This window comes from Oncorhynchus kisutch, unplaced genomic scaffold, assembly GCF_002021735.2.
Source record: "Oncorhynchus kisutch isolate 150728-3 unplaced genomic scaffold, Okis_V2 Okis09a-Okis19a_hom, whole genome shotgun sequence".
Lineage (NCBI taxonomy): Eukaryota > Metazoa > Chordata > Actinopteri > Salmoniformes > Salmonidae > Oncorhynchus > Oncorhynchus kisutch.
Window position 1 is genome coordinate 4,849,683 of NW_022261985.1, and position 72,089 is coordinate 4,921,771.

General features: G+C 43.5%; 2 protein-coding genes across 22 annotated transcripts in view; both read right to left on the reverse strand.

Moving 5' to 3' along the window:
- Positions 1-1,471: 1,471 nt before the first annotated feature.
- On the reverse strand, positions 1,472-34,495 carry LOC109880249 (contactin-1a). Of its 2 annotated transcripts, none has more exons than XM_020472475.2 (23): positions 34,364-34,495; positions 25,446-25,557; positions 25,033-25,068; positions 24,694-24,820; positions 23,212-23,393; positions 22,820-22,915; positions 21,419-21,625; positions 16,683-16,782; positions 16,238-16,422; positions 15,303-15,427; positions 14,551-14,668; positions 14,153-14,303; positions 13,597-13,724; positions 13,052-13,224; positions 11,501-11,792; positions 11,126-11,275; positions 10,946-11,016; positions 10,311-10,563; positions 4,046-4,167; positions 3,493-3,682; positions 3,277-3,398; positions 2,867-3,023; positions 1,472-2,598 (listed from the first exon to the last, which is right to left on the reverse strand). In XM_020472475.2, exons 2-23 carry the CDS (start codon positions 25,498-25,500, stop codon positions 2,516-2,518), a joined length of 3,123 nt encoding a protein of 1,040 aa, XP_020328064.2. In that variant the 5' UTR covers positions 25,501-25,557; positions 34,364-34,495; the 3' UTR covers positions 1,472-2,515. The 2 variants fall into 2 exon arrangements, with proteins under 2 accessions (XP_020328064.2, XP_031671458.1); XM_031815598.1 differs by lacking the exon at positions 34,364-34,495 and adding an exon at positions 34,120-34,214.
- Positions 34,496-40,078: 5,583 nt separating this feature from the next.
- The window catches only part of nrcama (neuronal cell adhesion molecule a), a 124,922-nt gene continuing 92,911 nt past the window's right edge, over positions 40,079-72,089 (reverse strand). For 3 of the 20 annotated variants that reach the window (XM_031815603.1, XM_031815599.1, XM_031815605.1), the window contains 25 exons: positions 72,028-72,089; positions 71,405-71,589; positions 71,117-71,248; positions 70,570-70,713; positions 70,253-70,364; positions 68,031-68,197; positions 67,190-67,337; positions 63,058-63,182; positions 60,312-60,341; positions 59,357-59,458; positions 57,242-57,439; positions 56,719-56,789; positions 56,345-56,570; positions 55,977-56,092; positions 55,332-55,536; positions 54,755-54,877; positions 54,173-54,349; positions 53,197-53,232; positions 49,688-49,753; positions 49,190-49,315; positions 48,646-48,810; positions 47,285-47,419; positions 47,123-47,201; positions 45,044-45,055; positions 40,079-41,355 (listed from right to left, as the gene is read on the reverse strand). The exon at positions 72,028-72,089 is cut by the window's right edge and continues 50 nt beyond it. In XM_031815603.1, the coding sequence (XP_031671463.1) occupies positions 41,121-41,355; positions 45,044-45,055; positions 47,123-47,201; positions 47,285-47,419; positions 48,646-48,810; positions 49,190-49,315; positions 49,688-49,753; positions 53,197-53,232; positions 54,173-54,349; positions 54,755-54,877; positions 55,332-55,536; positions 55,977-56,092; positions 56,345-56,570; positions 56,719-56,789; positions 57,242-57,439; positions 59,357-59,458; positions 60,312-60,341; positions 63,058-63,182; positions 67,190-67,337; positions 68,031-68,197; positions 70,253-70,364; positions 70,570-70,713; positions 71,117-71,248; positions 71,405-71,589; positions 72,028-72,089 (3,177 nt within the window). In that variant the 3' untranslated portion in view covers positions 40,079-41,120. The remainder of the gene's footprint in view (positions 41,356-45,043; positions 45,056-47,122; positions 47,202-47,284; positions 47,420-48,645; positions 48,811-49,189; positions 49,316-49,687; positions 49,754-53,196; positions 53,233-54,172; positions 54,350-54,754; positions 54,878-55,331; positions 55,537-55,976; positions 56,093-56,344; positions 56,571-56,718; positions 56,790-57,241; positions 57,440-59,356; positions 59,459-60,311; positions 60,342-63,057; positions 63,183-67,189; positions 67,338-68,030; positions 68,198-70,252; positions 70,365-70,569; positions 70,714-71,116; positions 71,249-71,404; positions 71,590-72,027) is intronic. The other 17 variants (XM_031815604.1, XM_031815608.1, XM_031815616.1 and 14 more) reach the window with 13 other exon arrangements.

The window sequence follows — 72,089 nt, forward strand, 5'->3', positions numbered from 1 at the left end:
TACTGGTCTGTAAGGACTGCTACAGGTCAACTCCACAGGTACTGCTCTCTAAGGACTGCTAAAGGTCCACTCCACAGGTACTGGTCTGTAAGGACTGCTAAAGGTCCACTCCACAGGTACTGGTCTGTAAGGACTGCTACAGGTCCACTCCACAGGTACTGGTCTGTAAGGACTGCTACAGGTCCACTCCACAGGTACTGCTCTGTAAGGACTGCTATAGGTCCACTCCACAGGTACTGGTCTGTAAGGACTGCTACAGGTCCACTCCACAGGTACTGGTCTGTAAGGACTGCTACAGGTCAACTCCACAGGTACTGCTCTCTAAGGACTGCTAAAGGTCCACTCCACAGGTACTGGTCTGTAAGGACTGCTAAAGGTCCACTCCACAGGTACTGCTCTGTAAGGACTGCTACAGGTCCACTCCACAGGTACTGGTCTGTAAGGACTGCTACAGGTCCACTCCACAGGTACTGGTCTATAAGGACTGCTACAGGTCCACTCCACAGGTACTGCTCTGTAAGGACTGCTACAGGTCCACTCCACAGGTACTGGTCTGTAAGGACTGCTAAAGGTCAACTCCACAGGTACTGGTCTGTAAGGACTGCTACAGGTCAACTCCACAGGTACTGCTCTGTAAGGACTGCTAAAGGTCCACTCCACAGGTACTGCTCTGTAAGGACTGCTACAGGTCCACTCCACAGGTACTGGTCTATTAAAGGACTGCTACAGGTCCACTCCACAGGTACTGGTCTATAAGGACTGCTAAAGGTCCACTCCACAGGTACTGCTCTGTAAGGACTGCTAAAGGTCCACTCCACAGGTACTGGTCTGTAAGGACTGCTAAAGGTCCACTCCACAGGTACTGGTCTGTAAGGACTGCTACAGGTCCACTCCACAGGTACTGCTCTATAAGGACTGCTACAGGTCCACTCCACAGGTACTGGTCTATAAGGAATGCTAAAGGTCCACTCCACAGGTACTGGTCTGTAAGGACTGCTACAGGTCCACTCCACAGGTACTGGTCTATTAAAGGACTGCTACAGGTCCACTCCACAGGTACTGGTCTGTAAGGACTGCTAAAGGTCCACTCGAGAGGTACTGACGCACCTTTCACATTGATTGGCAGAAGGTCTTCATAGATGAAGGGGGCGGCAGCGTAGCTTAGTGGTTAGAGCATTGGGCTAGTAACCGGAAGGTTGTGAGTTCAAACCCCCGAGCTGACAAGGTACAAATCTGTCGTTCTGCCCCTGAACAGGCAGTTAACCCACTGTTCCCAGGCCGTCATTGAAAATAAGAATGTGTTCTTAACTGACTTGCCTGGTTAAATAAAGGTAAAATAAAAAAATAAAAAAATGAGTGGCTGCAACCTGTAAATAAAGTAAAATGAAGGAATGCTGCCCTCTGGTGGCATCATGAAAGTAATACAACAAATAAACCTCAAGATTTAGTGACGCTCACATGATACTTACAATCCTGGAGCATTCATGTGTATTCTATTTAATGAGTTTACAGCATGATCCTCGTATACATAGCAAGGGAAAACAAATCCTATAATAAAATAAAACAGCAGCACATCAATATTCTTCAACCCTGATTTCTTGTTACCATTCTGTTAAAACATTCTGCCATCGTCAGTGCAAAAATCGGGACAAGCCTAAATACCGAGGCATTGTCGAAGCGATATGGCTTTAGCTTGCGCATCTAGAAGACAGAATTCACTATGAATACGAAGCTAATTAACGGTGTGGTATAGTACAGTGTAAGAAAGAATAGCATTCAAAGCTAGCAATCTCTGCAGAGTTGGTTATAGCGATATCCATATGAGCCGAGTGTGTGTGTGTGTGTACGAATCTGAAGAGATAAATAAACAGAAAAGGAAACTAAACTAAATATCTATTTTCACAGCAGCACCAATACAGAAACATTAAAAGGATTCTCCAACGAACCAATCAAACATAAACACACATTACTTCTAATCTAGTGTCGTCTTGAAATGGCAAACGTGTGGAAACTAAATATCCAAACAGCTGGGTGAGTCAAGGGGAGGAAGAGGCTGTGTAGTTGGTGTCTGAGCTACATACAATCTTACTCTGATCATTCCTTTACAGTTCACTCATTACAAACCTCATACAGTGTAGTGTTGATTACAGTCCGTCATTGTCTTATACATTTCGGTCTAGAATATGTTGGGAAGATTGTACAATATGATTCATCATAAGGCATATTGAAAAAAAACTCTATTCCTCTTTTGTACCCGTTCAATTCCTTCAGTACCTGTTCAATAAATAAATCAGAAAGGATTTCTTGGATGTCTTACAGTAGAGTAACGTTCGTAGATTGTACAGCTAGGCAGGTCATTCTGTATGGTGACACGGTGCTCTGTTTTGTTGAGGGAAGACATACAGACAGTAAGAGGTTGAGGAAAGATTGGACGTCCTTAAGGAGATGTAGGAAGTTGATGTGAGAGTTGTTTCTGTCAAACCTCCCACAGTCCACCCAGACATGTCCTGGGTCTCTATATCCCCAATCCCACGATGCACAGGGCCAGCAGTAGCATGGCGGCCAGACTGAGAGTGGGTCTCAGGAAAGACGCCTTACCTGGAGGAGGGGAGGGGACATGGTAAGGGGCATGCTGGGTAAGACACTGTCTGGACAACAAACACACTCAAAAGTATATTCCTCCTCAGATCTTCTCCTCCGATGCTCTCCTCCTTTCCCTCTGATGTTTTGAGAACAAGGTGAGGAGAGAGGAATCAAATAATCAAGGAATCGAGGAAAATACTTTTGAGATTCACCCACAAATTGACACGGCCCTTCAATTCCCCAACCAGATACTAACCAGTAGACCCATCTGTCCCTTACTTACCCTGAAGCCTGATCTTCCTGATGGGGCCGTCTCCACCCTCATAGCGACCTCTGACCTCCAGCTCGTAGTCCCCTACCTGGGGCATGGGGAAGTCAATGAAGTGCCAGCCCGTCATGTAGATCGGCCCTGTGATGTAGCCAGTCTTCCTGAACATCACCTGGAGAGGAGAGGAGAGGAGAGGAGAGGAGAGGAGAGGAGAGGAGAGGAGAGGAGAGGAGAGGAGAGGAGAGGAGAGGAGAGGAGAGGAGAGGAGAGGAGAGGAGAGGAGAGGAGAGGAGAGGAGAGGAGAGGAGAGGAGAGGAGAGGAGAGGATTTCTTGTCTTCTCAGGACACTTATTTCCACAGGCTCAACTGGATCACACCTGTTGCTGCAAGATTCAAATGAAACAAAACAAAATGCCTTTAAATACCTTATAATATAGTGGGAAGGACTCATTGCCAAACCAGTCGTAGGAGATGTGGTGCCACCACACGTACAGCCACTTGCCAGAGTAGCTGATGTAACGCCACATTTGGGGAGCCACACTTGGAGCTGCAAAGAATAGAATATTCATCTCAATGGGATCACCTACAATAGACATGTGCTGTATATGGAATTCCAGTGTGGTTTTGGCATCTGGTCTTACGTGCTCTCTTGGTGAACATCTCGCAGTGTTCGCTGGGAGGGCCGACACCGGCTCCGTTGTAGGCTCTGACCTCGATGAGGTAGTGGGAGTCTGGCAGCATGTTCTCCAGCCTGGTCTGGTTCATGGAGGCGGGCACAAAGATTCGATTGGCCCCCGGCTCTGTATCGTCATACTTCCTCCAGTACTTCACCTGGTCAGAAAGCCGGGATTGGTCAGAGCAGGTGTCAATCAATTTGAACCAAAACTGGTGATCCAATCAAAATGTTCACCAGTTCCTCACACAGAGACCTATTCTTCTTTCACGTCAGGCTGGCAAGGAAGCCACAGTTGAACACAAGGTATTTTATTTGTTAGAGTCTCATGAGAAGGGCCATCCCACTGGGCAAAAACCAGTTGAATCAACTAGATGTTGAACTGACGTCTGTGCCCAGTGAGATGTGTTTTTCCTGATCACTTAACCAGACCATCATTCGTAATCTGACCAGGAAAATGTGTCCTTCCCCATAAATCATGAACATCACTAGACATCCAGGAACTTTAAAGAGCAACAGACCTGGTATCCATCTATGTACTGCTGAAGGCCGGTACCAGTGTCCATGACTGGTATCCACCAGACCAGAGCTTCATGGGACGAGACAGGCCTGGAGTATACATCTGTAGGAGACTCAGAGGGGACTAGTGGGGGGAGGGAGGGAGGGAGAGAGGGGGGGGGGGGGGGGAGAGGGAGGGAGGGGGGGAGAGAGAGAGAGAGAGGGATTGGGGTAGATCAGATTGAGAGAAACTTGTAAAGGCTGCCTATTGTTATGTCTTTACTATCATTAAATGAAGACTTTTAGTTTTTATCAAAGATTCTCTGTAATTAGTATAACGCGATTAACTAATTAATCATGTGACTGTAATTAACTAGGAAGTCAGGGCACCAAGGAAAATATTCAGATTACAAAGTTATAATTGTTCTAATATAACTTTTTGAATATTTTCACATCTGATCAATAGTCTTCTGATTAATGAATGATTTATTTTACCTCACGTTAGTCTCATTCCAAATGTCGTAAATTGTTGGTTATCTGCACGAACCCAGTCTTTACTATGAGTCATCCATACATCAATTGTCTTAAATCATTTATTTATTTATTAACTAACTAAACAATCACAGAAGTGCACACACAAATAAACAAAGTAAATATGGTTACAAGAAATGATAGGGGGATGTTCCCTAGTGGGCTAAACCGGCACGGCGGCTTGTTAGACAATGTGGAAGTGGGGGTTGACTGAGTTAAGACAACACACAGTTGATAATTGTAACAACTGAAATGCTTATCCTTTGAACATAAACGCTCACTCATTCAGGAATAATTGCAATCAATATATATATTTACGCTCAGTGTGTCGTCAGGATCTCTGCTGAAAAGTTTGTTTCTTTTGTAGAATTGTCCGTCTCTCTCTCTCTGTCGTGGTTAGGATGGATAGTTCAGAGTGACATTCATTCATGTCGTTATGGATAGATGTTTCGGCAGTTGTCGTTCTTCGCGTTCAATGATACCGAATTTAATCAAGTCTTTGATAATTAATATCAAAGACTTGTTCTTATTCTGTCGGTATCGATAGTCTAAGAGTTTAACCACGTGGGATGGTTAAAAGATTCAGCAGGCTGGTCTCAAACCTTGGCCCTCTCGTTATCGAGGTAAGCTGGTCTGCAACCTTTGTCCTCTCGTAATGGAGAGAAACATGGTCTGTTGAGAAATTCTCAAAGTTGGGGTTTTATTCGGGAGTTGCAGAAAAGGGCCTGTTCCAGGATGCCCGACCCTAACTGGGCTCATGGGCGGTCCTCCGATATAGTTAAACTCAAAAGGGAATTGGAGTTTCCTTCATTAAACAGTCCAAAATCACATTACACAATTTTACAAATAGTATCATCCTCACTAATTCATCTTATACAACAATTCGATTTTTTTGTAGCTTTGTAGCTGGATTCTTCACCAATATTTTATACCTTCTCCGGAACATAAATGTTGTTCGGACCTCAAGTTCTGTGAGGTGGAAGAAATTCCTTTGTTCTCTATGAAATCTCTATGAAAACTCTGTCTCTATACTGTGGCCATGAGGAGATCATCTCCTCCAGGAATTTACGACCTCTCTGACCACTGCAGCCTAGTTGTAGGAGACAGAGAGAGGGGGATGGTACTCGCTGTACCCAAAGAGGGCAACGTCATGACACTATCATGTAGAAGAGGTTAAAGAACATGTTTACCATGGCTAGGGTTAGGGCTGAGGGTTAGGGCTAGGGTTAGGGTTAGGGCTGAGGGTTAGGGCTGAGGGTTAGGGCTGAGGTTGGGGTTAGGGCTGAGGGTTAGGGCTAGGGTTAGGGTTAGGGCTGAGGGTTAGGGCTGAGGGTTAGGGCTGAGGGTTAGGGCTGAGGGTTAGGGCTGGGGTTGGGGTTAGGGCTGAGGGTTAGGGCTGAGAGTTAGGGCTAGGGTTAGGGCTGAGGGTTAGGGCTGAGGGTTAGGGTTAGGGCTAGGGTTAGGGCTGAGGGTTAGGGCTGAGGGTTAGGGCTGAGGGTTAGGGCTGAGGGTTAGGGCTGAGGGTTAGGGCTAGGGTTAGGGTTAGGGCTAGGGTTAGGGTTAGGGCTGAGGGTTAGGGCTAGGGTTAGGGCTGAGGGTTAGGGCTAGGGTTAGGGCTGAGGGTTAGGGCTGAGGGTTAGGGCTAGGGTTAGGGCTGAGGGCTAGGGTTAGGGCTGAGGGTTAGGGCTAGGGCTGAGGGTTAGGGCTGAGGGTTAGGGCTAGGGTTAGGGCTGAGGGTTAGGGATAGGGCTGAGGGTTAGGGCTAGGGTTAGGGCTGAGGGTTAGGGTTAGGGCTGAGGCTATGGTTAGGGTTAGGGCTGAGGCTAGGGTTAGGGCTGAGGCTAGGGTTAGGTTTAAGAGGGTTTCTTTGGGTTGCACAGGCCTATTACAACTTTCTGCCCTGTTTCTATATTGTACATCAGACCGGTCTGGAGCCGGTGAGAACATGAAAGGCCCAGAGCTCCGAGGGGTCACCCATGACGGTTCAACAGGAGGAAGACAAACCCATGACAGTTCAACAACAGGAGGAAGACAAACCCATGATGGTTCAACAACAGGAGGAAGACAAACCCATGATGGTTCAACAACAGGAGGAAGACAAACCCATGATGGTTCAACAACAGGAGGAAGACAAACCCATGAAGGTTCAACAGGAGGAAGACAAACCCATGATGGTTCAACAACAGGAGGAAGACAAACCCATGATGGTTCAACAACAGGAGGAAGACAAACCCATGATGGTTCAACAACAGGAGGAAGACAAACCCATGATGGTTCAACAACAGGAGGAAGACAAAACCCATGATGGTTCAACAGGAGGAAGACAAACCCATGATGGTTCAACAACAGGAGGAAGACAAACCCATGATGGTTCAACAACAGGAGGAAGACAAACCCATGATGGTTCAACAACAGGAGGAAGACAAACCCATGATGGTTCAACAACAGGAGGAAGACAAACCCATGATGGTTCAACAACAGGAGGAAGACAAACCCATGATGGTTCAACAACAGGAGGAAGACAAACCCATGATGGTTCAACAGGAGGAAGACAAACCCATGATGGTTCAACAACAGGAGGAAGACAAACCCATGATGGTTCAACAACAGGAGGAAGACAAACCCATGATGGTTCAACAACAGGAGGAAGACAAACCCATGATGGTTCAACAACAGGAGGAAGACAAACCCATGATGGTTCAACAACAGGAGGAAGACAAACCCATGATGGTTCAACAACAGGAGGAAGACAAACCCATGATGGTTCAACAACAGGAGGAAGACAAACCCATGATGGTTCAACAGGAGGAAGACAAACCCATGATGGTTCAACAACAGGAGGAAGACAAACCCATGATGGTTCAACAACAGGAGGAAGACAAACCCATGATGGTTCAACAACAGGAGGAAGACAAACCCATGATGGTTCAACAGGAGGAAGACAAACCCATGATGGTTCAACAGGAGTAAGAGAAACCCGTGATGGTTCAACAACAGGAGGAAGACAAACCCATGATGGTTCAACAACAGGAGGAAGACAAACCCATGACGGTTTGGTGGATCAGCTGGATCAATAAATGAATAGATAAATAATTGAATAAGTAAATAATATAGTATATAATTAAAATCACACCAAGGGATGAAGGGATTAAGGAATTCAGTGCTGCATAAATAAGTGCTGTGTTAAAGTGCTTCATATAAGAACATTAAATATGAAAGATAAGCAGGCCAATAAATCCATTGCTTTTTATTGAACTTCCTCCTGGTGGTGGCAACCCCTCCAGCTCTTCTGATTGGGCCTCACTGACTCCCATGGTCAAGGCTATATACTACTCTTTACCATGCAGACCAAGTGGAGCCAAGGTCTTCAGATTGACTATCCACCTGGATTCAGCTGTTCTTCTCTGGTTTGAGGCTAGGGTTAGGGTCGTGGTTGAGGTTAGGGTTGAGGTTAGGGTTGAGGTTAGGGTTAGGGTTGTGGTTGAGGTTAGGGTTGAGGTTAGGGTTGAGGTTAGGGTTAGGGTTGTGGTTGAGGTTAGGGTTGTACCGGGATGTGGTCATACAGCTAGTATGACCCTCACCATCTCGTGGGGTTAGGGGCTAGGGGTTAGTATGACCCTCACCATCTCATGGGGTTAGGAGTTAGTATGACCCTCACCATCTCGTGGGGTTAGTATGACCCTCACCATCTCGTGGGGTTAGGGGTTAGTACGACCCTCACCATCTCATGGGGTTAGGGGTTAGTACGACCCTCACCATCTTGTGGGGTTAGGGGTTAGTATGACCCTCACCATCTTGTGGGGTTAGGGGTTAGTATGACCCTCACCATCTCGTGGGGTTAGGGGTTAGTATGACCCTCACCATCTCGTGGGGTTAGGGGTTAGTACGACCCTCACCATCTCGTGGGGTTAGGGGTTAGTACGACCCTCACCATCTCGTGGGGTTAGGGGTTAGGGGTTAGTATGACCCTCACCATCTTGTGGGGTTAGGGGTTATACGACCCTCACCATCTCGTGGGGTTAGGGGTTAGTATGACCCTCACCATCTCATGGGGTTAGGGGTTAGGGGTTAGTACGACCCTCACCATCTTACGGGGTTAGGGGTTAGGGGTTAGTATGAGCCTCACCATCTCGTGGGGTTAGGGGTTAGTACGACCCTCACCATCTCGTGGGGTTAGGGGTTAGGGGTTAGTACGACCCTCACCATCTCATGGGGTTAGGGGTTAGTACGACCCTCACCATCTCGTGGGGTTAGGGGTTAGTACGACCCTCACCATCTCACAGGGTTAGGGGTTAGTATGACCCTAACCATCTTGTGGGGTTAGGGGTTAGTACGACCCTCACCATCTCGTGGGGTTAGGGGTTAGGGGTTAGTATGACCCTCACCATCTTGTGGGGTTAGGGGTTATACGACCCTCACCATCTCGTGGGGTTAGGGGTTAGTATGACCCTCACCATCTCATGGGGTTAGGGGTTAGGGGTTAGTACGACCCTCACCATCTTACGGGGTTAGGGGTTAGGGGTTAGTATGAGCCTCACCATCTCGTGGGGTTAGGGGTTAGTACGACCCTCACCATCTCGTGGGGTTAGGGGTTAGGGGTTAGTACGACCCTCACCATCTCATGGGGTTAGGGGTTAGTACGACCCTCACCATCTCGTGGGGTTAGGGGTTAGTACGACCCTCACCATCTCACAGGGTTAGGGGTTAGTATGACCCTAACCATCTTGTGGGGTTAGGGGTTAGTACGACCCTCACCATCTCGTGGGGTTAGGGGTTAGGGGTTAGTATGACCCTCACCATCTTGTGGGGTTAGGGGTTATACGACCCTCACCATCTCGTGGGGTTAGGGGTTAGTATGACCCTCACCATCTCATGGGGTTAGGGGTTAGGGGTTAGTACGACCCTCACCATCTTACGGGGTTAGGGGTTAGGGGTTAGTATGAGCCTCACCATCTCGTGGGGTTAGGGGTTAGTACGACCCTCACCATCTCGTGGGGTTAGGGGTTAGTACGACCCTCACCATCTCATGGGGTTAGGGGTTAGTACGACCCTCACCATCTCGTGGGGTTAGGGGTTAGTACGACCCTCACCATCTCACAGGGTTGACCCTAACCATCTTGTGGGGTTAGGGGTTAGTACGACCCTCACCATCTCGTGGGGTTAGGGGTTAGGGGTTAGTACGACCCTTACCATCTCATGGGGTTAGGGGTTAGTATGACCCTCACCATCTCGTGGGGTTAGGGGTTACTATGACCCTCACCATCTCGTGGGGTTAGGGGTTAGTACGACCCTCACCATCTCACAGGGTTAGGGGTTAGTATGACCCTAACCATCTCGTGGGGTTAGGGGTTAGTACGACCCTCACCATCTCACAGGGTTAGGGGTTAGTATGACCCTAACCATCTCGTGGGGTTAGGGGTTAGTACAACCCTCACCATCTCGTGGGGTTAGGGGTTAGGGGTTAGTACGACCCTCACCATCTCATGGGGTTAGGGGTTAGGGGTTAGTACGACCCTCACCATCTCGTGGGGTTAGGGGTTAGGGGTTAGTACGACCCTCACCATCTCATGGGGTTAGGGGTTAGGGGTTAGTACGACCCTCACCATCTCGTGGGGTTAGGGGTTAGGGGTTAGTACGACCCTCACCATCTCATGGGGTTAGGGGTTAGTATGACCCTCACCATCTCGTGGGGTTAGGGGTTACTATGACCCTCACCATCTCGTGGGGTTAGGGGTTAGGGGTTAGTACGACCCTCACCATCTCGTGGGTAGTAGATAGTGGTCGACAGGCTGTAGGGTCCATCTCCTTTGGAGTTAAACGTCTTCACCTTCACCTGGAACTCCCTGACCTGGAAGTCGTTCGACTTGACCCTGAAAGAGGAGTCTCGATGGACGTAGCGTCGTGTCTCTGGGTCCGATATGGTCTCATACCACCAGTCAACATCATCATGAGGCTTGAAGGCCACAACGTAGCCAAACTTCTTACCGTAGAAGTACTGTGGCTGTACGGGCTATGGATGGAAGATGACAGAGGAAGATCACATCCTTGTTATTTACCTAATCATCAAGACCCACAACATTACAAACTGACCAAACCACATTAGTAACTTTAAATAGATACCATAGATTTTGTATGAAACATTATGGCAAAATACAGGTGGGTGTATTTAGACAAAAAAGCACATTGCACATCAGAACAGAAACTAAAACAAGAGTTGTACTAAAACAAATCAAAAAATATAGATGAATTGGATCAGGTGGGTTGGTGACTAACTGGAGCAACAGCCTGCGGACCGTGTAGTTCTGCACAACCAGGACTGAAGAACGCTGGGTCAGAACATGGTTAGAAGGGTTGAAATGTGTCAGAGGGAAGAGAGAAACTCAGACACTTACTGTCCATGTGATGATCAACTCTCCATCTTTACCCCCGTAGCCTCCAACGTTGGTCGGGGCCACCACAGGCACTGAGAGACACAGTGGAGTGTGTTTCCAACAGGTGTTATTAGACACTCACACAGAAACACACACATTTCTTTGCAACAACAACATTAAGTGCCCCAGGCTGGTCCCTACCTGCGTCCCAGGTTTTGATCTTCATTGAAGGGATGCTGGCCTCCCCGTCTCCAAACTCATTAGTAGCATAGACCCTGAACTCATACTCCATCCAGGGGTACAGGTCCACAACATCAGCCATCACTGACATGCCATCCAGGGCCGTAGGGGCTGAGAGAGAGAGAGAGAGTTAGAGAGAGAGAGTTAGAGAGAGAGAGTTAGAGAGAGAGAGAGAGAGAACGAGAGACAGCGAGAGAGAGATAGAGAGAGAACGAGAGACAGCGAGAGAGAGATAGAGCGAGAGTAGTATGTTAAGCATTAAAGGCTACTGTTTTCATGTTGTTGCTGTCAGCGGTAGAGTACTTCCGCCCTCTGGTGGTATACTCCTGTACTTACAGGTGGATGCGTCCCTCCAGTCCACTTCAGTTAGTGCGTAGACGTCTCTGGTCTGGATGGTGTACCCAAGGATGGGGTTGCCATGGTCGGCCCCTCGGTTCCACACCAGCTTCACCGAGGTGTCCCTGATCTCCTCAACCCTCACCCCACCGGGAGGAGCAGGAAGACCTTTGACCTTGAGGTCTGCTGACGCGGTGACGTTGTCCACGACAGTCTGGGCTGTACAGGTGTAGCGTCCCTCGTGTCTCAACTGGACATTCATTATCTTCAGCTCTCCACTGTCCTCACGATCCTGGATGGACAGAGAGACAGGGTTCACACACTGTCCTCACCATCCTGGATGGACAGAGAGACAGGGTTAAACACTTCACACACTGTCCTCACGATCCTGGATGGACAGAGAGACAGGGTTCACACACTGTCCTCACCATCCTGGATGGACAGAGAGACAGGGTTAAACACTTCCACACTGTCCTCACCATCCTGGATGGACAGAGAGACAGGGTTAAACACTTCCACACTGTCCTCACCATCCTGGATGGACAGAGAGACAGGGTTAAACACTTCACACACTATCCTCGCGATCCTGGATGGACAGAGAGACAGGGTTAAACACTATCCTCACGATCCTGGATGGACAGAGAGACAGGGTTAAACACTGTCCTCACCATCCTGGATGGACAGAGAGACAGGGTTAAACACTGTCCTCACCATCCTGGATGGACAGAGAGACAGGGTTCACACACTGTCCTCACCATCCTGGATGGACAGAGAGACAGGGTTCACACACTGTCCTCACCATCCTGGATGGACAGAGAGACAGGGTTCACACACTGTCCTCACCATCCTGGATGGACAGAGAGACAGGGTTAAACACTTCACACACTGTCCTCACCATCCTGGATGGACAGAGAGACAGGGTTAAACACTTCCACACTGTCCTCACCATCCTGGATGGACAGAGAGACAGGGTTAAACACTTCACACACTATCCTCGCGATCCTGGATGGACAGAGAGACAGGGTTAAACACTATCCTCACGATCCTGGATGGACAGAGAGACAGGGTTAAACACTGTCCTCACCATCCTGGATGGACAGAGAGACAGGGTTAAACACTGTCCTCACCATCCTGGATGGACAGAGAGACAGGGTTAAACACTGTCCTCACCATCCTGGATGGACAGAAAGACAGGGTTAAACACTGTCCTCACCATCCTGGATGGACAGAGAGACAGGGTTAAACACTGTCCTCACCATCCTGGATGGACAGGGAGACAGGGTTAAACACTTCCATACTGTCCTCACCATCCTGGATGGACAGAGAGACAGGGTTAAACACTTCCACACTGTCCTCACCATCCTGGATGGACAGAGAGACAGGGTTAAACACTTCCACACTGTCCTCACCATCCTGGATGGACAGAGAGACAGGGTTAAACACACACTGGTACATCACCTGAGAAACAGGTGAATTTCAGTGTACTTCCTGAATATACTGAACTGATATGGAATTGACCCCAACCCTGCTGGTTTGTGCTATCCCTCCTACCATGATGCGTTCATAGTGCTTCCACTCTAGGTAGAAGTCGATGACCCTGAAATCCAGAGACCAGATGAAGGTGATGTCCAGACTGGGGTCAAAGGAGGCCTGGCACTGCAGATGCACCTCCTCTCCTACCATCACCTGAGTGTCCTCTGGGGCTACTGTGATCTGTGTCGCCTCTGTGTCACACACACACACACACACACACACACACACACACACACACACACACACACACACACACACACACACACACACACACACACACACACACACACACACACACACACACACACACACACACACACACACACACACACACAGTAGAGAAGACTGTTGACTCACACTGTGCAACATTATGCTGGCTGTACACGGACCCAGCTTTAAAGAACAGTACTCGTGTCAATACAGAATCAGAATGGGATCAAATAATGAGACAACAGATGGTTGACTGTCCCCAACGACCCCAATAACTACACATGAACATTCAAGGTAGATCAATACCAGGGCACATTTTAGACAGCTGTGTAAAGCTGGATGGAGAGTGATACCTGTGATGGTCAGAGTCCCTGTACTGTTGGCCTTCCCTCTGTCATTCTCAGCTAAGCAGGTGTACACCCCCTCATCATTCCTGGTGGCATTCAGGATCTCCAGACTCCCATCAAACATGATGGAGATACTATGGAGGGCAGGAAACACGCCATTCACAACCATACAGTATTGGATTTCTTTCAAATGTTTGACAAGATTCTCCTACAGTTGCTCTGATGATTAACAAACTCAGATGTCAATAAATCAACCAACCAACCGACCAACCAATCAACCAACCAATCAATCCATCAATAAACGAATCAATCAATCAATCAATCAACAAGCCAACCAATCAATCAACCCGCCAAACAATCAATCAATAAACCAACCAATCAATCAACTAGCCAACCAATCAATCACTAAACCAATCAACCAACCAACCAACCAACAACCAATTAATAAATCAATCAACCAACCAACAACCAATTAATCAACCAACCAATCAATCAACCAAACATTTGTATTTGTAAAGCCTTTACGTTGAAATCAAATTCCCACAAAGAAATCCTTATTTACCGTGAGTTGTTGAAGAGCACTTCTTTTCCCTTGGTCCAGGTGAACCTGGGTCTGGGGGCAGCTCTGGGCTTACACTCTATGACCACACGGCCGTTGTTAGCTCCTAGAAGATACTTCTTCACTGGGTTCAACTCAAACGTCGGGGCACAAGCTGGGATGGGGTAGGGAAGTGGTTGGATGTAATTATCTATCAATGAGGCCTGTGTGTATAACTGACAACTTTGTAGTTGCTATAGTTGATGACTGTCGTTTTTTATATTCCCAGAATCAAAACTATAAACACGGTGGGGGTGTGCTCGTTGAACCAATGAGGTGCAGTTCAGGGCACAGACTAACCAATCACATGTAGTTTGTGTTACAGACTAACCAATCATAGGTAGGTTGTGTTATACACTCACCAATGACACGTAGCTCAGCGCTGGCGTAGATGATACCCCAGTAGTTCTCAGCGATACACTGGTACATCCCAGAGTCCTCAAACGTCAGACTGGAGAATTTCAGCTCACCTTTACCATACTGGGAAAAAAATAGTACTAGATAAGATGGTGCCCATCTTTCCGGTTGAATTAGTACTAGATAAGATGGTGCCCATCTTTCCTATTGAATTAGTACTAGATAAGATGGTGCCCATCTTTCCTATTGAATTAGTACTAGATAAGATGGTGCCCATCTTTCCTATTGAATTAGTACTAGATAAGATGGTGCCAATCTTTCCTATTGAATTAGTACTAGATAAGATGGTGCCCATCTTTCCTATTGAATTAGTACTAGATAAGATGGTGCCCAACTTTCCTATTGAATTGAGATCAAGTCCAGCTTATTTCACTATCCTTATACAGTGGATCTACACAACAGATGTCCATTAATTGTGTTAATTAAAACACCTACCACAAAAGCATTCTAGCAAAGACCCATAGACATCCAATCATTGCGCTAACGCTAGTTAGCATTGGCCCTCATAACTACCTCTAGCTTCCTTCATACTGGACACAGAGACATACAAATGGTATCCTCAAGTTCATCTGACTCTGGGAAAGTAGATACATGTATCCCTTTAAGGAGTTTGTGATCATCTGTCAAATTTTGATTTTGACGGTGAAGTTGCCCTTTAAAGAATGACAGCCAGCAGGGGGAGGACAGGCATCTTTACCGAGTATCCATCCTTGAGCCATCGGATGTATGGGCCAGGCTTCCCATTAGCTACACAGGACATGGTGTGTTCTGACCCTACGTCCTTCTGGGTGTTGTTGATGGTCACAGCCCACTCAGGAGCAGCTGTCAATCAAAACACAATTTCAAATGTTGAAACACATACACACTACAATGAAACCGTGTATATGTTTTGGTTTACAGTAAATCAGATATTAGTGTTAGTGGTACTAACATTGTAATGTAAAGTGTTAGAAGCAAGTGCTACGTACTGTATATCAGATCTGTTATTGTAACACTGTAGAGATGGAGTCTGGTATCTTACCCTCTTCTCTTATTGTAACACTGTAGAGATGGAGTTTGGTATCTTACCCTATTCTCTTATTGTAACACTGTAGAGATGGAGTTTGGTATCTTACCCTATTCTCTTATTGTAACACTGTAGAGATGGAGTCTGGTATCTTACCCTCGTCTCTTATTGTAACACTGTAGAGATGGAGTTTGGTATCTTACCCTCGTCTCTTATTGTAACACTGTAGAGATGGAGTTTGGTATCTTACCCTATTCTCTTATTGTAACACTGTAGAGATGGAGTCTGGTATCTTACCCTCGTCTCTTATTGTAACACTGTAGAGATGGAGTTTGGTATCTTACCCTCGTCTCTTATTGTAACACTGTAGAGATGGAGTTTGGTATCTTACCCTCGTCTCTTATTGTAACACTGTAGAGATGGAGTTTGGTATCTTACCCTCGTCTCTTATTGTAACACTGTAGAGATGGAGTTTGGTATCTTATCCTCTTCTCTTATTGTAACACTGTAGAGATGGAGTTTGGTATCTTACCCTCGTCTCTTATTGTAACACTGTAGAGATGGAGTTTGGTATCTTACCCTCTTCTCTTATTGTAACACTGTAGAGATGGAGTTTGGTATCTTACCCTCTACATAGAGCCAGGCCTGATGCCAGTCTTGCCATTTCTGGTTGATGGCCTCACACTCGTACCCTGCTGAGTCTTCATACTGGACGTTGTAGAGGTGGAGCAGCGCTCCAGACATGCTGACCTGAGCGCTGGCAGGCAGGTCGGTAGCACCTATCTTCCTCCAGACGATATGAGGGGCCGGACTGGACGCAAAGACAACAAGAGAAGAAGGAACTAACTAAGCACGGTTATGTCTCAAATGGCAGGCCTCGTGTCTTATGAAGGCTTAATGAATCCTCCATAAGCCCTTTATAAGGCATACATAACTGTTTCACAAAATATGTGTAAGCAAATGGATGCCATCTTCTCTAGTTACAGTGTGACAAGTGAACAAAAGTCCCCAAAGTCTTTGTGTTTGTTTCATCAGTAGCTAAATATCTGTCATTTCCATATTCTGACTCACTTTCCCAGAGCGAAGCACTCCAGTGTGACGTTGTAGTTGAGCATAGCTGTGGTGTCAGGGAACTTTACTACGAGGTCGGCCTTGTATCTCTTCTCTGGGGCTGTGGGGATGAAAGGGTCATAGGTCAACACTATGGAGTTGCCCAAAAGACATTGATGTATGGTCAGTTTTTGTGTTTTTTTCCAGCCTAATGTTAAGGGAGAGATTTCGCAGAGTGTAACATGATCCCAGATCTGTGGCTAGGATGCACCTCTACCTAGACACTGATCTAAGGTCAGTTTTGTGTCTTTCCATCTAAAGAAACATCTTAGATTTTGGGGAGGGTTTAAGCTGATCCTAGATCTGAGCCTAGGCGTAACAGCTACCCGGAGCTGAAGACAAAGCAAAGACAATGGTCAAAAGTAGTGTACTATACAGGTAACACAGCTATAAACTAGTGTACTATACAGGTAACACAGCTATAAACTAGTGTACTATATAGGTAACACAGCTATAAACTAGTGTACTATATAGGTAACACAGCTATAAACTAGTGTACTATTCAGGTAACACAGCTATAAACTAGTGTACTATATACTGTAGGTAACACAGCTATATACTAGTGTACTATATAGGTAACACAGCTATAAACTAGTGTACTATACAGGTAACACAGCTATAAACTAGTGTACTATATACTGTAGGTAACACAGCTATAAACTAGTGTACTATATAGGTAACACAGCTATATACTAGTGTACTATACAGGTAACACAGCTATAAACTAGTGTACTATATAGGTAACACAGCTATATACTAGTGTACTATATAGGTAACACAGCTATATACTAGTGTACTATATAGGTAATACAGCTATAAACTAGTGTACTATATAGGTAACACAGCTATATACTAGTGTACTATATAGGTAATACAGCTATAAACTAGTGTACTATATAGGTAACACAGCTATATACTAGTGTACTATATAGGTAACACAGCTATATACTAGTGTACTATATAGGTAATACAGCTATAAACTAGTGTACTATATAGGTAACACAGCTATATACTAGTGTACTATATAGGTAATACAGCTATAAACTAGTGTACTATATAGGTAACACAGCTATATACTAGTGTACTATATAGGTAACACAGCTATATACTAGTGTACTATATAGGTAATACAGCTATAAACTAGTGTACTGTATAGGTAACACAGCTATATACTAGTGTACTATATACTGTAGGTAACACAGCTATATACTAGTGTACTATATAGGTAACACAGCTATATACTAGTGTACTATATAGGTAATACAGCTATAAACTAGTGTACTATATACTGTAGGTAAAACAGCTATATACTAGTGTACTATATAGGTAACACAGCTATAGGCTAGTGTACTATATACTGTTGGTAACACAGCTATAAACTGGTGTACTATATACTGTAGGTAACACAGCTATAAACTAGTGTACTATATAGGTAACACAGTCATGAACTAGTGCACTATACAAGTATCACAGCTATAAACTAGTGTACTATATAGGTAACACAGCTATAAACTAGTGTACTATATAGGTAACACAGTCATGAACTAGTGCACTATATAGGTAACACAGCTATAAACTAGTGTACTATATAGGTAACACAGCTATAAACTAGTGTACTATATAGGTAACACAGCTATATACTAGTGTACTATATACTGTAGGTAACACAGCTATAAACTAGTGTACTATATACTGTAGGTAACACAGCTATAAACTAGTGTACTATATAGGTAACACAGCTATAAACTAGTGTACTATATGGGTAACACAGCTATAAACTAGTGTACTATATACTGTAGGTAACACAGCAATAAACTAGTGTACTATATAGGTAACACAGCTATAAACTAGTGTACTATATAGGTAACACAGCTATAAACTAGTGTACTATATGGGTAACACAGCTATAAACTAGTGTACTATATACTGTAGGTAACACAGCAATAAACTAGTGTACTATATAGGTAACACAGCTATAAACTAGTGTACTATATAGGTAACACAGCTATATACTAGTGTACTATATAGGTAACACAGCTATATACTAGTGTACTATATAGGTAACACAGCTATATACTAGTGTACTATATAGGTAACACAGCTATATACTAGTGTACTATATAGGTAACACAGCTATATACTAGTGTACTATATAGGTAATACAGCTATAAACTAGTGTACTATATAGGTAACACAGCTATATACTAGTGTACTATATAGGTAATACAGCTATAAACTAGTGTACTATATAGGTAACACAGCTATATACTAGTGTACTATATAGGTAACACAGCTATATACTAGTGTACTATATAGGTAATACAGCTATAAACTAGTGTACTGTATAGGTAACACAGCTATATACTAGTGTACTATATACTGTAGGTAACACAGCTATATACTAGTGTACTATATAGGTAACACAGCTATATACTAGTGTACTATATAGGTAATACAGCTATAAACTAGTGTACTATATACTGTAGGTAAAACAGCTATATACTAGTGTACTATATAGGTAACACAGCTATAGGCTAGTGTACTATATACTGTTGGTAACACAGCTATAAACTGGTGTACTATATACTGTAGGTAACACAGCTATAAACTAGTGTACTATATAGGTAACACAGTCATGAACTAGTGCACTATACAAGTACCACAGCTATAAACTAGTGTACTATATAGGTAACACAGCTATAAACTAGTGTACTATATAGGTAACACAGTCATGAACTAGTGCACTATATAGGTAACACAGCTATAAACTAGTGTACTATATAGGTAACACAGCTATAAACTAGTGTACTATATAGGTAACACAGCTATATACTAGTGTACTATATACTGTAGGTAACACAGCTATAAACTAGTGTACTATATACTGTAGGTAACACAGCTATAAACTAGTGTACTATATAGGTAACACAGCTATAAACTAGTGTACTATATGGGTAACACAGCTATAAACTAGTGTACTATATACTGTAGGTAACACAGCAATAAACTAGTGTACTATATAGGTAACACAGCTATAAACTAGTGTACTATATAGGTAACACAGCTATAAACTAGTGTACTATATGGGTAACACAGCTATAAACTAGTGTACTATATACTGTAGGTAACACAGCAATAAACTAGTGTACTATATAGGTAACACAGCTATAAACTAGTGTACTATATAGGTAACACAGCTATATACTAGTGTACTATATAGGTAACACAGCTATATACTAGTGTACTATATAGGTAACACAGCTATATACTAGTGTACTATATAGGTAACACAGCTATATACTAGTGTACTATATAGGTAACACAGCTATATACTAGTGTACTATATAGGTAATACAGCTATAAACTAGTGTACTATATAGGTAACACAGCTATATACTAGTGTACTATATAGGTAATACAGCTATAAACTAGTGTACTATATAGGTAACACAGCTATATACTAGTGTACTATATAGGTAACACAGCTATATACTAGTGTACTATATAGGTAATACAGCTATAAACTAGTGTACTATATAGGTAACACAGCTATATACTAGTGTACTATATAGGTAATACAGCTATAAACTAGTGTACTATATAGGTAACACAGCTATATACTAGTGTACTATATAGGTAACACAGCTATATACTAGTGTACTATATAGGTAATACAGCTATAAACTAGTGTACTGTATAGGTAACACAGCTATATACTAGTGTACTATATACTGTAGGTAACACAGCTATATACTAGTGTACTATATAGGTAACACAGCTATATACTAGTGTACTATATAGGTAATACAGCTATAAACTAGTGTACTATATACTGTAGGTAAAACAGCTATATACTAGTGTACTATATAGGTAACACAGCTATAGGCTAGTGTACTATATACTGTTGGTAACACAGCTATAAACTGGTGTACTATATACTGTAGGTAACACAGCTATAAACTAGTGTACTATATAGGTAACACAGTCATGAACTAGTGCACTATACAAGTATCACAGCTATAAACTAGTGTACTATATAGGTAACACAGCTATAAACTAGTGTACTATATAGGTAACACAGTCATGAACTAGTGCACTATATAGGTAACACAGCTATAAACTAGTGTACTATATAGGTAACACAGCTATAAACTAGTGTACTATATAGGTAACACAGCTATATACTAGTGTACTATATACTGTAGGTAACACAGCTATAAACTAGTGTACTATATACTGTAGGTAACACAGCTATAAACTAGTGTACTATATAGGTAACACAGCTATAAACTAGTGTACTATATGGGTAACACAGCTATAAACTAGTGTACTATATACTGTAGGTAACACAGCAATAAACTAGTGTACTATATAGGTAACACAGCTATAAACTAGTGTACTATATAGGTAACACAGCTATAAACTAGTGTACTATATACTGTAGGTAACACAGCTATAAACTAGTGTACTATATAGGTAACACAGCTATAAACTAGTGTACTATATAGGTAACACAGCTATAAACTAGTGTACTATATACTGTAGGTAACACAGCTATAAACTAGTGTACTATATAGGTAACACAGCTATAAACTAGTGTACTATACAGGTATCCCAGCTACAGGCTAGTGTACTATACAGGTATCCCAGCTACAGGCTAGTGTACTATACAGGTATCCCAGCTACAGGCTACTCACTCTCCTCTGTAGATATGAGAGGGATAAACTTGGAGTAGACTCCCTTGCCAATCTGTGGGTTGAACACATAGCAGGAGTAGTTCCCTGCGTCTGACGCCTCCACCTTGGAGATGTACAGATTCCCGGTGCTCTGAGAGACGAAGCGACGCTTATCCGGGTGGAGGAAGACCGGAAACTCGTTGTATATCCAACGGAACGTCACCTCAGCTGGGATACAGAGGAAGAACAAAATAAAACAACTAGTAAGAATGTGGTGGTCGGTTTCCCCTGAATCACCTCTGAGTCTCTATGGGGGTTTAGTTTGTGTACTGTGTAACTCTGAGGTACTGTGAACCACGGTGTTCTGAACAGCTCTTTCTTCATGTTCTATGACTCAACACTGAATAGATTACAAGTCAGAATGTTTATGTTTACGTTTGAGTCCTTTAACAGACGCTATTACCCAGAGCCACTTGCATTGATCTTAAAGGTCCAATGTAGCCATTTTTATTTCACTATCAAATCAATTCTGGATAATAATTAAGTACGTTACTGTGATTGCTTTCAATTAAAATGTTTTTTTAGCAAAGAGCAATTTCTCAAGCAAAAATTTTCTAGGACTGTCTGGGAGTGGTCTGAGTGGGGAGGTGAAAACTGAACATTTACTGTGATTGGCAGAACATTTCACAGTATTATTCCAACCTCATAGTCTGGAGATATGTATAAAACCCAAGAAAATCATGTTTTTGATAGCTTGGTGGGTCAACCACATATTACAGTCATAGTAAGTACATTTTTCTTCAATAAAGTAGCTATCAGCAGAGTCAGAGCTAGTAGGAAAAGACAAGTATGACTGTTAGTTTGAGGGATCATGTGTATTCTAGTATGTCTGAGGTACTAACTTGGTCATCATGTGTATTCTAGTATGTCTGAGGTACTAACTTGGTCATCATGTGTATTCTAGTATGTCTGAGGTACTAACTTGGTCATCATGTGTATTATAGTATGTCTGAGGTACTAACTTGGCCATCATGTGTATTCTAGTATGTCTGAGGTACTAACTTGGCCCTCATGTGTATTCTAGTAAGTCTGAGGTATTAACTTGGCCATCATGTGTATTCTAGTAAGTCTAAGGCACTAACTTGGCCATCATGTGTATTCTAGTATGTCTGAGGCACTAACTAGGCCATCATGTGTATTCTAGTATGTCTGAGGCACTAACTTGGCCATCATGTGTATTCCAGTATGTCTGAGGTACTAACTTGGCCATCATGTGTATTCTAGTATGTCTGAGGTACTAAATTGGCCATCATGTGTATTCCAGTATGTCTGAGGTACTAACTTGGCCATCATGTGTATTCTAGTATGTCTGAGGCACTAACTTGGCCATCGTGTGTATTCTAGTATGTTTTAGGTACTAACTTGGCCATCGCTTGGGAGGAGCACAGAGCAGCACGGCACCCTGGCCCTCCTTCACGGTCACAGGGTCTCTCTCTTCATCTGGGAACTCCTCCAGGTCTGGAGATAGAGAAAGATAACGCAGTGGTCAGTTTAACTCTAGCATATAGTCATGATTCCAGGTGTCCACAGACAACACAGCTGTATACCACTGACAGAAGCAATGACTTAGAGACTAAACACACGACATGATACTTCCTGTGTTTGTCAGTCAATTCAGTTTCAGAAACCATGGGGATGTGAATCTACTGTGAGAGAGAAATAGAACCTGTTGACCAGAGTCAACCAGTTTCACTCACATCCAGTACTAGTCTCTCTCAACATGAAATTAGGTCATGGCTCGCGACAATACTCACATCCAAACTTGACCTTGGCCTCCTTGCTGATGACGGTGCCGTACACGTTCTTGGCGACACAGACGTAGGTCCCTGCATGTTTCTTCTCTTCAGGGTTGTTAATGATGAGGTTCCCTCCCACCAGACTGTAGTGTTCATTAGGCAGCTCCATCAGCTTGATCTCCCAGTTATCACGCCTCCATCTGGGGGGGAAATGTGGATCTCCCTTTTTACCCATAAATTGTTTTTGTTTTTTGTATAAATTGGAATGAGTCATTCCTCTCCATGTCCTCTGAAAGTTGTATGACTCTAGAACCAATCAAAGTCCTTTAAAACACCTTGTGAATGTCTGTGACTACATGGCAGTAGATCTTAAAATGTTCTTTAAATTTCTGTTAACTTTGGTTTTCCAATGATATGTGACGTAATGTGTGTTACCTTGATGTATTGTACGGGTTGATTTGGGTGTGTGTGTACAGGGTTGATTTGTGTGTGTGTGTGTGTGGGGGGGGGGGGGGGGGGGCATACCTGTATGTGGGTGCAGGGTTGATTTGGGTGTATGTGTGTGTATAGGGTTGATTTGGGTGGGTGTGTGTGTGTGTATAGGGTTGATTTGTGTGTGTGTGTGTGGTGATACCTGTATGTGGGTACAGGGTTGATTTGGGTGTATGTGTCTGTATAGGGTAGATTTGTGTGTGTGTGTGTGTGTGTGTGTGTGTGTGTGTGTGTGTGTGTGTGTGTGTGTGTGTGTGTATAGGGTTGATTTGTGTGTGTGTGTGTGTGTGTGTGTGTGTGTGTGTGTGTGTGTGTGTGTGTGTGTGTGTGTGTGTGTGTGTGTGTGTGTGTGTGTGTGGTGATACCTGTATGTGGGTGCAGGGTTGATGTGGGTGTGTGTGGGGTTACCTGTATGTGGGTGCAGGGTTGATGTGGGTGTGTGTGGGGTTACCTGTATGTGGGTGCAGGGTTGATGTGGGTGTGTGTGGGGGTACCTGTATGTGTTTGCAGGGTTGATGTGGGTGTGTGTGGGGTTACCTGTATGTGGGTGCAGGGTTGATGTGGGTGTGTGTGGGGTTACCGGTATGTGGGTGCAGGGTTGATGTGGGTGTGTGTGGGGTTACCGGTATGTGGGTGCAGGGTTGATGTGGGTGTGTGTGGGGTTACCTGTATGTGGGTGCAGGGTTGATGTGGGTGTGTGTGGGGTTACCGGTATGTGGGTGCAGGGTTGATGTGGGTGTGTGTGGGGTTACCTGTATGTGGGTGCAGGGTTGATGTGGGTGTGTGTGGGGTTACCGGTATGTGGGTGCAGGGTTGATGTGGGTGTGTGTGGGGTTACCGGTATGTGGGTGCAGGGTTGATGTGGGTGTGTGTGGGGTTATCTGTATGTGGGTGCAGGGTTGATGTGGGTGTGTGGGGTTACCGGTATGTGGGTGCAGGGTTGATGTGGGTGTGTGTGGGGTTACCGGTATGTGGGTGCAGGGTTGATGTGGGTGTGTGTGGGGTTACCGGTATGTGGGTGCAGGGTTGGCCCGTGCTCTACAGTTCATGGAGATAAGTCTGTCAGGGGACTCCTTTGTGTAGACGATATCCAGAGGCTCCTCTTCAAATATTGGACCGTAGCCAGTAGCGTCATCTGACAGGGCACAACATCACAGTGATGTTACAACAACGTTACAGCAACATTATGTCAATATAACTTTAATGACTGCGAATGGTCGATAAACACACATAAAGCCAGACTCATTTCACTGTGATTCAGCGTGTAGGAGATAATGCTGTATGTCAGTGCATTACAAGCTTTTACAGAGTAAACGGTTATGAGAATGAAAACCAGACTCTGCTTACCTCCAAAGATCCTGGGCTCACCAAACAATACGGCCTCTGCAAAATGACGGGAGAAGACAAGGACACTTTGTTGAGTTTCTCATGGCTAGAACATGGCTTAAACTGTATCAGAACGTTCCAACCACACATGAGGTGGAACAGAGCCACATGGCTTAAACTGTATCAGAACGTTCCAACCACACATGAGGTGGAACAGAGCAACATGGATTAAACTGTATCAGAACGTGCCAACCACACATGAGGTGGAACAGAGCAACATGGATTAAACTGTATCAGAACGTTCCAACCACACATGAGGTGGAACAGAGCCACATGGACCTAGTAAAAACAGTAGTCCTTCTGAGATGATGTCTAATCTAGTTCATTCTAAGACATGTATAGAAGACAGAAGCAGTCTGTTGAGAGCTACTCACCAGTGTGTGACAGTGAGGAGGAGAGAACTAGCAGGACCAGGGCTGTGACAGCCATGACTGTCTACTGACTGACACAGAGACCGACGGAGGTCTGTAATGGACAGGACATGAGCTAAAGAGGAGAGAGAGGAAATGACATCAGCTAGAGAGGAGAGAAATTACATGAGCTAGAGAGGAGAGAGAGAAATGACATGAGCTAGAGAGGAGAGAGAGAAATGACATCAGCTAGAGAAGAGAGAAATGACATCAGCTAGAGAAGAGAGAAATGACATCAGCTAGAGAGGAGAGAGAGAAATGACATCAGCTAGAGAGGAGAGAAATTACATCAGCTAGAGAGGAGAGAGAGAAATGACATCAGCTAGAGAAGAGAGAAATGACATCAGCTAGAGAAGAGAGAGAGAAATGACATCAGCTAGAGAGGAGAGAAATTACATCAGCTAGAGAGGAGAGAGAGAAATGACATCAGCTAGAGAGGAGAGAGGAAATTACATCAGCTAGAGAGGAGAGAAATGACATCAGCTAGAGAGGAGATAAATGACATCAGCTAGAGAGGAGAGAAATGACATCAGCTAGAGAGGAGAGAAATGACATCAGCTAGAGAGGAGAGAAATGACATCAGCTAGAGAGGAGATAAATGACATCAGCTAGAGAGGAGAGAGAGAAATGACATCAGCTAGAGAGGAGAGAAATGACATCAGCTGGAGGAGAGAAATGACATCAGCTAGAGAGGAGAGAAATGACATCAGCTAGAGAGGAGAGAAGCGACATCAGCTAGAGAGGAGAGAGAGAAATGACATCAGCTAGAGAGGAGAGAAATGACATCAGCTAGAGAGGAGAGAGAGAATTTGACATCAGCTAGAGAGGAGAGAAATGACATCAGCTAGAGAGGAGAGAGAGAAATGACATCAGCTAGAGAGGAGAGAGAGAAATGACATCAGCTAGAGAGGAGAGAAATGACATCAGCTGGAGGAGAGAAATGACATCAGCTAGAGAGGAGAGAAATGACATCAGCTAGAGAGGAGAGAAATGACATCAGCTAGAGAGGAGAGAGAGAAATGACATCAGCTAGAGAGGAGAGAAATGACATCAGCTAGAGAGGAGAGAAATGACATCAGCTAGAGAGGAGAGAAATGACATCAGCTAGAGAGGAGAGAGAGAAATGACATCAGCTAGAGAGGAGAGAGAGAAATGACATCAGCTAGAGAGGAGAGAGAGAAATGACATCAGCTAGAGAGGAAATACAATTATTGTTTATCTTCTTTGCTGAATGAAATAACCCTGAGCCTGAGTTGTATCTAATACAATTACATGATGGCTTGATCTTGTGCTCATCATTTCTGATTGTGTTTCCTCATATCCACCACAAGAACAGTCACACACACAGATCTATGGATTCTATTCTTACGGTCCCGTCCACTGTCCTTAGCAGTTTGACAGTACCCTCAGTGTGGCAGCAGCCACAGATCTGAATGCATGTATTCATTTGGTTTGTTTTATTGTTGAATATCCTGGTGTATAGACAATCCAGCTTTTAGCTGTAGAAATACAAACTGGATTCTATTAGATAGACCCCCCAGTGTGCAATTTCCATATCAATTCACTTTGGATGTTTAAATTATTTACAACACATGAGTCAGCAATATTCTCCAAATAGACTACAAATACTGTAGTCATGCAGGCTTTTCTCTGTGAGGGGCTTTTTCCATTAATATATGCGTTCACACACACACACACACACACACACACACACACACACACACACACACACACACACACACTGCAGCGCTCAGACGGGTCCGGTCTGGCGTCACACATGCTCACACATCAGTTCTGCAGCAGCATATGAGAGTCATCCTGCAGCAAGACTCACCTTCTGAATACTGAGAGGAGAGGGAGGGATAGAGGGAGGGAGGGAGGATAGAGCGATAGGGAGAGCGAGAGAGACACAGAGCAAGTGAGAGAGAGAGACGAGAGAGAGAGAGAGAGAGAAAGAGAGAGAGAAAGATAGAGAGAAAGAGAGACAGAGAGAGAGACAGAGACAGAGACAGAGAAGAGAGAGAAAGAGAGAGAGAGAAAGAGAGAGAGAAAGAGCGAGAGAGAGAGAGAGAGAGCTGCTCTGAGTCTGCAGTATTCTCAGCTCTCTCAGAGGACAACACAACACCAGTCTCAATCGGCTGCAGCTAGTCACGCTATAGCTCCGCCCCTCACCTCACCATTATCTAAAAGTGCAGTCATGCTGCATGCATAATACACTCCTGATTGAACACAGGATGTAGAGCATACCGTAGTCATGTTTAGTGTCTTTAACACACCTCTGACACCCTATATCTGTACAGAATCCTAGAGATACCCCCATCTTTCCACGGTACTGGCCTCAGCATATCCCTGTCTGTTCCAGCTACTCTACTGAACCCAGTCTGGCCTAGCTACTACACTGAACCCAGTCTGTTCAGCTACTATACTGAACCCTGTCTGTTCAGCTACTATACTGAACCCTGTCTGGCCTAGCTACTATACTGAACCCTGTCTGGCCTAGCTACTATACTGAACCATGTCTGTTTAGCTACTATACTGAACCCTGTCTGGCCTAGCTACTATAATGAACCCAGTCTGGCCTAGCTACTATACTGAACCCTGTCTGTTCAGCTATTATACTGAACCCTGTCTGTTCAGCTACTATACTGAACCCTGTCTGGCCTAGCTACTATACTGAACCCAGTCTGGCCTAGCTATTATACTGAACCCTGTCTGTTCAGCTATTATACTGAACCCTGTCTGTTCAGCTACTATACTGAACCCTGTCTGTTCAGCTACTATACTGAACCCTGTCTGTTCAGCTACTATACTGAACCCTGTCTGGCCTAGCTACTATACTGAACCCTGTCTGGCCTAGCTACTATACTGAACCATGTCTGTTCAGCTACTATACTGAACCCTGTCTGTTCAGCTACTATACTGAACCCTGTCTGGCCTAGCTACTATACTGAACCCTGTCTGTTCCAGCTACTATACTGAACCATGTCTGTTCAGCTACTATACTGAACCCTGTCTGGCCTAGCTACTATACTGAACCCTGTCTGTTCAGCTAATCTACTGAACCATGTCTGTCCCAGCTACTCTACTGAACCCTGTCTGTTTAGCTAATCTACTGAACCCTGTCTGTCCTAGCTACTATACTGAACCCTGTCTGTTCCAGCTACTATACTGAACCCTGTCTGTCCAGCTACACTACTGAACCCTGCATAGCCAGCTACTATACTAGAAACCTGTCTCTTCACCTACTATACTGAACCCTGTCTGTTCAACTAAAATACTGAGCCCTGTCTGTTCAGCTATTGTACTGAACCCTGTCTGTTCAGCTAAAATACTGAGCCCTGTCTCTTCAGCTATTGTACAGAACCCTGTCTGTTCAGCTAAAATACTGAGCCCTGTCTGTTCAGCTATTATACTGAACCCTGTCTGTTCAGCTATTATACTGAACCCTGTCTGTTCAGCTACTATACTGAACCCTGTCTGTTCAGCTAAAATACTGAACCCTGTTTGTCCCAGCTACTCTACTGAACCCTGTCTGTTCCAGCTACTCTACTGAACCCTGTCTGTCCCAGCTACTCTACTGAACCCTGTCTGTTCAGCTACTATACTGAACCCTGTCTGTTCAGCTAAAATACTAAGCCCTGTCTGTTCAGCTATTATACTGAACCCTGTCTGTTCAGCTATTATACTGAACCCTGTCTGTTCAGCTACTATACTGAACCCTGTCTGTTCAGCTAAAATACTGAACCCTGTTTGTCCCAGCTACTCTACTGAATCCTGTCTGTTCCAGCTACTCTACTGAACCCTGTCTGTCCCAGCTACTCTACTGAACCCTGTCTGTTCAGCTACTATACTGAACCCTGTCTGTTCAGCTAAAATACTGAGCCCTGTCTGTTCAGCTATTATACTGAACCCTGTCTGTTCAGCTTTTATACTGAACCCTGTCTGTTCAGCTACTATACTGAACCCTGTCTGTTCAGCTACTATACTGAACCCTGTCTGTCCCAGCTACTCTACTGAACCCTGTCTGTTCAGCTAAAATACTAAGCCCTGTCTGTTCAGCTACTATACTGAACCCTGTCTGTTCAGCTAAAATACTGAGCTTGTCTGTTCAGCTATTATACTGAACCCTGTCTGTTCAGCTATTATACTGAACCCTGTCTGTTCAGCTACTATACTGAACCCTGTCTGTTCAGCTACTATACTGAACCCTGTCTGGCCTAGCTACTATACTGAACCCTGTCTGTTCCAGCTACTATACTGAACCATGTCTGTTCAGCTAATCTACTGAACCATGTCTGTCCCAGCTACTCTACTGAACCCTGTCTGTTTAGCTAATCTACTGAACCCTGTCTGGCCTAGCTACTATACTGAACCCTGTCTGTTCCAGCTACTATACTGAACCCTGTCTGTCCAGGTACACTACTGAACCCTGTATAGCCAGCTACTATACTGAACCCTGTCTCTTCAGCTACTATACTGAACCCTGTCTGTTCAACTAAAATACTGAGCCCTGTCTGTTCAGCTATTGTACTGAACCCTGTCTGTTCAGCTAAAATACTGAGCCCTGTCTGTTCAGCTATTATACTGAACCCTGTCTGTTCAGCTATTATACTGAACCCTGTCTGTTCAGCTACTATACTGAACCCTGTCTGTTCAGCTAAAATACTGAACCCTGTTTGTCCCAGCTACTCTACTGAACCCTGTCTGTTCCAGCTACTCTACTGAACCCTGTCTGTCCCAGCTACTCTACTGAACCCTGTCTGTTCAGCTACTATACTGAACCCTGTCTGTTCAGCTAAAATACTGAGCCCTGTCTGTTCAGCTATTATACTGAACCCTGTCTGTTCAGCTATTATACTGAACCCTGTCTGTTCAGCTACTATACTGAACCCTGTCTGTTCAGCTACTATATTGAACCCTGTCTGTCCCAGCTACTCTACTGAACCCTGTCTGTCCCAGCTACTCTACTGAACCCTGTCTGTTCAAGTACTCTACTGAACCCTGTCTGTTCAGCTAAAATACTGAGCCCTGTCTGTTCAGCTTTTATACTGAACCCTGTCTGTCCTACCTACCTTGTCTGTTCCAGCTACTCTACTGAACCCTGTCTGTCCCAGCTACTCTACTGAACCCTGTCTGTCCCAGCTACTCTACTGAACTCTGTCTGTTCAGCTAATCTACTGAACCCTGTCTGTCCCAGCTACTCTACTGAACCCTGTCTGTTCAGATAATCTACTGAACCCTGTCTGTCCCAGCTACTCTACTGAACCCTGTCTGTTCCAGCTACTCTACTGAACCCTGTCTGTCCCAGCTACTATACTGAACCCTGTCTGTCCCAGCTACTCTACTGAACCCTGTCTGTTCAGCTAATCTACTGAACCCTGTCTGTCCCAGCTACTCTACTGAACCCGGTCTGTTCCAGCTACTCTACTGAACCCTGTCTGTCCCAGCTACTCTACTGAACCCTGTCTGTCCCAGCTACTCTACTGAACCCTGTCTGTTCAGCTAATCTACTGAACCCTGTCTGTCCCAGGACTCTACTGAACCCTGTCTGTTCAGCTAATCTACTGAACCCTGTCTGTCCCATCTACTATACTGAACCATGTCTGTCCTAGCTAATATACTGAACCCTGTCTGTCCAGCTACACTACTGAACCCTGTATAGCCAGCTACTAAACTGAACCCTGTCTGTCCAGCTATTATACTGAACCCTTGGCCTAGCTACTCTACTGAACCCTGTCTGTCCAGCTACTCTACTGAACCCTGTCTGTCCAGCTACTATACTGAACTCTGTCTGGCCTAGCTACTATACTGAACCCTGTATGTCCAGCTACTATACGGAACCCTGTCTGTTCAGCTACTATACTGAACCCTGTCTCTCCTAAAGTCACTATGCAGTCCCAGAGCCCATCAGAGTCAGATTGTGACCTAAGAGAGAGGAAAGAGCGGGGGGTGCTTCTGTTCCCAACCAAGGAGGGCCTACAGCAGCAACTAGATCTTCTGCACAGATTGCATCCGCCCTCTGCACAGAGAGAGGAGAGAGGAACTATCTACACTGAACAAAAATATAAACGCAACATGTAAAGCGTTGATCCCATGTTTCATGAGTTGAAATAAAAGATCCCGAAATGTTCCATACGCACAAAAAGCTTATTTCTCTCAATTTTTGTGCACAAATTTGTTTACATCCCTGTTAGTGAGCATTTCTCCTTTGCCAAGATAATCCATCCATCTGACAAGTGTGGCATATCCAGAAGCTGATTAAACAGCATGATCATTATACAGGTGCACCTTGTGCTGGGGACAATAACAGGCCACTATAAAATGTGCAGTTTTGTCACACAACACAATGCCACAAATGTATCAAGTTTTGAGGGAGCGTGCTATTGGCATGCTGACGGCAGGAATGTCCACCAGAGCTGTTGCCAGAGAATTTAATGTTCATTTCTCTACCATAAGCTGCCTTCAACTTCATTTTAGAGAATTAGACAATACGTCCAACCATCCTCACAACCGCAGACCATGTGTATGGCGTCGTGTGGACGAGCAGTTTGCTGATGTCAACATTGTGAACTGAATGCCCCATGGTGGGTTATGGTATTGGCAGGAATAAGCTACGGAAAACGAACACAATTGCATTTTATCAATGGCGATTTCAATGCACAGAGATATCATGACGAGATCCTGAGGCCCATTGCCGTGCCATTCATCTACCACCATCTCCTCATGTTTCAGCATGATAATGCACATCCCTATGTCGCAAGGATCTATACACAATTCCTGGAAGCTGAAATAAGGGGATGAGTGATGACTAACAGAGGACTGTATAAATGAGGAATATAAATGAGGAATAACTCAGGATTCTCCAGCTGAGCAGCTTCCAGCATTTATCATCTGATACCCTGCTGCTGCTGCTGTCCTCCTCACACTCTTTTCTGGCTGGCTGGCTGGCTGACTGGCTGGCTGGCTGGCTGGCTGGCTGACTGGCTGGCTGACTGGCTGGCTGACTGTCTGGCTGGCTGACTCAACAATATTAGCATGTGCTGCCTAGCAGGAGCTCTAGGAATGACTCAGTGATTCATAAAGACTTAGACAACAACTTTTGTACTGTATCCTAGCAGTAATGTCAGACCCAGCCCTGACACTTGACCGCTGCATAATCACACTTATCAACAACTGCTGTACTTTGCAAATGCAAGTGGTCCAATTTATGAGGCTGTATTATCTTCCTAACCTAATGTGTCATGAAGTCCATCCTCTATAATCCACACAGAATAGAATGCAATAGAATACATTGGAATGCAATAGAATAGAATACATTGGAATGCAATAGAATAGAATAGAATGGAATGCTATAGAAAATAATGGAATAGAATAGAATAGAATGGAATGCTATAGAAAATAATGGAATAGAATAGAATAGAATGGAATGTAAATCTTCCTCAGAGCACCACTGATATTGTTCCAGTGGATCCAGAGGCATAGTGAATATGATGAAGACAAGACTGTAAGCATCTTCTACTCTTGTCTACTATCTCTGATCAAGTCCTGAGAGTTGGTTTTCTCTGTCATTCTGTAATCTGATCAACGGGACGCTCATATTTAGGTCAGCCCAGTATTAAGCTGCCTGCCTGGCCCACTGACTGAGTGGGTGTCTGTTTTTCCTGGCTGAACACAGAGAAACACCACAGTAATAACACTGACCTCCATATATGTCTGTTTCATTTCTTTTCAGATTTGTATTCTGACATCTGAATTATCCAGAGAAATATATAGGCCTGGAGTGAATGTAAAGTAATCACCAAAATGTCCTTTCCCCCAATATAAAATATCTTCAATAATTACATTTTTGTTTCTCAAACAACAATAATGTTAAATGAAAGCTATAAACATCCTATAATACCTGTGGTTATAATATTAAATATATTCTATAAACACCCTATAATACCTGTGGTTATAATATTAAATGTATTCTATAAACATCCTATAATACCTGTGGTTATAATATTAAATATATTCTATAAACACCCTATAATACCTGTGGTTATAATATTAAATGTATTCTATAAACATCCTATAATACCTGTGGTTATAATATTAAATATATTCTATAAACACCCTATAATACCTGTGGTTATAATATTAAATGTATTCTATAAACATCCTATAATACCTGTGGTTATAATATTGTGCATGGCAGTTTGCTGATTGTTTTCCCATCTGCTTATGTGCAACTGAATTGACAACAACCAATATTGCCAGAGTTTAGTGGTGTGTTCACTGTCATTCCCTCTAATTAGGCTGTGCTACATCAATGAAGAACAGCCTAGAGGGTATGAAGGTATGAAGGTATGCCCCAAGCCAGCCCGCTCTAGGACAGTTACATGTATGATCATTACATATTGCAGGAGTTTGGTTAGATAACGGGTTACAGGACAGCCCTGCCCAATGAGCCCGTAACGCATCATCCTTCAATTTCACCTTGCCTCGCCTCAACGCTGAGCTGCAGGGTACCCTCCCAAAATGAGACGCTACTTTCACAAACAACTTAGATGAGTAACTTGCCCACATTCATTTTTCAGAAGGCTATTAAATGTAACAAAGTACAGATGTGTAAATATCCGGAAAAAAAGGCGCTCACCGGTCAAAAAGTGACTGCACATTACCCTCACACGCACCTCCCCTCGACTATGATGAGTATGGAACTGCAGTACGAGGCCAGCATTGGCAACTGACTATTCTGCATTGCGGTAGCATACTCCGAAGCATTGCAGAGTTATCCCTGTCCTGGTCCGTCTTAAAATCCCTCATTGCAATCCACTAAAACCGACTAAATCTACAGACCCTATTCTACATGCATTATGCTCATGCCGTTTCAGCCTTACCTGTGAAATAGAATGAAACGGTATTTCAAATTATCCGCATAGCATGAACACCTGGATCAAAAGCGCATTGTCCCACAACCAAGCGCGAGGAGCAGCGCGTGCGTGTCAACTTTTCTATTGGAGGAGAGGATATGACTGACAGTGGTCGTAGGAAGGACGAGGAAGCGCATTTCTGATCGCTATTGGAAGAGGAGGACGCAGGGAGGATGCCAGCATTGCGCACCGGCAGCGGTATCGCTGCCTGCAAAGCAAAGCCAACAAAGTAATCACATCAGCATTCTACATGATCGGTAGCCTACAATTTCAGAAAATGATTTTATTTGTAAAGATCTTAAAAGTGTTCTCTGGCCACATTGTAATAATAACAGTTATATTGATATATATTGGACATTTATTGAGAGAGGTGGTAGAGGTGTGTGGAGGGGTGATGGGATGAGAGAGGTGGTAGAGGTGTGTGGAGGGGTGATGGGATGAGAGAGGTGGTAGAGGTGTGTGGAGGGGTGATGGATGAGAGAGGGTAGAGGTGTGTGGAGGGGTGATGGGATGAGAGAGGTGGTAGAGGTGTGTGGAGGGGTGATGGGATGAGAGAGGTGGATGGAGGGGTGATGGATGAGAGAGGGTAGAGGTTTGTGGAGGGGTGATGGGATGAGAGAGTTGGATGGAAGGGTGATGGATGAGAGAGGGTAGAGGTGTGTGGAGGGGTGATGGGATGAGAGAGGGTAGAGGTGTGTGGAGGGGTGATGGATGAGAGAGGTGGTAGAGGTGTGTGGAGGGGTGATGGGATGAGAGAGGTGGTAGAGGTTTGTGGAGGGGTGATGGGATGAGAGAGGGTAGAGGTGTGTGGAGGGGTGATGGGATGAGAGAGGTGGTAGAGGTGTGTGGAGGGGTGATGAGATGAGAGAGGTGGTAGGGTTGGATGGAGGGGTGATGGGATGAGAGAGGTGGTAGAGGTGGATGGAGGAGAGATGGGATGAGAGAGGTGGTAGAGGTGGATGGAGGGGTGATGGATGAGAGAGGTGGATGGAGGGGAGATGGGAGCTCTGTTGAGCTTTAGCTTGTTGATGCTCTCTCTCTCTCTCTCTCTCAATCTCAATCTCAATCCCCAAATCCAGATTCTATAATCCCCAGTGTGGGTAATGAGGGAGAGAAACAGAGAGAAATAGCACTTCTATACAGCAGGATTAGATCAAATCCAGATTCTATAATCCCCAGTGTGGGTAATGAGGGAGAGAAACAGAGAGAAATAGCAGTTCTATACAGCAGGATTAGATCAAAACAAGTCTCCCTCTATATATTTGAGTCACTAGGGTCCATAGTAGTCTAGTCACTAGTCACTAGGATGCATAGTAGTCTAGTCACTAGGGTGCATAGTAGTCTAGTCACTAGTCACTAGGGTCCATAGTAGTCTAGTCACTAGTCACTAGGATGCATAGTAGTCTAGTCACTAGGGTGCATAGTAGTCTAGTCACTAGGGTCCATAGTAGTCTAGTCACTAGTCACTAGGATGCATAGTAGTCTAGTCACTAGGGTGCATAGTAGTCTAGTCACTAGTCACTAGGGTGCATAGTAGTCTAGTCACTAGTCACTAGGGTGCATAGTAGTCTAGTCACTAGTCACTAGGGTGCATAGTAGTCTAGTCACTAGTCACCAGGGTGCATATTAGTCTAGTCACTAGGGTGCATAGTAGTCTAGTCACTAGTCACTAGGGTGCATAGTAGTCTAGTCACTAGTCACTAGGGTGCATAGTAGTCTAGTCACTAGTCACTAGGGTGCATAGTCTAGTACTTCACTAGATAAACAGCTATACCGTTCAGTGTCCAAACAAGGTACATTGGACAAGGCCTTGTTATTGCATAATATACAGTAACATGTTACAAAGAACCTTGAATATCTCCAGTTATACATATTGAATCTATTGAAACAATACACAGGTATTCATGTTTGATATAGAAAACAAATGAATCCATTAAAATAATGAGGGCTGAAATTAAAAGGAGGAATAAATCAGTCTGAAGTGAAATTCTGAAACCAACATTTATTTATTTTCATTTTTAAAATACAAAATATTTAGCAATATTATATGATAGAGTAAACCATTTGACAGCCTGTCATGCTTTTTGTGTAGCTTCAACATTTACCAGAATGTTCTTCTATCCTTTCATATATTATTTCCTGCAGTCACCAGGGTTTCACACTGCGTCCTGCTATCATTTAGTCTATATGTGAGTCTCAATGGATGAGCATGTTGTTTGTTTAATTGAATTATTTTCTCCTCCCCTCCTCCTCCTCCTCCTCCTCCTCCTCCTCCTCCTCCTCCACTCCTTACCCCATAAAGCCTTGAGCTAGCAAAAGTAGTAACCTGACAAATTTGAAAAACAAAGTTGCACAGCAAATGAAAGAGTGAAAACTGTAAAGGTCTCTCTTGCCCCCATCTTGCAATGCACCCAACACACCTTCAAACCCCCAGGTCAAGCTCTCGTCTGGCGTCTCTAATAGCCCCTCGAACCAAAACATCTACAGTCAGGTCAAGCTCCCGTCTGGCGTCTCTATAACCCCTCGAACCAAAACATCTACAGTCAGGTCAAGCTCCCGTCTGGTGTCTCTATAACCCTTCGAACCAAAACATCTACAGTCAGGTCAAGCTCCCGTCTGGCGTCTCTATAACCCTTCGAACCAAAACATCTACAGTCAGGTCAAGCTCCGGTCTGGCGTCTCTATACCCCCTCGAACCAAAACATCTAGTCAGGTCAAGCTCCGGTCTGGCGTCTCTATACCCCCTCGAACCAAAACATCTAGTCAGGTCAAGCTCTCGTCTGGCGTCTCTATACCCCCTCGAACCAAAACATCTAGTCAGGTCAAGCTCTCGTCTGGTGTCTCTATACCCCCTCGAACCAAAACATCTACAGTCAGGTCAAGCTCCCGTCTGGTGTCTCTATACCCCCTCGAACCAAAACATCTAGTCAGGTCAAGCTCTCGTCTGGCGTCTCTATACCCCCTCGAACCAAAACACCTACAGTCAGGTCAAGCTCTCGTCTGGCGTCTCTATACCCCCTCGAACCAAAACATCTAGTCAGGCAGGTCAAGCTCTCGTCTGGCGTCTCTATACCCCCTAGAACCAAAACATCTACAGTCAGGTCAAGCTCTATTTACATATTACAACAAAATATCTACACACAGAAAGCAGACACATTTGGAAACTAAAAACTTGATGCAAGTTGTGAAAATGTAGATCATGTAAATCTGGAATTTTCTCTTGAAATTCTCCCTTCGTCTTCCAGGTGACATATGGAGCAGTTGATTTGTTTCTGCCAAGATGGCTGGACCGCTTCACACAACAGACTGTCATCACCTAGAAGAGGAGCTATAGAATACGTCACACACACACACACACACACAGATGCACACACACACACACACACACACACACACACACACACACACACACACACACACACACACACACACACACACACACACACAGATGCACACACACACACACACACACACACACACACACACACAGATGCACACACACACAGATGCACACACACACACACAGATGCACACACACACACACGCACACACACACAGACACAGACACACACAGACACACACACACACACACACAGATGCACACACACACACACACACACACACACACACACACACACAGATGCACACACACACACACACACACACTTCATTCTTGTAGATTATCCAACTCCACTGACTACTGGGTGGAGACTACACACTAAACTTCAAGGTTGCGCTCTGAGTTACAGCAAAACATGACAACATACAAATATAAACCTTTAAATACAACAAAAAAACGAATCACCAGCACATATTACTATTGACATTTTCCAATGAAACAAGCAACATTTCATTCTTTATGATGAATAGGCAAAACACATTCAATATCTTCCATACCTTTCAGCCCCTTCAGTTCATATCGGCTGGTTTACATCGTAGCAGTAGTTCACCCCATCCTTAATGGCAGTTAACCAGAGAGTTAAACAATAGGCTGCATCTGAAATGGGACCTTATTCCCTTTAGTACCCTACTTTTGACAAGGGCACTCTATATAGTGCACTACTTTTGACCAGAGCCGTATGCGCCCTGATCAAAAGTAGTGTACTATATAGGGGGAAAGGGTGTCATGTCAGGTGCACCATAGGTTGGCAGTAGTTTAGTTTAGTGCTGCTGGTCTGGTCCGTAGCCCTTCCTCTGTGTGTGACGCTGAGAGGAGAGATGAGACCATGGATGATGATAGACTATTCTCCTGTGGTGTTGGTTAGTGATTCATTTCTTTAGGTTAGTAAATAATCTCTCATGGCTGGGTCTGGACCCATGACAACTGTACCGGATTGGAACCATAGAAACAGAATGATGGAATGAATGTCATTCTATTTCTGCGTATTGGAACCGGTTCTGCTTTGTGTTTTAGAACCAGGTTCTGCTCTGTGTATTGGAACCAGGTTCTGCTCTGTGTATTGGAACCGGTTCTGCTCTGTCTATTGGAACCAGGTTCTGCTCTGTGTATTAGAACCACAGTTCTGCTATGTGGATGAGGGGATGTGTATGGGTATGAATCTAGAACTCTAGGCTGTTCTCCACAAAGGCACTATTAACCGTGCTGAAGGGTTCTCTGGTTTTGCACCGCCTGCAGTCTGTATCGGGTTCCAGACCTGGCTCAGAATAGTTTGATTTCATTACATTACGATGCACTCGATTTAGCTTGTCTGCTGTGCAGAGTTCACCAAGGTGGGGGGGGTCTCTGGTGATGGTACTATTATATTGGTTCCACAAGCGAGATAGAGAACACTTAATGTGTTTGCAAGAAAACAAATACTTTACTATTTTGACACAGGTCTGCTCTGGGAACTGCAACAGAAACTTAGCACCGCTAGACTGTTCTCTCTCTCTCTCTCTCTCTCTCTGTCTCTCTCTCACCCTCTCTCTCTCTCTCTCTCTGTCTCTCTCTCTCTCTCTCTGTCTCTCTCGCTCTCGCTCTTGTTCTCTCTCTCCACACAAGGCAGGAGCGTGGAGATGCAATGCTGTTGATCTATGCTGGATGGTGGCCATTTTATAGGTTAGGCCAACATGTTGATCAATGTTTGTTCCATGATCAGAGAGGCTGTATGCAGTCTGAGTGTGTGGTGAGGCTGTATGCAGTCTCAGCTGAGTGTGTGGTGAGTCTGTATGCAGTCTCAGCTGAGTGTGTGGTGAGTCTGTATGCAGTCTCAGCTGAGTGTGTGGTGAGTCTGTATGCAGTCTCAGCTGAGTGTGTGGTGAGTCTGTATGCAGTCTCAGCTGAGTGTGTGGTGAGTCTGTATGCAGTCTCAGCTGAGTGTGTGGTGAGTCTGTATGCAGTCTCAGCTGAGTGTGTGGTGAGTCTGTATGCAGTCTCAGCTGAGTGTGTGGTGAGTCTGTATGCAGTCTCAGCTGAGTGTGTGGTGAGTCTGTATGCAGTCTCAGCTGAGTGTGTGGTGAGGCTGTGTGAACAATGGGTCTGTTCCAATCTCCATGTTAGATAGCAGCGCCACTGCAACAAGACCATGTGTCTGGTGGAACGGAAGACAACTAAACAACAACCCTTGAAAAACCAAAGAAAGACAAACAACAACGTCTGTGTGTGAGTGTAGGATCGTTGGAGAGAGGTGTGGAGTGTCGCTGTTATTCTCTATTAATTATCACTCGTTTTCTCTTCAGGGCTACAAACTAGAAATGTGTTTATCCCTGACCATCCAGTCCATAGATGTGTTCTGCTATTACAGTATACATACAAACACCTCCTGTCTTGCAAAAATAACATGTCACAATAGCATTTAAACTGAGTCACAGTTTTCACAGCAATGTCCACAAAGACATTGATGACGCCATAGTTTCCCCCCCGTAATTATAATACCAACATAACACTTCTGACAGTAGAAAGGTAAGATGATGAAAGGCATAACCAGTAGTTGAAGGTGCTCCGTCATCGCGTACAGTCAGTCAACGTGAATCTCTGCTCCCACACTAGACACCAGTATGATTCCGTGTGTAATGGTTTAGAATATCATTCATTCCATGCAGTATATTAATCAGAAGCAGATGGATGTATAGAATGGAAAACTGTATACTGTTGACTGCCATGTTGGGTGATGTGGAGAAAATATATATTCTAATGGATATCATTGTTTGCAAAAAGACAACGATCTATATATGTCATCATATATACGTTTGCAAAAGCTAAAATGGCCCTAACACACACATGCCCTCTCCAGCACTTTGTGGAGCAGTCTGGGTGATGAGAACCAACCCAGTCTGCTCCTGGAATACATTCCTCCACTTCCTGCTTGTCAGTGTTGCCTTCTCCTCCATCCTCCATCTCTCTCTGTCTGTTTCTGGGCTCCTACATCCCTCCTTCTACTTTTTCAAATGGTTCTAAGGTTCTTCTTCTCATGTCTGTTCTGGTTGGTTAGTTGTTTCTCCCATTGTGTGATAGTGAGGGTGGTGAGAGTAGTCACAGTGTGATGGGGGGGTGGGGAGTTGGCGGGCAGGAGGGGCAGGCTGTGGAGAGATGACAAGGTGTGACAGAAGTAGCCATGGTGATGGGTGGCCACAGTGACAGGTCACCACGGTGATGAGTCTCCATGGTGACACGTCCTTATGGTGGCAGGTCTCCATGGTGACAGGTCAGGTCACCATAGTGACGGTTTCCATAGCAGCCAGTCGTCATGGCATCGCCATCAGCTAGCGGTGACTGTCTCTCTACCTAGACGAAGGAGTTCATAGCGTTGACCGGCGAGGGGGCCTCGGAGCTCTCGTTGCCCTCATGCGTGTCTTTCTCCTTCTTGCCGCTGTACTGGCCGATGAAGGATCCATCCTCGTTGAACTGCCCATCCCCTCCCTCGCCGTAGTCCACCAGGCTGTCATCACTGTCGTCCCTCTTCACCGTTCCGTTGGACGGCGTCCGGCTGCCCTTCAGTGGCTTGTGGTCCTCCGTGTCACTAAGGGTTAGGAGGGAGAGGCAGAGAAACGGTTTACTTTAGGTCAGATAGTGGTGGCTAAGTTTGGTCCTGGAGAGATACAGGGGGTGCAGGGTTTTGTTCCAGCCTGGCATTGATGCACCTAATTCACCTGACCAAGGTCTTGTTTAGGATGTGTTCAAGCTTGGCTGGAGCAAAAGCCTGCAACACCTAGATCTGCGGGACTGGACTTGGTGACGAATACTTTGACATGATTCCATTTCAATCAGTAAGGCGTGCTTCTCAACATAACTCACATACTAGGCAGACATCAGACCATGTGCTATCCATTAAATCTACATGCATTAAAGACTCAGAGGGATTCAAATAACAGATCTGTCCAAAATGCACAGGGGTCTTAATGGTCTGGAGTCGAGGGGCTGAGTCGTACAAAAACCCTTTTATTGAAATTACAAACTGAACTGATTCTGGTGAATCAATCTACCAGTAGAAGTGCAGCATGCTATCTCCTGTTGAACATTAACACTACGGTGACACTATATCCTGTTCAACATTAAAACTATATCCTGTTCAACATTAACACTACGGTGACACTATATCCTGTTGAACATTAACACCACGGTGACACTATATCCTGTTCAACATTAACACCACGGTGACACTATATCCTGTTCAACATTAACACTATATCCTGTTCAACATTAACACCACGGTGACACTATATCCTGTTCAACATTAACACTATATCCTGTTCAACATTAACACTATATCCTGTTCAACATTAACACCATGGTGACACTATATCCTGTTCAACATTAACACCACGGTGACACTATATCCTGATCAACATTAACACTATATCCTGTTCAACATTAACACTATATCCTGTTCAACATTAAAACTATATCCTGTTCAACATTAACACCACAGTGACACTATATCCTGTTCAACATTAACACTATATCCTGTTCAACATTAAAACTATATCCTGTTCAACATTAACACCACGGTGACACTATATCCTGTTCAACATTAACACTATATCCTGGTCAACATTAACATTATATCCTGTTCAACATTAAAACTATATCCTGTTCAACATTAAAACTATATCCTGTTCAACATTAACACCACGGTGACACTATATCCTGTTCAACATTAACACTATATCCTGGTCAACATTAACATTATATCCTGTTCAACATTAAAACTATATCCTGTTCAACATTAAAACTATATCCTGTTCAACATTAACACCACGGTGACACTATATCCTGTTCAACATTAACACTATATCCTGTTCAACATTAACACTATATCCTGTTCAACATTAACACCACGGTGACACTATATCCTGTTCAAAATTAACACCACGGTGACACTATATCCTGTTCAACATTAACACTATATCCTGATCAACATTAACACTATATCCTGTTCAACATTAAAACTATATCCTGTTCAACATTAACACCACGGTGACACTATATCCTGTTCAACATTAACACTATATCCTGTTCAACATTAACACTATATCCTGTTCAACATTAACACCACGGTGACACTATATCCTGTTCAACATTAACACCACGGTGACACTATATCCTGTTCAACATTAACACCACGGTGACACTATATCCTGTTCAACATTAACACTATATCCTGTTCAACATTAACACTATATCCTGTTCAACATTAAAACTATATCCTGTTCAACATTAACACCACAGTGACACTATATCCTGTTCAACATTAACACTATGGTGACACTATATCCTGCTCAACATTAACACTACGGTGACATAATATCCTGCTCAACATTAACACCACGGTGACACTATATCCTGTTCAACATTAACACCACGGTGACACTATATCCTGTTCAACATTAACACCACGGTGACACTATATCCTGTTCAACATTAACACTATATCCTGTTCAACATTAAAACGATATCCTGTTCAACATTAACACCACAGTGACACTATATCCTGTTCAACATTAACACTACGGTGACACTATATCCTGCTCAACATTAACACTACGGTGACACTATATCCTGCTCAACATTAACACCACGGTGACACTATATCCTGTTCAACATTAACACCACGGTGACACTATATCCTGTTCAACATTAACACTATATCCTGTTCAACAATAACACCACGGTGACACTATATCCTGTTCAACATTAACAATATATCCTGTTCAACATTAACACCACGGTGACACTATATCCTGTTCAACATTAACACCACGGTGACACTATATCCTGTTCAACATTAACACTATATCCTGTTCAACAATAACACCACGGTGACACTATATCCTGTTCAACATTAACAATATATCCTGTTCAACATTAACACCACGGTGACACTATATCCTGTTCAACATTAACACTATATCCTGTTCAACATTAACACTATATCCTGTTCAACATTAACACTATATCCTGTTCAACATTAACAATATATCCTGTTCAACATTAACACCACGGTGACAATATATCCTGTTCAACATTAACACTATATCCTGTTCAACATTAACACCACGGTGACACTATATCCTGTTCATCATTAACACTATATCCTGTTCAACATTAACACCACGGTGACACTATATCCTGTTCATCATTAACACCACGGTGACAATACACAGGTATATTGGACTTAGTAATGCTGTCCTTAGTGTTTCCTCACCTCTCGTATTCTATCTATGCCAGAATATGTCAGACATTTATACCGTATAGAAATAACAACACTGAGTTTACAAAACATTAACGAAACCTTCTCTTTCCATGACAGAGCACCTGATTTAAGTGAAGTGTTATCTTTTATCTTGTCATGACAGAATGACCAGATGAATCCAGGTGAAAGCCATGGTACTTTGTCACTGGTTAAATCCACTTCAATCAGTCTAGATGAATGGGGAAGACAGGTTAAATAATGATTTTTAAGCGTTTTGACAATTGAGACATGGATTGTCTATGTTGTGTGTCATTCAGAGGGTGAATGGGCAAGACAAAATATTGGAGTGCCTTTGAACAGGGTTTGGTAGTAGGTACCAGGCACACTGGTTTGTGTCAAGAACTGCAACGCTGCTGGGTTTTTCACTTTCAACAGTTTCCTGTGTATATCAAGAATGGTCCACCATCCAAAGGACATCCAGCCAAATTGACACAACTGTGGGAAGCATTGGAGTCCACATGGACCAGCCTCTCTGTGGAACTCTTTTGACACCTTGTAGAGTCCATGCCCTGAGGAATTGAGGCTGTTCTGAGTGCAAAACAAGGTGCAACTCAATATTAGGAAGGTGTCGTTAATGTTCTGTACACTCTGTGTATAAACCTATATTAGATCGACATTACAATGGCACAACTCATAAATACAACCGAATGTTGACATTTTTCTACCCAAAAGGAAACATTGAAAGCAACTGAAAATGAAGCCAAACAGGATATGCAGTCAAATAGTAGCTTCTGATTTTAGTGACTGTTAGTGTGAAGTAAATAGAACCGGATTACAATCAGGTGCTGGCCAACAAACAGGTGAGTTAAACTGACACAGTATAATCTGTGCTGGGTTCGACAAGGACCAGCTGTCTCCTTTAGTATCAGTTTAGACACACACAGACCTGTATCAGACGGTGTGTGTTGCATGCCAGGCTTGCTGTATGCTCATAGCATAATGCTAACCCTCTTACCTTTCCAGGGACCTACACCCCAAAGACAGAGAACAATGGAGGAACACATGAAGAGTGGTGGATGAGAAAATACATTCTGCTATGTGCTTTATTACAGTAGCAGCCTGATATCAAACAGTCAACCCATGTATTACAGTAGCAGCCTGATATCAAACAGTCAACCCATGTATTACAGTAGCAGCCTGATATCAAACAGTCAACCCATGTATTACAGTAGCAGCCTGATATCAAACAGTCAACCCATGTATTACAGTAGCAGCCTGATATCAAACAGTCAACCCATGTATTACAGTAGCAGCCTGATATCAAACAGTCAACCCATGTATTACAGTAGCAGCCTGATATCAAACAGTCAACCCATGTATTACAGTAGCAGCCTGATATCAAACAGTCAACCCATGTATTACAGTAGCAGCCTGATATCAAACAGTCAACCCATGTATTACAGTAGCAGCCTGATATCAAACAGTCAACCCATGTATTACAGTAGCAGCCTGATATCAAACAGTCAACCCATGTATTACAGTAGCAGCCTGATATCAAACAGTCAACCCATGTATTACAGTAGCAGCCTGATATCAAACAGTCAACCCATGTATTACAGTAGCAGCCTGATATCAAACAGTCAACCCATGTATTACAGTAGCAGCCTGATATCAGTCAACACGTTTGAAGCACCACAATTATTATTACTATACTAACTAAAAACCCCCAAAAGATTTGTCACACAAAGTCTGATGATGACATCACAAGGTGCAGATTGAGACACGTTCAGCAGCAAAGCTTGATACAACTTCTCATCAATGATAGCATGACAGCTGTTTTTAATGTTACATTAAAATACACACTATTTGCACACACACACTAATGTATAAAAGATGCTTTGATTTATTATGAAATCATATTTGTAAGTAAGTACAGTATTTACAGTGTTAATTAAACACAGAGGTGTAGATTCTGTCTTGTTAATTAAACACAGAGAGGTGTAGATTCTGTCTTGTTAATTAAACACAGAGGTGTAGATTCTGTCTTGTTAATTAAACACAGAGAGGTGTAGATTCTGTCTTGTTAATTAAACACAGAGAGGTGTAGATTCTGTCTTGTTAATTAAACACAGAGGTGTAGATTCTGTCTTGTTAATTAAACACAGAGGTGTAGATTCTGTCTTGTTAATTAAACACAGACAGGTGTAGATTCTGTCTTGTTAATTAAACACAGAGGTGTAGATTCTGTCTTGTTAATTAAACACAGAGGTGTAGATTCTGTATTGGTAATTAAACACAGAGGTGTAGATTCTGTATTGGTAGTTAAACACAGAGGTGTAGATTCTGTCTTGTTAATTAAACACAGAGGTGTAGATTCTGTATTGGTAATTAAACACAGAGGTGTAGATTCTGTCTTGTTAATTAAACACAGAGGTGTAGATTCTGTCTTGTTAATTAAACACAGAGAGGTGTAGATTCTGTCTTGGTAATTAAACACAGAGGTGTAGATTCTGTCTTGTTAATTAAACACAGAGGTGTAGATTCTGTCTTGGTAATTAAACACAGAGAGGTGTAGATTCTGTCTTGTTAATTAAACACAGACAGTGTAGATTCTGTCTTGTTAATTAAACACAGACAGGTGTAGATTCTGTCTTGTTAATTAAACACAGAGGTGTAGATTCTGTCTTGTTAATTAAACACAGACAGGTGTAGATTCTGTATTGTTAATTAAACACAGAGGTGTAGATTCTGTCTTGTTAATTAATCACAGAGAGGTGTAGATTATGTCTTGTTAATTAATCACAGAGAGGTGTAGATTCTGTCTTGTTAATTAAACACAGAGGTGTAGATTCTGTCTTGTTAATTAAACACAGAGAAGTGTAGATTCTGTCTTGCCTCGAGGGAGTCAGGAAGGGAGAGTTTCCTTGTTCCTTGGTAAAATGTTCTATACATCCAAATATGTCAATCAGAACAACATGTCAATCAGAACAACATGTCAATCAGAACAACATGTCAATCAGAACAACATGGAACAAGTACAGTAGTCTTCAAGGGGAATGTGTGTGTGTGTGTGTTGTGTTCCAGTCTCTCTCACCTGTACTCTCCAAACGTCCCATCATCATCCTTCATAGGCTGGATCTCTGGGTCTTGATGAGCATCCTCTTTTTCTTTCACTGTGGATAGAATACACATCGTCGTTGCTGAATGTCTAGGGTGTGTGTGTGTGTGTGTTGTGTGTGTGTGTGTGTGTGTGTACCTGGGTATTTCCCTCCCTTGTTCCTCTTGATGAAGCAGATGATGAGAAGGACGAGGATGAGGAGAGCGATGGCACACATCAGCCCTATGAACCAACCCTGAGTGGCTAGGTCTACCTGGTCGCTTTTCATTGCTTCTGACACACACACACACACACACGCACGCACGCGCACGCACACGCACACACACACACACACACACACACACACACACACACACACACACACACACACACACACACGCGCAGGAAGAAGAAAAGGGAAAAGGTGGTCAGAGTCGTGTTGAAAGGGGAACATTTGAAGGCGGAGTGGTGCAGGCAAGGACCTGTATAAATCGCGGTTAAATTAAATTAAGAAGAGGGAGGGAATTTCCCAAAAATTGTTTATGGGTGAAAAAAATGTATTCCTGTTTTCTATATGAAGACATGCAACGACAACGACTCTCTACTGAACATACAGTGTGTTTCACTCAACTTTCACTGCACACAAACTGAAAAGAGACAGGATTCCTAAAATGAACTAGGGACATCATGAGGCATGCTTCAAACCTCGCTCTTACCATGCTGTTACACTAGCTACACCACAGACTTGAACAGGTCAGACTGATGGAGATCTTACCATGCTGTTACACTAGCTACACCACAGACTTGAACAGGTCTGATGGAGATCTTACCATGCTGTTACACTAGCTACACCACAGACTTGAACAGGTCAGACTGATGGAGATCTTACCATGCTGTTACACTAGCTACACCACAGACTTGAACAGGTCAGACTGATGGAGATCTTACCATGCTGTTACACTAGCTACACCACAGACTTGAACAGGTCTGATGGAGATCTTGCCATGCTGTTACACTAGCTACACCACAGACTTTAACAGGTCTGATGGAGATCTTACCATGCTGTTACACTAGCTACACCACAGACTTGAACAGGTCAGACTGATGGAGATCTTACCATGCTGTTACACTAGCTACACCACAGACTTGAACAGGTCAGACTGATGGAGATCTTACCATGCTGTTACACTAGCTACACCACAGACTTTAACAGGTCTGATGGAGATCTGACCATGGAAAGAGGGTATGGAAAGAGGGTATGGAAGGAGGATGCAGGAGGATGAAGGAGGATGCAGGAGGTTGAAGGAGGATGCAGGCAACTACAAGGAACAATCATCTACCGTACATCAGGGTTGGGGTCAATTCCAGTTCAATTCAGTCACTTCCAATTCATTGAAAAGCAATGAGGAAATAGAATTGTAAGTGGAACAGTTAACGTCCTGAATGGACTAATATTGAAATGGAATTGTCCCCAACCCTGCAGTACACTGAGGCAGAGCGCTCTGGACATGCTGCCTCACCTGGCAGCGTTATCACTAGCTCCTCTGTACTGTGTATGGTAGCCTCAGAGTGATCTTTAACTACCAGCCGAACCCTATAGGACGTCCCCGGCTTTAAGCCCTTTATCAGATGGGTCTGAGACCCACTACTGCCGTTTACACACTCTTTTGTCCAGTCTTCTTTACCTGGAGGGAATGGAGGCGTTGGGGAGAAAGTCAAAATAGAGAGAAGGAAGGTATGTATTGAAAAAGGCAAGTATTTGGGTGGATGATATGACGTATGTGCTGAAAAACGTTTTATTGCTGAAAACCTTTGAGGTAAACATGCCACTTCCTCATTCTATGAGGTATGTTAACAGTGGGTTTGTAAAATCATTTTTATGGGAATTGAGGATCCAGGTTTTGGAATGAATTAACAACGATACCCTAACCGTATTACGTTTATGTTTGACAGACAGTTTATATGTTTGACAGGCAGTTTATATGCTTAACTGGGTGTTTATATACATGCAATCTGCTTTGTGATGCGATGAGACGATATTGTATAGAAGTAGGAATAGCTTACTGTTTTCTACAATATACTCCACATACACATTCTTATCTGGTCCAAAGTATTCCCAACTTATCACTGCTCCCTCCTCTCCCACCACAGAGGAGTTTACATTGGTGAACGCCGGGCCTATCGGACGCACTGGTCACACAGGGAAGAACATACAGGACAGTTGTTGAGCTACACAAGTTGGAACTGTAGCCAGTAACATACAAGTCTCAGAGATAGGACATTACAGACGGTCACGGAGGAAGGAATTTAGACTCAAATACAAACTGTAGACTTTGGAATCTAATAATGTTTTGTTTTCCAGAAAATGAGTCACACCTATAACTAAATATCTACAGGTATTCTGCCTTTCCTGCATTTTCCACCATATTTCCCTGAGAACGAATCATTTGTCATATGCAAGCTAGACACAGGACACACAACTGCCCTAAACGATGAGGTAACATGTTCCTCTTTAAAGATCTTATGAAGAGAGGTAAGGGACTCAGGGAATGGCTGTAGTACCCTTGTGAAACGGGGGGCGCAGAGACTGAGTGATGGGAGAGATTGGAAGATGGGGTTCTGTGTAGCCTGAAACAACAACACCACAGAGAAGAGTAAGACACCACAGACAACACAGGCACCACAGGCACCCCCACCACAAGGGCAGATAAACAAATAGTACCACAATACTATAGAGTTATTATATTAGTTATAGTAGTTAGAGGTAGAGTAGTTAACAGCATGCAGACTGTCCAATGGTACATCATCATGCAGGACAGGTAGTTATAGTAGTTATAGTAGTTAACATCATACAGGTGAGGTAGTTATAGTAGTTATAGTAGTTAACATCATGATGGAAGGTTTAATAAAACACATGGTACAGTGATGGAGGAATTCATGAGAGAGGGCAAGGAAAGAAGGGGAAAGACAGTGAATGAAAGAGATGAGTAGCCTACAACATTGCTATTCATCCATTTAGGTCTTTTAAGGTGAATTGGACACAAGGGTTGGTGCTTGCGGATGCAATGAACGCAGTAATAGGCTGATTTCTTTACTTTAGCACTTAGAATGAGGAAATGCATTGGCGGCATGCATTCTAAGCAGTATTCTAGACTGGCTATTGGAACGTAGCATTAGAGTTAACATCTACTCCCACAGTAGCTAACATAGAGCATTATGGGTACTGTAGTACATCATGCTACAGCTCTCTGATGATGGAGAAAGGCACATGCAGACAGATATACAGTAGATATTTATCAGGGTCTAGTAACTGGTATAACATGCAGACAGATCTACAGTAGCTATCTATCAGGGTCTAGTAACTGGTAGAACATGCAGACAGATCTACAGTAGATATCTATCAGGGTCTAGTAACTGGTAGAACATGCAGACAGATCTACAGTAGCTATCTATCAGGGTCTATTAACTGGTAGAACATGCAGACAGATCTACAGTAGCTATCTATCAGGGTCTAGTTTCTCTACCTAATAGAACATGCAGACAGATCTACAGTAGCTATCTATTAGGGTCTAGTAACTGGTAGAACATGCAGACAGATCTACAGTAGATATCTATCAGGGTCTAGTAACTGGTAGAACATGCAGACAGATCTACAGTAGCTATCTATCAGGGTATAGTAACTGGTAGAACATGCAGACAGATCTACAGTAGCTATCTATCAGAGTGTAGTAACTGGTAGAACATGCAGACAGATCTACAGTAGCTATCTATCAGGGTCTAGTAACTGGTAGAACATGCAGACAGATCTACAGTAGATATCTATCAATGTAGTAACTGGTAGAACATGCAGACAGATCTACAGTAGATATCTATCAGAGTGTAGTAACTGGTAGAACATGCAGACAGATCTACAGTAGATATTTATCAGGGTCTAGTAACTGGTAGGACATGCAGACAGATCTACAGTAGCTATCTATCAGGGTCTAGTAACTGGTAGAACATGCAGACAGATCTACAGCAACTATCTATCAGAGTCTAGTAACTGGTAGAACATGCAGACAGATCTACAGTAGTTATCTATCAGGGTCTAGTAACTGGTAGAACATGCAGACAGATCTACAGTAGCTATCTATCAGGGTCTAGTTTCTCTACCTAGTAGAACATGCAGACAGATCTACAGTAGCTATCTATCAGGGTCTAGTAACTGGTAGAACATGCAGACAGATCTACAGTAGATATCTATCAGGGTCTAGTAACTGGTAGAACATGCAGACAGATCTACAGTAGATATCTATCAGGGTCTAGTAACTGGTAGAACATGCAGACAGATATGCAGTAGATATCTATCAGGGTCTAGTAACTGGTAGAACATGCAGACATATCTACAGTAGCTATCTATCAGAGTGTAGTAACTGGTAGAACATGCAGACAGATCTACAGTAGCTATCTATCAGGGTCTAGTAACTGGTAGAACATGCAGACAGATCTACAGTAGATATCTATCAGGGTCTAGTAACTGGTAGAACATGCAGACAGATCTACAGTAGCTATCTATCAGGGTCTAGTAACTGGTAGAACATGCAGACAGATCTACAGCAACTATCTATCAGAGTCTAGTAACTGGTAGAACATGCAGACAGATCTACAGTAGTTATCTATCAGGGTCTAGTAACTGGTAGAACATGCAGACAGATCTACAGTAGCTATCTATCAGGGTCTAGTTTCTCTACCTAGTAGAACATGCAGACAGATCTACAGTAGCTATCTATCAGGGTCTAGTAACTGGTAGAACATGCAGACAGATCTACAGTAGATATCTATCAGGGTCTAGTAACTGGTAGAACATGCAGACAGATCTACAGTAGATATCTATCAGGGTCTAGTAACTGGTAGAACATGCAGACAGATATGCAGTAGATATCTATCAGGGTCTAGTAACTGGTAGAACATGCAGACATATCTACAGTAGCTATCTATCAGAGTGTAGTAACTGGTAGAACATGCAGACCGATCTACAGTAGCTCTCTATCAGGGTCTAGTAACTGGTAGAACATGCAGACAGATCTACAGTAGATATCTATCAGGGTCTAGTAACTGGTAGAACATGCAGACAGATCTACAGTAGATATCTATCAGGGTCTAGTAACTGGTAGAACATGCAGACAGATCTACAGTAGCTATCTATCAGGGTCTAGTAACTGGTAGAACATGCAGACAGATCTACAGTAGCTATCTATCAGAGTGTAGTAACTGGTAGAACATGCAGACAGATCTACAGTAGATATCTATCAGGGTCTAGTAACTGGTAGAACACGCAGACCGATCTACAGTAGCTATCTATCAGGGTCTAGTAACTGGTAGAACATGCAGACAGATCTACAGTAGCTATCTATCAGAGTGTAGTAACTGGTAGAACATGCAGACAGATATACAGTAGATATCTATCAGGGTCTAGTAACTGGTAGAACATGCAGACAGATCTACAGTAGCTATCTATCAGGGTGTAGTAACTGGTAGAACATGCAGACAGATCTACAGTAGCTATCTATCAGAGTGTAGTAACTGGTAGAACATGCAGACAGATCTACAGTAGATATCTATCAGGGTCTAGTAACTGGTAGAACATGCAGACAGATCTACAGTAGATATCTATCAGGGTCTAGTAACTGGTAGAACATGCAGACAGATCTACAGTAGTTATCTATCAGAGTGTAGTAACTGGTAGAACATGCAGATAGATATACAGTAGATATCTATCAATGTAGTAACTGGTAGAACATGCAGACAGATCTACAGTAGTTATCTATCAGAGTGTAGTAACTGGTAGAACATGCAGACAGATCTACAGTAGATATCTATCAGAGTGTAGTAACTGGTAGAACATGCAGACAGATATACAGTAGCTATCTATCAGAGTGTAGTAACTGGTAGAACATGCAGACAGATCTACAGTAGCTATCTATCAGGGTGTAGTAACTGGTAGAACATGCAGACAGATATACAGTAGTTATCTATCAGAGTGTAGTAACTGGTAGAACATGCAGGTGCTTCCGCTGAGAGACTTATTTTACCTTTGAACACATCTACTATGGGTTGCTGAATAAAGGCTTCAGAGAGAAGAGGAGAAAGAGGAATAAAGAGAGACAGAGAGAAGAGAAGACAAACACAGGCAGAGGAGATGTAAGTAGATGAGCAAGGAAAAAGTACAACTAGATCCCACCGTGTTCCCATTTTAAAGACAAAGTATTTTTTCACCAGGTTCACGCAAAACAGAATGATTCACTACAGGTGGAACAACACGGGGGACAGTTTTACCACACTAGAACACGTCAGAGTCCATGCAACCTTGAAACGTGTGTTATCCGCTGAGAAAACAATGACTCTCACATGGGACGCTGTAGGACGCTGCGCTGTAGGAAAAGCTACAAGCTGTAAACTGCCGCCCACCACTTTTTTTGGTAAACAGCTGAGAGAAATCTGAGAGAAACCTGAGAGAAACCTGAGAGAAACCTGAGAGAAATCTGAGAGAAACCTGAGAGAAATCTGAGAGAAACCTGAGAGAAACCTGAGAGAAACCTGAGAGAAATCTGAGAGAAACCTGAGAGAAATCTGAGAGAAACCTGAGAGAAATCTGAGAGAAACCTGAGAGAAATCTGAGAGAAACCTGAGAGAAATCTGAGAGAAACCTGAGAGAAACCTGAGAGAAACCTGAGAGAAACCACTCTCAAATTCACAGACAGCGGCTTTAGAGTGTTGAGTGGAGACAAATAATAACTTCAACGCACCCATAACACTGTACAATTTGCTTTCACGGTACCTACAGCTCCATAGAGATACATTAGATTACTTGACCAAGATGGCCGTCCTGTAATCACCTTGCCGGCATGCCAATGGCCATTCTAGTGTTGTATTTCATTCTAGTGTTGCCCGTTGGTTTGGCCGGGGTTAGGCCGTCATTCTCAATGACTTGCATTCTAAACTGACTTGCTTAGTTAAAGAAAGGTTAAATAAATAAATCAATAACATGTCATTCTACGTAAAGCTCACCTTCATCCATGATAGTGACAGCCTCCTCTGTGATGGTTGGGCCGGAGCCCTTGATAGTCTTAGCGTTGAAGTAGAATTTATAGCGGGTGCTGTACTTGAGGTCGGCCAGGATTACGGTGGTCTCATTGGCTGGGAACATCATCTCCTCAACGGGACCAAGCTCATTGGAGCTGTTGACTGAGAGAGAGAGAGAGAGAAAGAGAGAGAGAGACAGAGAGAGAGAGAGAGAGAGAGAGAGAGGGAGGGAGAGAGAGAGAGAGAGAGAGAGAGAGAGAGAGAAAGAGAGAGAGAGAGAGAGAGAGAGAGAGAGAGAAAGAGAGAGAGAGAGAGAGAAGGAGAGAGAGAGAGAGAGAGAGAGAGAGAGAGAGAGAGAGAGAGAGAGAGAGAGAGAGAGAGAAGGAGAGAGAGAGAGAGAGAGAGAGAGAGAGAGAGAGATGCATAAAGATAAAGATATTGAAATACTTCCTTTGAATTCAAACCAATCCAGTGAGGCACACACACATACACACCCAGAAGGGTTGGAAGCCAGGGTCAGCCACAGATGCCACAATAAAAATGCATCATATTGCTCAGCAGACTTACCTGGCTGGTATTTGAGTGTGTAGCCGGTGAGGCGACCATTGTTGTCCTGTGGAGGACCCCACTCCAGCGTCAGAGAGTCCATGTCGGTGTTCTTTATACGCAAGAAGGAAGGTGGACCAGGGACTAAACACACGCAGATAAACACATGGATACAATGTCATAACGTGTGGATGCAATTATACAAAATGACTTGTGAACTAAAGAAAACCACCATTCATAGGCACAAAACCATACAGTAATGTACAGATAGAACCATTCTAACCTGATATGTTTAGCATTGTTTCCGGCCCATAGTCAGCCCCTTCCAACAGTATAGCACAATGCATGGCTATATGTATACGGTAGTGGTGGCAGGTGGAACTTTAAATGGGGAGGACGGGCTCATAGTAATGGCTGGAGTGGAATGGATGGAAGGGTCTCAAATACATGAAACATCTAGTTTCCATGTCTACCATTCCATTTAATCCATTCCATTCATTATTATGAGCCGTCCTCCCCTCACCGGCCTCCTGTGGTATATGGATTAAACACAGAGAATCTATCCAACAACAGTAGGAGTCTGAATGAGGCCCCTCACCTCCCTCTGGGGTCTCAAAGTTGTGGTTGGGGCTGGGGGGCCCCTCTCCCTTGCCGTTGACCACCCTGATGTTCAGTGTATAGAGGCTGTAGGGTTTGAGGCCTGGTAGTCTGCCGTCAGTCCTGTTCCCACTGAAGAGCAACACCTGCTGCTCCTCCTGCTGAGCCTCTGCCTGGTGGAGGCTACGCTCACGCCAGTAGGACACCTGCAGGACCACACACACTTCAGACAAACATTCTGGTCTAAATGACCAGGTTCTTCCTGGTTCCATGATGGTCGGATGTTCTACTTATTCCCTCCTGACTACAGGACATGGGCATTTTGGGGTAGCCTAGTGGTTAGAGCATTGGACTAGTAACCGGAAGGTTGCAAGTTCAAACCCCCGAGCTGACAAGGTACAAATCTGTCGTTCTGCCCCTGAACAGGCAGTTAACCCACTGTTCCTAGGCCGTCATTGAAAATAAGAATTAGTTCTTAACTGACTTGCCTAGTTAAATAAAGGTAAAATAAATACAATTTGGCAAAACATACCAGAATGTTACCCCTTAACTGTGACACGAACTGATGTATTTAACTACCAATATATTGTGGTGATAATAAATCTTTCTACACATTGTGAGGATCTCTGGTTGTAGTGTACAGTACCTTGTAGCCCTGGAGTCGTCCCCTGACCATGGAGGTGAGGACAGGCTCCCAGTGAACCTCTGCTAGCGTCCCGTTCTGAACCAGCACCTGGACACTCTCTGGGGCTGACATGGGCACTGAGTGACAGACAAAGATTTCAACAGACTATACTCCAAACTGGCATCAAATATTTCATGACAACAACCTTCTAATTTGCATTCTAACTAGAAATGATTGGAGCTAGAAGTTACTGGAAATGATGGTGACAGTTTGCAGTTTGAAAAAGACCATTCCTCTGTCCATTCACAACCTCCTCCTTTACATAGACCTACCCATGTACAGTAGTAGCACTGACAGTCCTCTCTACACACACACACTACAATACTCACCGTCCTCTCCAGAGTACCCCACCACCGCCTCAGGCGCTGGTCCGTTTCCGTAGTCGTTCACCGCCTGAACTTTGACCTCGTATGGTACGAAAGTGGGCGTGCCTGACACCACATACTTGGAGGTGTTAGCCACGGTCTCAGACAACCAGTCCTCCTCCACATCCTTCTGTCTCCAGTTCACCTTGTACTGTAGTCCTGGTCCATTGGACTGGAGGCCTGTCAGCTCCTAAGGCAGAGATATTACAGGGGAAGAGGGGTCTTCACTGGGATAATAGTGAGATGGTGACACCATGAATAGGGTCAGGAATACTCACTGTAGGCTGCTGAATTAGGACTAATGATACTGGTTATACTTGAGACGGAGCATACCTTACCTTCCATGAGATTACTAAGTTATTATGTTCAGTTCCAACACCATGGACATCTGTTGGATTCACATCTGGAGCTAACAGAATCACAAACAGATCACAGATCAGACCAAACCTCTTGCCTTTTCTACAGTGTACATCAGAACCATCTTACACTATAGTCATCCCTACTTCTCACTATTAACACTTCTGATCATCTTACTCTATAGTCATCCCTACCTCTCAATCTAACACATCTGATCATCTTACTCTAAAGTCATCCCTACCTCTCACTCTGACACTTATGACCATCTTACACTATAGTCATCCCTACTTCTCACTCTTAACACTTCTGACCATCTTACTCTATAGTCATCCCTACCTCTCACTCTAACACTTCTGATCATCTTACTCTATAGTCATCCCTACCTCTCAATCTAACACATCTGACCATCTTAGTCTATAGTCATCCCAACCTCTAACACCTCTTCAGTTTTAGAACAGACTATTTGCATTTCTTTGACAATAAAGATCCACAGTATAGTTTTACCTGCAGGGTTGGTCCTGTACTGTCTGGAGGGCCGGCTGGGCTGGCTGTAGCCCACATGGTTCACGGCCAGAACCCTGAAGGAGTAGTAGGCGTAGGGGGACAGGTCCAGGTGGGCTGTGGTCTTGGTGCCCTCCTCCTCTGTCAGGTTGTGCCACACCCCAGCCTGGTGGAGCAGGTCCTCATACTGGACTAGGAACTCTGGGAGGGGAGACAACATGAAGGAGAGGACAGAACATGGAGGAGGGGTTAGAACATGGAGGAGGGGATAGAACATGGAGGAGGGGATAGAACATGGAGGAGGGGATAGAACATGTGAGAGGGGTAAGAACATGGAGGAGGGGTTAGAACATGGAGGAGGGGTTAGAACATGGAGGAGTGGTTAGAACATGGAGGGGATAGAACATGGAGGAGGGGATAGAACATGTGAGAGGGGTAAGAACATGGAGGGGGGTTAGAACATGTAGGAGGGGTTAGAACATGGAGGAGGGGATAGAACATGGAGGAGGGGATAGAACATGTGAGAGGGGTAAGAACATGGAGGGGGGTTAGAACATGTAGGAGGGGTTAGAACATGGAGGAGGGGGTAGAACATGTAGGAGGGGTTAGAACATGTAAGAGGGGTTAGAACATGGAGGAGGGCTTAGAACATGAAGGAGTGGTTAGAACATGTAAGAGGGGTTAGAACATGGAGGAGGGGTTAGAACATGGAGGAGGGGTTAGAACATGGAGGAGGGGTTAGAACATGGAGGAGGGGTTAGAACATGGAGGAGGGGTTAGAATATGGAGGAGGGGTTAGAACATGGAGGAGGGGTTAGAACATGGAGGAGGGGTTAGATCATGTAAGAGGGGTTAGAACATGGAGTGGTTAGAACATGTAAGAGGGGTTAGAACATGGAGGAGGGGTTAGAACATGGAGGAGGGGTTAGAACATGTAAGAGGGGTTAGAACATGTAAGAGGGGTTAGAACATGTAAGAGGGGTTAGAACATGGAGTGGTTAGAACATGTAAGAGGGGTTAGAACATGGAGGAGGGGTTAGAACATGTAAGAGGGGTTAGAACATGGAGGAGTGGTTAGAATATGGAGGAGGGAAATGGATTGATCTTAGGTTGGTAGTGACCCTGTTGTGTTCATTATAATATAGTACTCTGTTGTGTTCATTATAATACAGTACTCTGTTGTGTTCATTATAATACAGTACTCTGTTGTGTTCATTATAATACAGTCCTCTGTGTGGGACTGTTCATTATAATACAGTACTCTGTGTAGGACTGTTCATTATAATACAGTACTCTGTGTGGGACTGTTGTGTTCATTATAATACAGTACTCTGTGTGGGACTGTTGTGTTCATTATAATACAGTACTCTGTGTAGGGCTGTTCATTATAATACAGTACTCTGTGTGGGGCTGTCCATTATAATACAGTACTCTGTTGTGTTCATTATAATACAGTACTCTGTGTGGGACTGTTCATTATAATTCAGTACTCTGTGTGGGACTGTTCATTATAATTCAGTACTCTGTGTGGGACTGTTGTGTTCATTATAATTCAGTACTCTGTGTGGGACTGTTGTGTTCATTATAATACAGTACTCTGTGTGGGACTGTTGTGTTCATTATAATACAGTACTCTGTGTGGGGCTGTCCATTATAATACAGTACTCTGTTGTGTTCATTATAATACAGTACTCTGTGTGGGACTGTTGTGTTCATTATAATACAGTACTCTGTGTAGGACTGTTCATTATAATACAGTACTCTGTGTGGGACTGTTGTGTTCATTATAATTCAGTACTCTGTGTGGGGCTGTTCATTATAATACAGTACTCTGTGTAGGGCTGTTCATTATAATACAGTACTCTGTGTGGGGCTGTCCATTATAATACAGTACTCTGTTGTGTTCATTATAATACAGTACTCTGTTGTGTTCATTATAATACAGTACTCTGTGTAGGGCTGTTCATTATAATACAGTACTCTGTGTAGGACTGTTGTGTTCATTATAATACAGTACTCTGTGTAGGACTGTTGTGTTCATTATAATACAGTACTCTGTGTGGGACTATTCATTATAATACAGTACTCTGTGTGGGACTATTCATTATAATACAGTACTCTGTGTAGGGCTGTTGTGTTCGTCTCCAGGTATCCAGGTGAGCTGGACGCTCCTCTCTCTCTGGTCAGTCAGCTCCAGGTCTGTAGGAGGGTCTGGTTCCTCTGGAGAGGAAAACACAGTGTCAGTACCACTCACTACAACAACAAGATCACCTGATGCTTTCGGGGGTGGAAGTCAGCATGCCTTGTTTGATAAACTGAGTAACTGAGCGAGAGTCCGAAATGAGCAGGATCCAACTCCAACCCAAAACACAGTAGTCAGATGGACATAGTTACTACTAATAATAATAATAATAATCACACTAGTGAATAAATCTAATGATACACCAGACACTTCAAACACACACAGACTGGTTCTCTCGTCACGGACTGTCAATATGCCACTGCAGTAGCATCACAACAGAGCCATAGCATGCTAACCAAACCGACAGGACTGGTTCTCTCGTCACGGACTGTCAATATGCCACTGCAGTAGCATCACAACAGAGCCATAGCATGCTAACCAAACGGACAGGACTGGTTCTCTCGTCACAGACTGTCAACATGCCACTGCAGTAGCATCACAACAGAGCCATAGCATGCTAACCAAACGGACAGGACTGGTTCTCTCGTCACAGACTGTCAATATGCCACTGCAGTAGCATCACAACAGAGCCATAGCATGCTAACCAAACGGACAGGACTGGTTCTCTCGTCACAGACTGTCAATATGCCACTGCAGTAGCATCACAACAGAGCCATAGCATGCTAACCAAACGGACAGGACTGGTTCTCTCGTCACAGACTGTCAATATGCCACTGCAGTAGCATCACAACAGAGCCATAGCATGCTAACCAAACGGACAGGACTGCTACAGTAAGGGTGAAGGTCAGCTCTCACACACTCAGGACTGAGGGAGAGGAGTGGATGAGGAATGATGATGCTAATATGGCCAACAGGGCCAGTGTTGTTTACCGTAGACAATAGCAGGAGTTGGAGTAGCCTCTGAGAGAGCAAGGACAGGAGTCAGATAGGAATGACAGGTTAGTGACAAAACACAGGTTTCAGAGAGAAGAAGAATAGGACTACACAGCAACAGGAAGCTTATGAAATACTTCCTATAGTCAATCACCAATATTACAACACTCTAGTACTGGTTATGAAAGACTGGTGTTCCTATAGTCAATCACCAATATTACAACACTCTAGTACTGGTTATGAAATACTTCCTATAGTCAATCACCAATATTACAACACTCTAGTACTGGTTATGAAATACTTCCTATAGTCAATCACCAATATTACAACACTCTAGTACTGGTTATGAAATACTTCCTAAAGTTAATCACCAATATTACAACACTCTAGTATTGGTTATGAAATACTTCCTATAGTCAATCAACAATATTACAACACTCTAGTATTGGTTATGAAATACTTCCTATAGTCAATCACCAATATTACAACACTCTAGTACTGGTTATGAAAGACTAGTGTTACTATAGTCAATCACCAATATTACAACACTCTAGTATTGGTTATGAAAGACTAGAGTTACTATAGTCAATCACCAATATTACAACACTCTAGTACTGGTTATGAAAGACTAGTGTTACTATAGTCAATCACCAATATTACAACACTCTAGTATTGGTTATGAAAGACTAGAGTTACTATAGTCAATCACCAATATTACAACACTCTAGTACTGGTTATGAAATACTTCCTATAGTCAATCACCAATATTACAACACTCTAGTATTGATTATGAAATACTTCCTATAGTCAATCACCAATATTACAACACTCTAGTACTGGTTATGAAATACTTCCTATAGTCAATCACCAAGATTACAACACTCTAGTATTGGTTATGAAAGACTGGTGTTCCTATAGTCAATCACCAATATTACAACAATCTAGTATTGGTTATGAAAGACTAGAGTTACTATAGTCAATCACCAATATTACAACAATCTAGTATTGGTTATGAAATACTTCCTATAGTCAATCACCAATATTACAACAATCTAGTATTGGTTATGAAAGACTAGAGTTACTATAGTCAATCACCAATATTACAACAATCTAGTACTGGTTATGAAAGACTAGTGTTACTATAGTCAATCACCAATATTACAACAATCTAGTATTGGTTATGAAAGACTAGAGTTACTATAGTCAATCAACAAGATTACAACAATCTAGTATTGGTTATGAAAGACTAGAGTTACTATAGTCAATCACCAATATTACAACACTCTAGTATTGGTTATGAAAGACTAGTGTTACTATAGTCAATCACCAAGATTACAACAATCTAGTATTGGTTATGAAAGACTAGTGTTACTATAGTCAATCACCAATATTACAACAATCTAGTATTGGTTATGAAATACTAGAGTTACTATAGTCAATCACCAATATTACAACACTCTAGTATTGGTTATGAAAGACTAGTGTTACTATAGTCAATCACCAATATTACAACACTCTAGTATTGGTTATGAAAGACTAGAGTTACTATAGTCAATCACCAATATTACAACAATCTAGTATTGGTTATGAAAGACTAGAGTTACTATAGTCAATCACCAATATTACAACAATCTAGTATTGGTTATGAAAGACTAGAGTTACTATAGTCAATCACCAATATTACAACAATCTAGTATTGGTTATGAAAGACTAGAGTTACTATAGTCAATCACCAATATTACAACACTCTAGTATTGGTTATGAAAGACTAGTGTTACTATAGTCAATCACCAATATTACAACACTCTAGTATTGGTTATGAAAGACTAGTGTTACTATAGTCAATCACCAATATTACAACACTCTAGTATTGGTTATGAAAGACTAGTGTTACTATAGTCAATCACCAAGATTACAACAATCTATTATTGGTTATGAAAGACTAGTGTTACTATAGTCAATCACCAATATTACAACAATCTAGTATTGGTTATGAAAGACTAGAGTTACTATAGTCAATCACCAATATTACAACACTCTAGTATTGGTTATGAAAGACTAGTGTTACTATAGTCAATCACCAATATTACAACACTCTAGTATTGGTTATGAAAGACTAGTGTTACTATAGTCAATCACCAAGATTACAACAATCTAGTATTGGTTATGAAAGACTAGTGTTACTATAGTCAATCACCAATATTACAACACTCTAGTATTGGTTATGAAAGACTAGAGTTACTATAGTCAATCACCAATATTACAACACTCTAGTATTGGTTATGAAAGACTAGAGTTACTATAGTCAATCACCAATATTACAACACTCTAGTATTGGTTATGAAAGACTAGTGTTACTATAGTCAATCACCAATATTACAACACTCTAGTATTGGTTATGAAAGACTAGTGTTCCTATAGTCAATCACCAATATTACAACACTCTAGTATTGGTTATGAAAGACTAGTGTTCCTATAGTCAATCACCAAGATTACAACACTCTAGTATTACAACTCTGTGAGCATTGGATCAGACTATAAAGAATGTAAATAAAGATGTTAACAGACCATTCAGAACAGGCACATGCGTGTCTAGCACAGAGACGAAACATATCCAATGGTGATACCAGTACCTAGAGGACATAGACCATAGGTAGCTGATAGAACGAGGAAAGGATAGAATGTGTTGTATACCCTAAGATAAGTTAGGTAAACATCATGTGAAGTATAAAGGTAAACACACCAACGACGGTGAGCATGGCGCTAGCTGAGTCCTGGTCCAGGGTGGTGTTCATGACACAGGTGTAGGTTCCCTCGTCCTCCTCTGTCACTTCGTTGATGGTCAGACTGTCAGTGTCCACCAAGAACCTAACAAAACACCACCACACAGTCAGACAATCATGCTTACAGTAACCTGTGGCGGACTGCAATAGCATCGAATAGTCCCAGCGATATGCAACTGTTCAGGGAAGTCAGGAACCAATACACACAGTCAGTCAGGAAAGCAAAGGCTAGCTTTTTCAAACAGAAATTTGCATCCTGTAGCTCTAACTCCAAAATGTTTTGGGACACTGTAAAGTCCATGGAGAACAAGGGCACCTCCTCCCAGCTGCCCACTGCAATGAGGCTAGGTAACACTTTCACCACCGATAAAAAAACATTCAATAAGCATTTCTCTACGGCTGGCCATGCCGTTCTCCTGGCTACCCCAACCCCGGACAACAGCTCCGCACCCCCCGCGGCTACTTGCACAAGCCTCCCCAGCTTCTCCTTCACCCAAATCCAGATAGCAGATGTTCTGAAAGAGCTGCAAAACCTGGACCCCTACAAATCAAGCTGGGCTAGACAATCTGGACCCTCTCTTTTTAAAATTATCCGCTGCCTTTGTTGCCACCACTATTACTAGCCTGTTCAACCTCTCTTTCGTATCATCCGAGATCGCTAAAGATTGGAAAGCTGCCGCGGTCATCCCCCTCTTCAAAGGGGGTGACACTCTAGACCCAAACTGTTATAGACCTATATCTATCCTACCCTGCCTTACTAAAGTCTTCAAAATCCAAGTTAATATACAGATCACTGACCATTTCGAATCCCACTGTACCTTCTCTGCTGTGCAATCCGGTTTCCGAGCTGGTCACGGGGGCACCTCAGCCACGCTCAAGGTTACTAAACTATATCATAACCGCCATCGATAAAAGACAGTACTGTGCAGCTGTATTCATCGACCTGGCCAAGGCATTCGACTCTGTCAATCACCGTATTCTTATCGGCAGACTCAATAGCCTTGGTTTCTCAAATGACTGCCGGAGCCCGGACCTCTGGCAGTCTCTATGGGGGTGCCACAGGGTTCAATTCTCAGGTCGACTCTTTTCTCTGTATATATCAACGATGTCGCTCCTGCTGCAGGTGATTCCCTGATCCATCTCTACGCAGACGACACCATTCTGTAAACTTCTGGCCCTTCTTTGGACACTGTGTTAACTAACCTCCAAACAAGCTTCAATGCCATACAACACTCCTTCCGTGGCCTCCAACTGCTCTTAAACGCTAGTAAAACCAAATGCATGCTTTTCAACTGTTCGCTGCCCGCACCCGCCCGCCCGACTAGCATCACTACTCTGGACGGTTCTGACCTAGAATACGTGGACAACTACAAATACCTAGGTGTCTGGCTAGACTGTAAACTCTCCTTCCAGACTCATTTCAAACATCTCCAATCCAAAATCAAATCTAGAATCGGCTTTCTTCCAATACTCTACTCAGCAAACTGGGTGTAGTCTATCACAGTGTCATCCGTTTTGTTACCAAATCGCCTTGTACCACACACCACTATGACCTGTATGCTCTAGTCGGCTGGCCCTCGCTACATATTCGTCGCCAGACCCACTGGCTCCAGGTCATCTATAAGTCTATGCTAGGTAAAGCTCCGCCTTATCTCTGCTCACTGGTCACGATAATAACACCCACCCGTAGCACGCGCTCCAGCAGGTATATCTCACTGGTCATCCCCAAAGCCAACACCTCCTTTGGCCGCCTTCCCTTCCAGTTCTCTGCTGCCAATGACTGGAACGAAGTGCAAAAATCGCTGATGTTGGAGACATTTCCCTCACTAACTTTAAACATCACCTATCTGAGCATCTAACAGATCGCTGCAGCTGTACATAGTCCATCTGTAAATAGCCCACCCAATCTACCTACCTCATCTACCATATTGTTTTTATTTACTTTGCTGCTCTTTTGCACACCAGTATCACTACTTACACACCATCATCTGCTCATCATCATCTGCTCATCTATCACTCGTGTTAATTGTAATTACTTTGCTACTATGGCCTATGTATTGCCTTACCTCCTCATGCCATTTGCACACAATGTATATAGACTTTCTTTTTTTTCTAGTGTGTTATTGACTGTACGCTTGTTTATTCCATGTGTAACTCTGTGTTGTTGTTTCTGTCGCATTGCTTTGCTTTATCTTGGCCAGGTCGCAGTTGGAAATGGGAACTTGTTCTCAACTAGCCTACCTGGTTAAATAAAGGTGAAAAAAAGAATGAAAAAACAAATCCAATCATACATTTACAGTGCGTACATACATCATACAGTGCCTTGCGAAAGTATTCGGCCCCCTTGAACTTTGCGACCTTTTGCCACATTTCAGGCTTCAAACATAAAGATATAAAACTGTATTTTTTTGTGATGAATCAACAACAAGTGGGACACAATCATGAAGTGGAACGACATTTATTGGATATTTCAAACTTTTTTAACAAATCAAAAACTAAAAAATTGGGCGTGCAAAATTATTCAGCCCCTTTACTTTCAGTGCAGCAAACTCTCTCCAGAAGTTCAGTGAGGATCTCTGAATGATCCAATGTTGACCTAAATGACTAATGATGATAAATACAATCCACCTGTGTGTAATCAAGTCTCCGTATAAATGCACCTGCACTGTGATAGTCTCAGAGGTCCGTTAAAAGCGCAGAGAGCATCATGAAGAACAAGGAACACACCAGGCAGGTCCAAGATACTGTTGTGAAGAAGTTTAAAGCCGGATTTGGATACAAAAAGATTTCCCAAGCTTTAAACATCCCAAGGAGCACTGTGCAAGCGATAATATTGAAATGGAAGGAGTATCAGACCACTGCAAATCTACCAAGACCTGGCCGTCCCTCTAAACTTTCAGCTCATACAAGGAGAAGACTGTTCAGAGATGCAGCCAAGAGGCCCATGATCACTCTGGATGAACTGCAGAGATCTACAGCTGAGGTGGGAGACTCTGTCCATAGGACAACAATCAGTCGTATATTGCACAAATCTGGCCTTTATGGAAGAGTGGCAAGAAGAAAGCCATTTCTTAAAGATATCCATAAAAAGTGTCGTTTAAAGTTTGCCACAAGCCACCTGGGAGACACACCAAACATGTGAAAGAAGGTGCTCTGGTCAGATGAAACCAAAATTGAACTTTTTGGCAACAATGCAAAACGTTTTGTTTGGCGTAAAAGCAACACAGCTCATCACCCTGAATACACCATCCCCACTGTCAAACATGGTGGTGGCAGCATCATTGTTTGGGCCTGCTTTTCTTCAGCAGGGACAGGGAAGATGGTTAAAATTGATGGGAAGATGGATGGAGCCAAATACAGGACCATTCTGGAAGAAAACCTGATGGAGTCTTCCAACAAGACAAAACATAAAGCAAAATCTACAATGGAATGGTTCAAAAATAAACAGATCCAGGTGTTAGAATGGCCAAGTCAAAGTCCAGACCTGAATCCATTCGAGAATCTGTGGAAAGAACTGAAAACTGCTGTTCACAAATGCTCTCCATCCAACTTCACTGAGCTCGAGCTGTTTTGCAAGGAGGAATGGGAAAAAATTTCAGTCTCTCGATGTGCAAAACTGATAGAGACATACCCCAAGCGACTTACAGCTGTAATCGCAGCAAAAGGTGGCGCTACAAAGTATTAACTTAGGGGGGCTGAATAATTTTGCACGCCCAATTTTTCAGTTTTTGGTTTGTTAAAAAAGTCTGAAATATCCAATAAATGTCGTTCCACTTCATGATTGTGTCCCACTTGTTGTTGATTCTTCTCAAAAAAATACAGTTTTATATCTTTATGTTTGAAGCCCGAAATGTGGCAAAAGGTCGCAAAGTTCAAGGGGGCCGAATACTTTCGCAAGGCACTGTACATAATTTTTTCAGGCTTTTGCTCCAGCCCTGCTGTAACACACCTAATGCGGGGGGCTGAGGAGGGCCTGAGGAGGGCCTGAGGAGCAGTTTGATTTGTAGAATGAGGTGTGTCAGAATCAGGGAGGATGTTATCTCTCCTATAGAGAGAAGGTGTGTATAGAGGAGATGGTCTACTCTACAGTACCTCTCGTCGTCAGGCAGCTCTCCGTTGTCTTTGAGCCAGTTCATGGTGGGGATGAGGGTGGGGTCGTGTTTAACTTTACACTCAAACACGGCCTTCCTGTTCCTCTGGACCACCATGTACTCTGGCTGGGCCAGGATCCTCGTCGGCTCTGAAGGACAATAAACACATATATGGTTACACTTCATATAAATACCCTCTTAATATTGCATTATAACATCTAGAACTACATTCATAATGCATTATAACATCTATAACTACATCCATAATGCATTATAACATCTATAACTACATCCATAATGCATTATAACATCTATAACTACATCCATAATGCATTATAACATCTATAACTACATCCATAATGCATTATAACATCTATAACTACATCCATAATGCATTATAACATCTATAACTACATTCATGACGTATTATAAGTGTCTATAACTACATTCATGACGTATTATAAGTGCCCATAACTGCATTCATAATGCATTATACATTTCGATAACTACATTCATAATGCATTATATGTGTCTATAATGATATTCGTAAAGCATTATAACATCTATAAATAGATCGGGGCGTCAGGTAGCCTAGTGGTTAGAGAGTTGGACTAGTAACCGGAAGGTTTCAAGATTGAATCCCCGAGCTGTCGTTTTGCCCTGAACAAGGCAGTTAACCCACTATTCCTAGGCTGTCATTGAAAATAAGAATCTGTTCTTAACTGACTTGCCTTGTTAAATAAAGGTAAAATAAAAATGATAACATCTATAAATACATCCATAAGTTTCTATAACTACATTCACAAAGCATTATAATCAGGTTATAAGCAGGCTTGTCTGACCTTTGACCTCCAGGTAGACATGGTTCTCCCTGGTTCCCAGGTTGTTGGAGGCTATACAGGTGTATTTGCCACTGTTCAGGGACTGGGCTACGTTGATCTCTAAGGTACCGTTATTATGGATCACATATGGGTCTCTATTCAGGATACTGGTCTGGCTGTCCTTAAACCTGCAGAGGAAACACTAGGTCACTGCATTAGAACACTAGGTCCCTGTGAGACTTTATGAATGTAGTTATTCATCAGCTCAGTTCTTTATGAGAAGATCATGTTGAACAGTTTGTGACTGGAGGACTTTACGGGACACTGTGTGATATTCATTAACAGCCCTCTGTTCACAATCACACTAGCCTCAGTGAACTCCATTAGGAAGTGCAGTGGTGTTAACAGAGAGGTGTTAACAGAGTGGTGTTAACAGAGAGGTGTTAACAGAGTGGTGTTAACAGAGTGGAGTTAACAGAGAGGTGTAAACAGAGAGGTGTTAACAGAGAGGTGTTAACAGAGAGGAGTTAACAGAGAGGTGTTAACAGAGTGGTGTTAACAGAGAGGTGTTAATAGAGTGGTGTTAACAGAGTGGAGTTAACAGAGAGGTGTAAACAGAGAGGTGTTAACAGAGAGGTGTTAACAGAGAGGAGTTAACAGAGAGGAGTTAACAGAGTGGAGTTAACAGAGAGGTGTTAACAGAGAGTTGTTAACAGAGAGGTGTTAACAGAGTAGAGTTAACAGAGTGGAGTTAACAGAGTGGAGTTAACAGAGGGGTGTTAACAGAGAGGTCTTAACAGAGTGGTGTTAACAGAGAGGTGTTAACAGAGTGGTGTTAACCGAGAGGTGTTAATAGAGAGGTGTTAACAAAGAGGTGTTAACAGAGTGGAATTAACAGAGAGGTGTTAACAGAGAGGTGTTAACAGAGTGGTGTTAACAGAGTGGTGTTAACAGAGTGGAGTTAACAGAGAGGTGTTAACAGAGAGGTGTTAACAGAGAGGTGTTAACAGAGTGGTGTTAACAGAGTGGTGTTAACAGAGTGGAGTTAACAGAGAGGTGTTAACAGAGAGGTGTTAACAGAGAGGTGTTAACAGAGTGGTGTTAACAGAGTGGAGTTAACAGAGAGGTGTTAACAGAGAGGTGTTAACAGTGTGGTGTTAACAGAATGATGTTAATAACAGAGTGGTGTTAACAGAGAGGTGTTAGTAACCGAGTGGTGTTAACAATGTGGGGTTAATAACAGAGTGGTGTTAACAGAGAGGTGTTAACAGAGTGCCCTTTACAACATCCCTAAGGGGTGTCTCTTGTGAGAAAGGTTTTTGAGATTGTGGAAAAGCTACTGGGCAACCACTAGAGATAGATCGGGAGATAGAGATCTTTATAAACAAGATGGGAGACTGACTGACTGGCTTGTGAGACTAGAGTCTGGCTGGCTGGCTTGTGAGACTAGAATCTGACTGACTGGCTTGTGAGACTAGAGTCTAACAGAGTGGCTTTTGAGACTAGAGTCTGACTGGCTGGCTTTTGAGACTAGAGTCTGACTGGCTGGCTTGTGAGACTAGAGTCTGGCTGGCTGGCTGGCTTGTGAGACTAGAGTCTGACTGGCTGGCTTGTGAGACTAGAGTCTGTCTGGCTGGCTTGTGAGACTAGAGTCTGACTGGCTGGCTTGTGAGACTAGAGTCTGGCTGACTGGCTTGTGAGACTAGAGTCTGGCTGACTGGCTTGTGAGACTAGAGTCTGGCTGACTGGCTTGTGAGACTAGAGTCTGTCTGGCTGGCTTGTGAGACTAGAGTCTGGCTGACTGGCTTGTGAGACTAGAGTCTGGCTTACTGGCTTGTGAGACTAGAGTCTGGCTGGCTGGCTTGTGAGACTAGAGTCTGGCTGGCTGGCTTGTGAGACTAGAGTCTGGCTGACTGGCTTGTGAGACTAGAGTCTGGCTGGCTGGCTTGTGAGACTAGAGTCTGGCTGGCTGGCTTGTGAGACTAGAGTCTGGCTGACTGGCTTGTGAAACTTAAAGTCTGGCTGACTAGCTTGTGAGAGTCTGGCTGACTGGCTTGTGAGACTATAGTCTGGCTGACTGGCTTGTGAAACTTAAAGTCTGGCTGACTAGCTTGTGAGAGTCTGGCTGACTGGCTTGTGAGACTATAGTCTGGCTGACTGGCTTGTGAAACTTAAAGTCTGGCTGACTAGCTTGTGAGAGTCTGGCTGACTGGCTTGCAAGACTTAGAGCCAGATGGACTAACCATGTGATGGCTGGTATGGGCGAGCCGAACGAGGCACAGTCCAGGAAGGCAGGATTGTTGGTGATGACCTGGTACACATTGTTGGGGGGAGTCAACACCCTTGGTGCTTCGGCTAAAAACAGAAACAAATCATATTGATAATGATTACTAAACCATAACGTGACATGAGAATGATGCAGAGAACACAAAATGCTGTCATTGGCCACAACAATGTTCAAGAGTTGTAAAGCTCCAGAGTTTAGAGTTTTTATTTGTTTATTGACTCAATATTCTGATTCTAAAAGGCAGATTCAATGGTTGTGTTTCCAGAGACTCACCGAGCACATTGACAAAAGCATTAGCCAGCAGGTAGCCAAACTCATTGGAGGCGTTGCACTGGTAGACAGCGCTGGAGCCGGTCTGGACGTCGCTCAGAATCACTGTGTCGTCCTCCACCTTCCGACTCGTGTCCTTTGGAGAGTCTATCAAGGGGATCACAGGCTAGATATACAGTATGTCACACATTCAATCCTCTGCTCACTCTTCCTCCTGCACATCTGGATGTTCATAGTTGAGAGGTAACATCGTATAGATGTGTGCTCTGCCCACATAGGGGATGAATCCTAATTTGATTGGATACTCTACTTGCGCGCAGCACCATATTTTGTGCAAATCCCTCATTGACATCAATGAATGATTTATGCAATAGTATATGAGCTCTGCTGCTGTTCTACCTACATAAGTGAAACACACTGACTACACATCTCTCTGGATAAGAGCGTTTTCTAAATGACTAAAATGTAAATGTACGCTTCAGTGTGCATTTCTCCAGTTAGGATTCGTTCCATTGAGCCTCAGTCTGGGGTGGAAGTGGACTAGACTCACCTTTGATGGGGACTCCGTTGACGGACCAGGCGATTTGGGGCTTGGGGTCTCCACTGACCCTGCAGGTGAGGATGCCCGTCTCCTCCGGGGCCAGGATCAGGTTCCTGGGGGCACTGATCCAGAACGGAGCCGCTGGGGGGGAAGGGGGGGGATGAGAGTCAGAGAGAGAGAGGGACAGACCTATAGAATACCCCTTTTAAAATCCACAACACTGTAAAGGTACTAGGAGTGTTAGGAACATTTCTCCACATATTCCATCTAGTCCCAACTCTTCTTTGTGTCACAGACCTTTGACGTTGACTTTGATGGTGTGATGGGCGGAGCCTAGGCTGTTCTTGGCCGTGCAGCGGTAGTCCCCGGCGTCCGCCTCCATCACATCTGCGATCTTCAACGTCTTCTGGAAGTTGTGGAAGGACATCCGGCTGCTAGGAAGATCGCCACTCTCCTTATACCAGGACACCTCCGGAGTCGGACTAGCAGAAACAACAACTAAATAAATCACTTACCAATATCTGTGTATTGTCCTCTCCCCAAAAGAACAGACAGACAGCTAGTCCAATGTTGTCTAGGTAACCAGCCTGATTTTGCAATAGAAGACATGATGTTGTCTTGACAAGGCAACAAAGTAGTATTGCTGAATGTCACATACAAAGATTAAACAAACCAACCTGCCCTTGTGCAAAAACAGAAGTAAAAACCTTGTTCATGCAGCGTTGTTCATGCAGTGTTGTTCATGCAGCGTTGTTCATGCAGTGTTGTTCATGCAGTGTTGTTCATGCAGTGTTGTTCATGCAGCGTTGTTCATGCAGTGTTGTTCATGCAGTGTTGTTCATGCAGTGTTGTTCATGCAGTGTTGTTCATGCAGTGTTGTTCATGCAGCATTGTTCATGCAGTGTTGTGGGCGTACTTACAGTCCTTCAGCGATACACTCTAGCTCCAGAACCCCTCCCCTCAGGGCCATCTGGGTGCTGCT

What these genes read in the sequence shown, in the direction of transcription:
- LOC109880249 (XM_020472475.2), bottom strand. Translation starts at nt 25,500, where the DNA reads ATGGCTGTCACAGCCCTGGTCCTGCTAGTTCTCTCCTCCTCACTGTCA. An exon ending in GATCAAAACCTGGGACGCAG is followed by an intron (nt 11,017 to 11,125) that starts GTAGGGACCAGC and finishes TGTGTCTCTCAG; the next exon opens with TGCCTGTGGTGGCCCCGACC. An exon ending in CCTTCCCACTATATTATAAG is followed by an intron (nt 3,024 to 3,276) that starts GTATTTAAAGGC and finishes TCTCCTCTCCAG; the next exon opens with GTGATGTTCAGGAAGACTGG.